The sequence below is a fragment of the Gordionus sp. m RMFG-2023 genome, chromosome 5 (genome assembly GCF_954871325.1).
Source record: "Gordionus sp. m RMFG-2023 chromosome 5, tfGorSpeb1-WG-v2, whole genome shotgun sequence".
Taxonomy (NCBI): Eukaryota; Metazoa; Nematomorpha; class Gordioida; order Chordodea; family Parachordodidae; genus Gordionus; species Gordionus sp. m RMFG-2023.
Genome location: NC_088779.1, coordinates 26,295,927 through 26,368,015, shown reverse-complemented (window position 1 = coordinate 26,368,015; position 72,089 = coordinate 26,295,927). Strand labels below are relative to the sequence as shown.

The window sequence follows — 72,089 nt, the reverse complement described above, 5'->3', positions numbered from 1 at the left end:
ACATTAAAACCAAAGCAAAGGTGCGGTTGAGTAATTGAGCATTTGAGACAAATACCAATGGCATGTGTAAACACATTTTTGATAAGTTGCAATTGAAGATTCAAAAAATGGATGGCTTAAAAGAATTCGTGCCCTGAGACATTTACCAGTGACGAAAAGAGAGGACGATCGAGGTAATATATGCTTGATAGTAGAGTTTCAACGCAGCAGGCTACGACCAGGTTGTTTCATTCCTTTTATTTTCTGGCAGGTAATGGGGTTTCATCATAAATTTAAGATCTCCATAGAGCTAATGCCTCGATATACGACGAATTAACTAAGGGAGAATGAGCGATAACAATAGGTTTTGAATAAGTAGCTTAAGATTATTGTTGTTAAGTCAAATTTTTTTGGGAAGAAAGTCTGGGTCAAGGAAATTTTTCCAAACTTATGATTATTTAGGATCACTTCGGTAAGTTCTTTGAATCCGATTTCATATACACTTATAGAACCAGGTATTTAAAACATGTGTGCCCTAAGAGCGTAAAGAATGTTGGATATATCAAAAAGATTTTTAATAGAATAAACTATTTATGAGAGGAAAGTAGGAGAAGAATATCACCCAATTTGCAAAAGTCTCATGAGTTAAATCCAAAAAAGTGCAAACGGTCGAATTGCCTAAACGGGAATAATGAATTAGTTGATCTTGATTAATCCCTTAAAATTTGGTGGGGGGGGGGGTTAATTTCAGGTTTATTTCTATGAATTATGATTTGTTTTTACTGAGAATTAAACCCTAAAAAGAGCATATTTCTAAAATTATACCGATTACATTAATAATCTCATTTGATGAACCATAGATTATATTATGATCCATGTATCAGACATGAAGAGAAAGGGAGCAGAGGCATTGATTATATTGATCATATTGTTGAATCCTAGACGAAATTAATAGACCAAGAGGATCACCCTGTTGAATTCTATGGAGAGAATTTTATAAGAATCGAATTGTAAAGTCAAAGGATATTGATAGTAAGAATGGAAAAATTTGCTATGTCCGGAGAAATGTGCTCAAAGACCTTAAGAAAGAATTCCGTGATAAGGTATTAAAAGCTTTGGCGAAATCGATCGATCAAAATTTTATTTGAGAGATTGTTTTCTAAAGAAATACGTTAGTGTACCGCAGCTTCACAACCACCCGAGATTTCCATGCCTAGTTAAAAGGTACTCAATATGAGATATGCATCATGCTTAATTATTAAAGAAATTATTTTGGCGACAAGAAGCCTAAAGGGTGAGGCTATAGAAATTAGCCTGAAATAATTGTTTAGGTTTATAGGCAGTGAGCGCCAAAATGTATGAGAGACGCAAATCCTAGATCATCACGGAACACATTTGGGGTAATGTTTTATTGAAATACAGTATAAATTCCATCAGGACCATGTGAAATTACAATGGAATGTAAGGAATATTTTTTTAACTCCTTTCTGTGTGAAATTAGTCACACGAATGGAGCATAGAAGAGGATTAATGGATTGAGGTGGAATTAGTTCATCGGGAAGTTTGATAGGTTTCATAAGTGGCTTCGGCTAGTGAATCATAAGTAGATGCTAACCTAAGTAGTTCACTTTTGACGCATAGATTATCAAATTTTTTAGGTAAGGTTGGCCTTGATTATTAACCCGGAAGCTTCTTTTTTTTTCATAATAATTGAAGGATAAAATTTTACCCAGAAGGTATGGATCTTTGTTTAAGACGGCATATTAGTTTGTTGAGTTTAAAAAAAAATTGGTAAAGATTTGTCGGGCATAGGTATCAAAGCAATAAAAATATAATCGAAGCCATTCCTTTTCACAATTAATTTTACAAGATATAAGGAAGATAATGAAAGAATTGTAGTTCAAAAGGTACTTTGGAACTATACTTTTAAACTAATCTTATTTAAATTTTTTGTATAATGAAGAATGAAGATTTAGAACATTCTTTTTTACTTGACCTTTTGTCAATGTTAGTTGCTAAGATTTATATAGCTTTGTGTGGTTTTTCAAAACCATTTATCTATTGAGTCAATGTAGGGATAAATAAAATTTTTTTTATCACTTTTGTAATTCTTTAGTTTTAAAAAAATTAAAAATTTCTATATATCCACTATAACAAATATTTAATGCTCTAATAAGGCATTGTAGGAAAAATGGGATATATTTTTTTTACTTTAATTCGTTACTTGCAAAATTTTTTCATATTCGAAATCAACAAATATTTTATGCCTTTTGATATTATAAATTATAACATATCTATTCTGCCATCGTGGATATTTAAAACTGCTAAATAGGTAAAAATTTTAAATATTATATTTACATTACCAGATGTCTAGTAATGTTTTACTTTCATTATTTGTCTGCTAACATTAGTATGTATAAAATTTTGAATACTAGTATAAGGTTTGTGCAAATTTCAATCTAAAATAAAAGAAAACCTGGCTGAAGACACCTGAAAAAAGCGGACCAAAGGCCCGTAAAATAGGAGGTTACTTGAGACTTCCCCTATAAATTTCACTTAGCTGAGCCCCCTGGTATTGTAAAGGCTAGTGATGCACTGAACCTAATATCAAAAACATAATTAATAAACTTTCATAACTTTAACAATGTAAAAAATAAAGTACTGGTCTCATTTTTATTCGAATTTACGAAAATTTATTTTTTTTTAAAAAAAAAAATTCGAGAAATTAATAAATTTTAGCTTAAAGTTTTATTCTTAAAAAATAAATTAAATAAGGATATTAATTTATATTTTTCAAATTATAATAAGAAATGGTCAGTTATATTAATCAAAATTGGGAAGTATAAACATAATTGGACAGGATTCATAATTTTCAAAATTTACAAAATTTTAAAAATATTTATTGGATAATTTTGGACATGTTTCATAATTTTATAAAGTTAAGAATGTTTTGAGGCTTTTTATAATATATTTAGGTCATCACCTATATACATTAAAGTAAGAACATTAAAAATATACTTTTTCAGTTTACTTGGTTATTTTTTCGTATTTTTAATTTGAATTGAATTTTTTATACCACACTTAAATAATCTAAGAATTTAATTATAAGGGAATATTTATAGCTAACCGATCATCAACTAAAAGAGGATTTGTTAGACCGGGCAAAACTAGAAAATTTTTATAAATTCTAAAAAGTTAATCGAAATAAAAGATTTCCTGCAAAAATAAATCGCAAAGTATTGAATTTTCTTCAGTTAAACTTTGATTTTAATATATAAATTGCTGACATAAATTTTTAAGTAAAAATTTTTTTTTAATTCTAACATTAGGAAGTAGTAATATGAATTATCTCTCAATTTCTTTACTAAATTTGATTATTAATTTTTTCCTATATTTGTATTTAATCATAAAATTGTTTACCCTCGACCATTATGCGCAAGGATCATTCTTATTATCGATTGACAAAATGAAACGATGTTTGGTTTTCTCTTGTTTATTCAAAATGAAATATAATTAAAATTTATACGTAGGCAAAGCCATTAGTAATATTTATACTATATTTAAATTCATTAAAATAAGTTTAATTCATATTTGATAATTAAAAAATTGTTTTTAAGAACTCTGATACATTATATTTTGATATAAATACTAAATAAAATTTTTTAAATGTAGAAAAAAATTAAATTATAAAATTATTTTTGATTTATAACATCTATTTAATTGAAACATGATTGAAGATCTAATAACCGAATTAAAAATAATGTTGATATAGACATTTATGGCATGGTTGCTATGCTTTAAAAAATAAACTATAGTTTGTGCTTTGGATATGACACTTGAGGACTCCTCCACCCACGAATCATTTGCTACAAACACGAAAATTACATATGGTAAGTTTAATAATAAAAATTCGATGCCAATAGCTAGAGTGAGAATATATTTGTCTAAATTCACCTTTGTAGTTTTTGTTTCCTCCTTAACATTTGAATCATTCGCCAACAATTCTGATCCTAAAGGAGTTTCCTGGACGGGAGGGAGAATACTTTTTGGATCTATTTTATTTCTAGGTGGTCTATCCATTAGAACTGTAGGATAAAATAAACTTTGTCTACTATTTCGTATCATAGTTGTAAAACTATTACTTTTGAAGATAGAGGTGGTTCTCAATTTGGAATGCAATTCCCCAATTTCTTTGAGTTTTTTCAATTTAATAAAAATGGAAATATTAAAAATCATTATCAACAAGGTAGGTATCAAATAAATTATGATACTAAAAACTTTGTCGTAATAAGTCGAAAAAAAATGATAAAATTTGCTAAGTTTATAATAATAATAAAATTTGATATGAGTTTTCAAGATTAGTGAATCGCACGAAAGGTAAGGTAATATTAAGGTCGTGTTTTGATTTGAATGTATATACTTTGCACCCTTTTCTACGTCCACATAAAATAAGTAAGGAATGGAGATAAATATCGAAAAAACGCAAATCGAAATCATTAATATCAAAGCAGTCTTTCTTGTCTTCTTTAATATAAAATGACTGCCAAAAAATTGACGCATATAATTCAAAATATTTTTTGGACTGTATTTGAATGAGGCTACCTCATTTTCGCCTTCATTTATTGAACCAGCACGATTCATCAAGTTAGCAAATCGGTAGGGAAAATATAGCGCCATAAATCTATTTATAGTTAAAACGGTAGTATTCAAATTTAGGTTAATAGCGCATACTTCTTCCACAAAGAAAGTAACTCTAGTACTGTAAGTAATAAAAATTTTGTTCGAGATCCCCAAGTTCATACTCGAATAATAAAGGAAGGGGAAGAAAATTAAATTAATACACGCGATTACATTCCACAACAGAATCGAATATATAATAACATAAAAATGGTCTGTAGATGCTTTACTAGTTCTTTTAGGTGGCCTGATACAAATATCTCCACTTGCACGGATTTGGGGTATTATAGAATTTTTATGTGCGATATTAATTTGACCATGAACTGTGGGATCTTTATTTCCCTTGGTGATATTTTTGTTGTACTCCATTCTTAAAGTTATTATAAAATAGAAAATATTACCTATGATACCAAAAATAAGAAGCGGTCCTAAGAGATATACGTACAATAGCTTTTCGAGCCAACCAATATCCTTTTCCCGATAAATGTTTATAGTTTTATTCGCAAAACATATTGAAGCAAAATTATAGATAGTGATATTATTCATTAATATTTTTTATTTAACTCAAAATACATAAAATATTAGTAATATTAAAAAAATATATATAATTAAAGATATCTTATATATTTAATAGTCCTGACTTAGTATTCTTGATATATATTTTTAATTGAGTAAATTAATTATATATACATATATAAATATTTGGCTTCACCAATTATAATAAATTATTTATAAAAAAAATTTTATAATACAAAATATTAATCATATCGATTAATTTATCTTCTTTGAACATTTCCAAAAATAAATAAAATAATGTATGATGATTGTATTTGAAGAATAAATGTTCTAAATTAGTATTTACAATAATTTCTAGCACAGAGAAATCGTTTTATATATCATAATTTCCAAAAATTAATTTTACAAAAATCAGTAAAATAACTAATTATTTATATTATTATATGATAAAATTAACTTTAATAACACTTGAATAATATAACTGGAGCATGGCCCGATAAATTTATCTACCCTAGCCTATCCTCTACTCCCTTTAAAAATTGGACGCAAACTGTATACCTTATCCCCTTCCCCCAAACCCCTCTCTTACACTCCGCTCATGCAAACTCTTTCTAGACTATTCAGTAAAATTTCGCGTAAATTTCTCTTAATTTCTATCTTGCTCTTCTTAGATCGTTTTTTTTTAAAAAACAGATATAATGTTAACATTAATTAAATTTTTTCATACGTTTAATACTTTTTGCCAAATTTTGACATATATTTCAAAAAGGTGCATTATAACTTTAAGACCTGAAAGGTTCTGGGCCATATTGACAGGCTCCCCAAACGACGGAATGGGGGAAGGTTCAATCACAATCGTTTTTTCGGGATTTTAAGAGTAAGAACTTGGGGACCCGGTTTTAGTGAGGGCGCGTTGACCATTAAGGTTGAATCTATTAATAGATAAAAGAAAGAAAACGGGGGTTTAATAGCATGAGGCGGCTTGAGTCGCAATCAGTCGTTTTTAAATTAGACATTATTCACGTTAATTAAAAATGGATAAATGAAGTTCGGGAGCCTGAGTCGCACCACGGCATAACCCAATCAAAGTATTACAGTAATTTTAAATTTTTGAGGCCTTGTTTTTTAAACTTCTATAAAAGTACAACATTTCACAAAATCATCTGTCGTTCAACTTCCCTGACATCATCTTCCTAACTTCTTTTCCGAATCTACAGGAAAGACATTCAATCTTATCCCAGCTAAAATTTATCTCACACATTTTCCCCATTTGAAAATTTTTCCTCTTCCATATCTCCGTAATCCCAGTGTTATCAATAAAACTATTCCACACTGTTTCTTTTTTATCATTTTTCTTTGTAAATCGAATAATATTTTTAGTTTTTTCTTCAGTTTCCACCTTATTAGCTAATTGACACCATTTCATAACCTCCTGCATCTTCGCTACTATTTTCTTTTACCTCCTATTGCTATTTTGTAAGCCTCTTTTTTCTTCGGCCACAATTTATATTATCTTTTCCTTTATTGTCTTTGCTGTATCCGAGTTCCATCATCAGCTTCAATTTTTTCTGCTAACTAGTTTCAATAACAGGTGTTATAAGGGTAATTTTTACTTTTTTAGATATAATTAATCCTTATAAAATTATAGCAATTTTTTGTTACAGAATTCCTTCGCCCACTTCTCATTCCTTTTACTTATTTTTTAATGAACGTATTTTTATTATTTTATAATTTTTTATTTTTCTGATATATATTTTTGATTACTTCTTAATTTCTGAGCATAATTTTTCTTTTTAGAGGGGTTTTAAAATTTTTTATACATAAATTAATTTTATTTGTTTTCCTTACACTGTCTTTTTAGCCTAAATAGAATCATTTAAATCGAATCCCAATCTATAATCATTTTTAATCCTTGACCCATACCAAACTCTTTATAAATTTTGACCTCGCACCGCACCTGCGCTGTAACTTTGAGGACTCACCTAAATAATTTATTTCACCAAATTATTTTTTTAAGTTAGCTAAATATATAGTCTCTGGGTTTATAAATTTACTATGAGTCGAACCATTAAATTCTTATGACTCTATTTAAACTGGCTCATTATCGTTTTTAAATGGCAAGGCTTGCTCTACCAACTCCACTAAATTTACTCTGGGCATTACAATTTACCTCTTATGGATGAGTGTTGCATTAATTCAATTTAATAGGTCTTTTTATTTTTTATTATATTTCAAACAATTCTAATAATATTTTTCAAATTTGAGCATATGGTAAAGATAAGATGTGTATATAGATTGTTATAAATACTTTTAAACCAGTTAGTTTTTTAATGGTTAAGCCTATCAGATCTCATAAAGCTAAGCATATGACGTGACAAAACCAAGCCTATCAGGACCTTGAAAATATTTAAAAAATGCAAAACTAACATGAAATTATCTGATAAGAATAATAATAAATAAATTTAAAAAAAACCAAACCTCATAGATGCTTTGTTTGGCTCGCTCTTTCATACTCTGTTTCACATAAATTATATTCTTTTGACGACATGTTTTATCGTGAAAAATAAATATGTAAATATATAATGTAAATTATTATGTAATTGTTTTATTTTTAACTTTTATTCTCTATCTCATATTGAAATTTAAATCTGAAGTCATAAAACTTAACTGATCAAACCCATTAAGCTACCATCCCCCCTCCCCACGTGTCTGCACGCTTTTTTCAAATTCTCAGTAATGATCCTCTAGCTCGCGATTACTCCTTATATTTCACTGGTCTGTTAAAATCTCCCGTTTTTTCCAATATATAACATTAACTGGTTTTGGGTTATGAAATTTTTTATTACAATCCCAGTTTTGAAACTTTATCAAATATTTTGCACGAGGGTATATCTCCAGAATTTATTAGTAAAATTCAATTAAAACCTTTTGTTTCAGATAGATTACAATTTGCTGACATTTACATTACCGTTCATGCAGAAAAAAACACATTTGCAAGCTAGTCGTGAACTCTGTTAAACAGGATTTAAGAGAGCAGGCCAAGTAAAGCATCAAAAAATTTAATTCCAATTAATTCATAATAAAAATTTATACTGATATTTAATTGATAATTTTTCCTGTTTTTTTAGTATATTTTTTATAAATATGAAATTTAGAAAAGGCGTACAACCAACAGACAATTAAAAATTATGAAAGGTTACAGGGGTGGCTGTTTATAAAATGTCGTAGCTTAAATTATTTTTTAAAATATGTTCAAAACTTGAAGAAAAATAACTAATCAAGTTTTAATTAGTTGTAAAAAAAAATGTCAAAAAAAAAGCATACAATTTTAATCTGCATTAGAAAATCTAATGACTAAATAATATTTAATATATTTATCATCTAATGAATGATAATAATATAATAATATAATGATTGTAATTATTTTTTTAAGTTAAAATGTGTTTCTTCCTTATTTATAAAAATATTCATTGTCACATTTAAATCAATTTCTTTTTTTTTAACTTCCTTAATTTTGTTCTTTTTATATGGTGACGTACACAGAGTTTTAATGTACATTTTTACTTGAGTAGTTCATAAAAACATAACTTTGTGAAGAATTAAAGGAGTCATTTTAAAATCATCTCCATAGAACATCAAGTTTTTTGTAGTGCAAATTTCTTCCATATTAATTAAATGATCCCATTGCTGGTTTGTTGAAGTAATTTTTTATACTCGCAATTGTATGATCTAAAACTTCATTGTTTATAATATTTATTTTCTGACCCAAAGTGATGGTATGATAAATTCTAGCCTTCTTTTAAAATGGGCTCTTCTAAATTTAATTCTTTTACCTTCAAATTAACTTCTCACAAAAACTTTTCAAAACTATTATCATTGTCAGAGCATCTAGAGTATTAATCATGAGTTTCTATTTTATATTTAAATTTATGAAAATGTAAAGAAGAACTTTGGATTTCAGTATTTAAAACTTCTACTCTCTCAAATATTGTTTAAATCATTTTATGGTATAAAAAGTTTTCATTTGGTGCAATAAAATTTTTTACTTTTGTAGCAACTTCACTGCGATTTATAATTTCAAATAAAAGTTTTATGATTATTCCATAATTCTTTTCTATTTATTTAAGCGATATTATTGGCAAACACCAGCGTGTACAGGTGTATAATGGCATTAAAGAAGTGAAATCATCATTTATTTTCTTTATTTTTGTTAATTTTGAATATCGATTTTCCTATTTGTTTTTGATTTTAATATATGTGTAGGGGGAAGGAGGGTAAACTTTTTCAGAAGTGTAATTGCCAATTACTTGATGGTGGTGAGCAGAATGTGTATATACCACTTCATCTTAGATTAAAATAGCTTGAATTTACAATGTCTTATGAAATAGATATATCGGTAAATTTAAATATATTATTTTTATCAACATTTTTATTTAAAGTAACTTTCTTTTAAAATAAGAAAAACGAAGATATAATATAAATAATATAATATAAGGTAAGGACATTTAGCATATATGTGCCAAAATTACTATTACTTTTTTTTAAATTTTATGCCATTTTTTAATTAATAACACCTACATACTACCATCACAATGTATTTTCCATAATATTACAGTATATAATAAAAATTCATAATAATTACAATATTTATAAGGGTGTTATTTAAAGGAAAGGAATACAACTTATAGGCTCATTGTTTTCCTGCGATCTGTAAAAAGCATAACAAAGACCTCCACAAGGATAAGGAGTACAAAATATATCGGAGGTAGGAGGTTCACAAAGTGCTACCGTTTCGCAAGGTAGACAATTGGGAGTGATTATATTATTGCTGCAAAGTCTTTGAGCTAATTTGATTATATTGATGGCTTGCAAAGGGGCAGTGAACGGATTTTGCGAGGAGGTTATAGTCGAGATTGAAGTAAGTGTTGGTCGTAGAGTTGGCAAAGGTGTGATTGGACTGGGAGGAGTGACTAGTGAGGAAGTTATAGTCGAGATTGAAAAAATTGTTGATGGTAGAGTTGTAATAAAATTAGTGGGCATGATAGTAAAAGTGCTTAAAACTAGTTACGATATAATATTTTCAAAAAAAGTTTAAAAAATTACTTACACAATTGTTAAATTTATATATATTATATAAACTACAAAATTGATAAAAGCAATTTAAATTGATCCATTTTATATACAGAGTATTCTTTTCAACAACATAGAGATTTTTTTTACAATTTCACAGTTGTATCTTCTTAGTATACATTAGGAGCAAAATAGGATGTGCGTACTTAAAATTATATTTAAAACTTTTGAAATCATTCAAACGACAAAAATAGAGAGAGAAAAAAAATAGGGTTCATGATAAGGAGATCAAGGTTTGGGTTTGGTTTAGAATCTAGCTAAAAATTATTAAGAGTACAAATTAGATATTATATTATTAAAATTTATTTCAAGATTATATAAAATTATTAAGTTTACAATCCACCACATGTATATCAACAACCTAAAAATAATGCTTTATCATTGAATTATTAAAAAAAATTTGTAGTGTATATTCCGGTATTTTATAAAACAGTATTTGAGGTGATAAAATAAAATATATCGTTTGTTCAGAATTAAAGATGCACCACTTGATAATTGGTGATGAAAAAAAACTGCTCAAAGGTGGACAAAAAATAATATTTCTAAATCTAGTTTTTTATTTTTTATTAATTTAATAACTTAAAATCAAATCTTATCTCAAAAATCTTAAAAAAAGTATCGAGTGCCTTCGAATTCTAGACCGATGATAATATTAAAATAGTATGGATTGCTTATAGGTAAGGACTTGTATCTTTAATCGCTTCAAGTATCGGAATATTCCGACTCCTAAAATATTTTTCTTTAATTAGACAGTTGCCATCATTAATTCCATAGTTTATATGTTTATTAGTTAAATAACTCACTATTAGTTACTAAACTTAATTCATTATTTTTCAAATGATTTCAAATTTAAAAAAAAAATTTCAACAAAAATTAACCCAACTTATTTTTTTTTCTACTTTTTATGTTTGTCTCCATTATTTTCCTATTCATTTTTTGAGATTTTTCAACCCATTTTAAAATAAATCAAATAAATATGTGAAATTTGTAATAAAAATTAGGAGGATAGTTTATATACGGCATGATGGATTGGTATCAAATAAGTCTAGTTCTACCTAAATATGGTGTATAGAAGTTTGAATTGGGAGCGGGGGAAAAATATATAACTATGTAAAATAAAATAATTTAGTTAAAAATAAAATAGTTTAGTTACTAGACAGTTTGTAATCAAGCTTAACTTCTAGATCTTCAGTAAAATAGTCATGTTTATATAATAGCTGTAACCTACATACTTATGTTTCTTCAAAACGCTATATGATTTTAAGTGGCGTCTAATAGAGAGTTGGCATAGGCCGAGATTCAATATATGAGTCCAGTGCACAGCGTCTACATGAGCGGGAGGGGTAGGAACAGTTTGCATCTTATTTTTTTGAGGGGGTAGGGGGTAATTTGCTTTAATGGGGGTAGGATAAATTTTTTGGGGGGTTATCTATTAAATTTTGAGATGAAATAGGACAAAATTTATTGCTGTAAAAATTAATACTTTTATTATAGTAATATTATAAAACAATTCTTCGACCAAATCTATATACTGCAAACAATCATACAGATTGTTTTCCAAATAAACTATCCTTTTAAATGTAATTTAAAATATTTAGTTATTTCAGCAAGCTCATAATACCATAATAATTAATTTATTGTAAATAATGGAGGTTTTAATTGAATTTATTATCTAAAAAATAAATTCTTTATATTCAAAAAATATCGATAGTTGGTAGTAGAGATAGATTAATTTAAGTTATCCTTTATAAATTCTTTAAAAAGAGTATCAATAAATAAACAGGTGAAAATAATGATAATAAGGCACCGCGCCAAAGGCGCGGGGAATTTTTTAGGGGGTTAGGCAAAGGTTTATGGGGGGGGGGGGGGGGGTTGCATCCAGTGAAAATCCTGTCATGTAGACGCTGCCAGTGCATTAAAGAAATTTTAAAAATTAATATAATAGTTAAAAAGTGATTAATTTTAAACTTGGGCAACAACATCCATATAAGTCGCTCGGTCTTTTATCGCAAAAATAATTTGTAGGACAGACCTGATACCCAAAAGTATATCCACAGTCTAGATTAGCTATTGATGTTTGTAGATGACAGCCAATACAGACTAATTAAAAAGGATACAGTTTTATATTTAAAATATATATACTATATATCTAGATTTTTTTATTTCTGTGTTAAATATGTTATTGTAGACAATGTTAGTAAATAAGTCTATTGCCTTATAAATAATAATTAATCTATGTATTCTAACTATATAAATACAAAAGCCACAAGGGTTTCTATACTTGAATGATATTTTAAATTTTAATAATCTAATTGTGCTGATGATGTGTTCTAGTATTTTAAAAATTAGTGCTAAATTGAATTAACAACTATATTTTATATCAAATTTATATAATTCTTCCATATACATTTAGTATATAATCTCACTATCATAATCACAAACTGAGCAGTGAATAATTGGACCCATTTTTCTCTAGCTATTCAATTTAAATTAAGAATTCTATAATATATATAAAATACAATATATGCACACAAGTTTCTACTTCTCAACCTATGACATAAAAATATGTCAGAAACGAGACCAAAGAAGCTAAATGGATTTAATAAAGTTTTTAAAATGTCTTCAAAATTTTTAATTAATGTCTTTTATCCCGATTTGACTATATTTAAGTCGTATAATATGGGGATTAGCTCCTAGTACTATTCTTAATTTTCTTTTTAATTTACAAAACATCTCAATTATTTATAAAAATAAATACAATATAAATTTTATTTAATCTGACTCAATGAGGTTTGGTGTTTGTCATAAATTCCAAAATTTATTATTAAATATTTGCCTTGAAAAACAAAACATGTATTCACAAATATTTTAACATTGCTATTTATTTAGAATTAATATCCAGTCCATTTGTTATCTGCTTAAAACAAATTCCCGGAGTTGAGAGATATTTTTTTATAAGAAAAAATTGTAAAAATAAATATTGACATAAGATGCTTGTGCTTTATTGGTCTAGTCTAATTAGATTATTATTAATTTAGTAATTATGAAGTGTGATAAAGTATTATCTTGTTTACATCTTAAAATTGGATTCGAATGGAAGCTATCAATTGTAGTATGATGTGAATGAAAAGAATAGTAATTATTATGGCCACTACGTCCAATATATTTTGTTTTAGGATAATAATACTGTTTTTTGCCATAGTCGTAACCTTGTGATATCTTTAGATGATTGAAGAAAATGAAATATATATATAGTAAAAATTAACAATCCTATATAAAATTTTGAAAAATCTCAAATTAGTGGTGTTAAACCGCCCAATTTGATTCGATTTTTAAAACTGCCCGATTAAGATTTTAGCCTAGATAATATTATGTAAGCCTTGGAAATTTTGCTTAGAGATGGTAGAAGCCGTTTAACAACACATCTCAAAATAAATTAATAGATTTATAAATTGTAGTTATATTTCTTGAACATATTTTTTTAAATTAAATTGATAGGCTCTTAGTAAAAAAAAATAATAACTTTATAGCAAAGAGACTAGTACGAAAAAATAGATGTAATTCTGATTCTTTCATTTACAAAAAAAAAGGAAAAATACAAATATTAATTAAAATGGAAACGCTTCAAAGCTATTTTAATATTATATTCTAAAATTCTACCTCAGATACAAATAAAAGTACTAGAAGTTTAATGATCATCTTCAAATCATAAATTAATTTTGAATAAAAAAATAGTTTAATTTATGTTTTAAAAATTTGATATAATAAAATAATATAAATTCATAAGAATTGAAATGTAATTTGCTAATTAGGTGTGAAATTGACTTTTATTATATTTTAGCAACATTTTAAAAGGAAAAATAGCTAAATAATTTCATGAAGGATTATATTTTTAATATTCCTTGTTAATTTTTATTTTCATGTAAGTAAAATAATATCCTTTTGATATAGGAATTATTATTAATTTAGCAGGTAAAGAGGACGCTAAATGACTTTTAAATATTATTTTAATTAATTGCCATAAATCTAATGTAATTATGATGTAGGATTCCGGGTAATTAAAATTAAAGTTACTAAAAGTACCTTCCTTTTGGTGATAATCATATTTAATATAAACTAGACAGTTTCTAAAAATGAATACGGATCAAATTAATGATTATTCAAATGTGTATAATTTATTATTTGATTCTATTTCTTTTTTAATAGGTCTAATATAATCATTAGGAAACATTAAAACATTTTATTTTTAATTTAGCAGCAATGTGTTTTTTCCAACACCATGTTATTTTTTTTAACCTTAAATCATTTTTAGAATGCCATTTTTTTAAATTTAAAAATCTGATTTTATTACAAATGTATTCTAGCATGTTTAGAATACCTATTTTATGAATTGTAGATAATTTTTCCGTTAACCTTTGAATCATTTATAGTTTATATAAAAAATCTATGGAAAAATTAATTTAAATTATATTAAGTTCAAAGGTTCATGACAAAATTGCCTGAAATTCATTCGGTAGTTATTTCAACAATGATGAGTTAAATTTCTGGTAAAATAAAAATTTTTAATTAAAAATATACAAACTTATCACATTGTAGATAAAAACACATTACCGTCATACATTAATTTTATTAAAATGTGATAAAATAATTAAAAATATAAATGTATGCTTGATATAAATATTCTAGTCTGGATATCATTGGTTTCTTATATTAGATACAACAACTAAAATTTTATTATTTTTAATTTATGTTTTTTTTTAACTGAAGATACTTTCATTTTTCATCCTTGATATATATAAAAAACATGATTTAACATGGAGCATAGATGTTTATGTTTACAATTCATTATAGTTGGATAATGGCGAAAAAACAGATAATTCGGTTCAACACTTATGGGTATACCAAAACAAGATCCGACAAAGATTGAGGCATGCGAGTTATTTTACTTATGTTTTTTTAAAATGAGTTATATTTACACTAAAAACCCCAAGGCTAGGGAAATTACAACTATAATCGATTACTTCTTTAATTTTTTGATATTGTATTTTAAATTAGTTGAATAGCACAATATTTTTATAAAACTACCGTTTTGTTAAAAATTATCCTTTTTTTTTGAAACTCAAAAATGTTTATATAAAAAAATATTTAATCACTGATCTAAACAATAATAGGTTATTAAGTTTTCTTTCAATTTAAAAATAAAAATTTTCGTTGGACAAAAAAAACACAAGAAATAAATATATTTAGTTTCTGGATAAATACTGGGTTAGATTGGCTAAAATGAATGATTTTGCATCACTAGAACCAACCATATTTCCCTACGATCTTATAAATGATATGGAACCGCAAAAATAAGGCCTGTCTGATATACTGCACCAGGTACCGGATTCAAACCCAAGAAACAACCTGTCAGTTTAGATGGAAGTAAAGTTGAAGTGTTGGAAAGACATTGGGTCTTGTCTTTTAAAACATAAATCCTTTATAGCGCAGATTGTTTGATCCTGAAAGATTTGATGTCAGAATCATATTTATTTTTGTCAAATTAATTTATTTAAAAACGTTTCAATATAAGAATAAGATAGACAATATAAAATACATCAAAATAAAAATATATTTTAAAAAAAAAGAAAATAATTAAGAAACTATATTAAAAAATAAATAATTTATAATGTAAAAAATAAGTGTATGAAAAACATGTAACTACTCTGTAAATATCAAACAATTTTGTCTTTGAACATAATTTATATTAAGGATTTTTAAATTAATGTATTTAAAATGTATAATGAAAAAGCTAGAATACATTTCCTATTACAATCAGGTATTTTGAAATTAAAATGTTCACTGAAGTTAATTTAAGTTTTTAAAATTTGCTCAAACCCCGGTCTATGAAGAATTTTAATTGGTTAAATTCCTAAAACATACTTATATTTTAAAAAAATGCATTTTATATTTAAACACACATTCTGTTATCTATAACCATTTTATTCTTGGCTTAGAATAAATTTCTAAGATTTTGGAGTATAAACTTATTCGCAAAAATTTCATGTAAATAATTTGAGAGAATTTTTTTCTATTTAATAAAATTGGAAAAGATTTTCTCGTAAATTTCTTGCAATAAATTTTTTTATAGATTATTTGGCATTGAATCTTAATAAAAAAAATAACCTAATTTAAAAAATGGTCATTCTGAAATTCAAAATTTTTTGTCGAAAAGGTTTGAAGAGGTTTGTGGAACTCTGATTTTCAAATATCTACGTATTAAATATAAAAATAGTTAGAAACATAATTCTATTATAACTGCCAAAATTATCAATAGAGTACTTATAAGTTACTTTTTTTAATCAGTTATGAGTGAGTTAGTTGATCGGTTATTTTAAAAAAAAATTATATATGACATAGGTATTGTATATATACTAATAATTTGTCATTTAGAAAAGAATGTTAAATGATTCTCAAACATTAATTTTAATTATATTCCAAATTTTAAATATTAACTATGACTGTAATGATAATTCTGCTAATGATAATTATTTATATTATTCATGGTCACCCTCAAAATGAATTAATTTTATTATTGATTTTCAATCGAGGGAAATTTTGGCATTAAAAAATAAATTGAATTTTCGCTAAATGATTGTTAACATCTCGTAGATATTCATTGATAGAGCTTGGAAATGTAAATTTTTTACAATCTAAATTTTGTTCTTTGTTAATAAAGTTTTTTTTTTGTTGATATAATGCAAAATATTAATGTTTTAAATTTTTAAAATAAATATCTCTTTATAACATTACTAACATTGAATATGAAATATTTCGCCTCAATATTCATAACAATTTTAATAAGTAAAAAGTGTTTATACATAATAAATTCTAACTCTACATTTTTATTAATTTTTAGTTTCCCAAATAAATATTTCATCAGCAGCTCCAAGGAAAAATCCAAAGGGTAAATTTTATTTAAATATTTTAAATTTTCTAATTTTTTGTTGTTGTTTTTTCGTTTTGTGATCAAGTAATATGGTAGCTTCTTTCACAATCTGAAAATCATACTTCACTCTGTCATATTAATATTCAAATTTATTTGCCTTAATACGCCTTGCTTATAATTTTAAACTTTTATTAGGGTATGTTTCTGATATCGTTTAAATCATCAATTTTGCCTATTTATTAAAAACTGCCTAAATTAAAATTTTTGTTAAAAATGATAATATCTGAGCTTCGAGATTGTGCCAGAATAAAGCCAAATCTTTTCCCATTTTTTTTTGTTAAATTTCAAATTTGGCTAATCTTAATTTTAACGTTTTTGGACAAAAAAATTATTGGGTTGAATTATTAATGAATTCTGATGACAGAAATGATTGGTTAATTATCCTTTAAAATTTCGAAATTTTTATGAAAATATTTTTTTAAACTAGACAGTAGTAGCCTGATCAAATTACCTTAACACCCTCTAAGAATTTTGAACAGTAAAGTCACATAAAAATGATCTAATCATAGGAAAATTAGTTACGCCCATGATTTAACAATTTAAGGCGGAAATGAGAATCCTTGGAATAGAGACATACCTTATTTAACTTATAGTCCAACTAATCACTTTTTTAAACCGGGCATAATATAAGGTCATTGATTCCATTGGATATTTTTGACTTCTAAATCATTTGTGACAAACTGAGGCCTTGTAGTGTGTGTGGGAGGGTTGGGGGGGGGTAAAAGGGTGGTGGGTATTATCCTGCTGAAATATTAAAATAGCATCTTTTTTGGTTATTAATATAAATTTATATAAAATTCTTAATAAAACACTTATGTAGAATTTTGAAGGCCCTTTTAAAAAGTCACATATTTAAAGCATTCCTTTAGCCTTCATATCACAAAAATTATGTGTATTCAAGCTCAAATTTGCTATCACAGAATTATCTGCATCCATTTAGAATAATCCCAAGATTAATCTTTGCCACATTTTAGTCCTTTATTTTTGCTTTTGCTGGAATGTCAACATGGGCGTTTTCTTTAACATCAAAATGGCAGAATTAGATAAAGATTTTTAATGACAGAATTTGATAAAGATTTTTAAAATATTAAATACATCTTATAAAATAAAACTATAAAATAAATTTTTCAATTTCAAGCATTAATAATAAAAGGATTTATTTTGAGCAATGAAAATTTCATATGAATGTAATAGAATTAGTATACATTTAATATTTATTTTCCATCAATAAATTTTTCGAAAAATATTAAATTTCGTTGGGATTTATTTTTCTTCTACCAGAAATTGTAACTTAAAGATTTTGGATCTACAAGAATAGTTTCAAGACTAATCATCAATATTCCAAAAAATGTCATATGGATCCCATCTTTCTGAAATCTTAAAATTTTGGTTATTGTTATTCAAAGGAGTTGGATAACCGCACATTCATTAAATCTAAATGTAACTTTAAATATTTTATGCACTAACAATAGCAAACGATAATATTGCGTATCAAAACGAAAGAAACCTTTAAATTTGAAAGTTCGTAAATTTAAGTTAGTAGCGATCAATATGAATTAATGTTAAAGTAACTTTTAGTTATTTATATTCTTTACGATATATTAGGGACATCAGTCATTCCTTTAAATCCATTCACGATCCCGTTGCAAGCCATAAAAATAATCAAAATAGCTCCAAATCTTTGCAAAAATAATAAAATTACTCCAAAATGTAAACCGTGCGAAACAATAGCTCTCTGTGAACCTCCTAGCGCAGAAGTATTCTGTACTCCTGATCCTTGTGGAGGCCTTTGTAACGCTTTTTACAGATCAGCCGAAACCAATAAGCCTATAAGATGCATTCCTTTCCTTTAATTAACTATTCATTAATGCTGTAATTTTTCATAAAATATTTATTTTTGCCATTTCTTATAATGCGTAATATATTTATCATGTTATTAATAATAAATATGTTTTTTAGTTTGTTAGATAATAATATATCTCAATTTAAAATGTTAGATAGCTGGTTCATATAAGACATTTTAACTTGATAACACAAAAAATTTTTTTAACAATATTATATTAATTTGAATTGAATAAACAATATAATAATAGTAAAGGGTAATGATGGTTGCCATGTCTACTGACTATTAATATTATTACAATTTTTTTTAAAATTGAAATCTACCACACAATTGAGCTACTACCTACTACCATTTTTGAAACTACTGATATATACCACAAAATCTTTTATTTAAAAAAAATATAATAACTGGTATTAAAATCCTCCTAACTTTTATTCTTTTTTCATTTTTGGGTTGGTTTTATTTATCGATAGGAACAATTGATCGTGATGTTTAGTTTTATGAAGTAAATCTTTGGATTCTATTATTGGTTATAATAACCGATTCCGTGAGATTACTATGAACATATGTCCAATTCTAGCTTTACTCATTGATGGGGGAGGGGGGTAGACAAAAATTTTGGAGGAAGAGTTAAAAAAAAATTTTCAACACCATAGAAAGAATATCTGTGAGTTAATTGAAAACAAAATTGAAATATAAGTTTTTATTTGAAAAATAACCATATATAAAAATATACAAAAAATATAATTATGATCAAATATATCTATAAAATTAGATGGAAGATGATTATTGACTTATAACTAGAAAGAAATATTATATAACGTTGATAGAGTTTAATTGTGCTTGTATAATAATTGTTATGGATGCAATCATAAAATATATGTAATTAAGGAAATATTTATATATATATTTATATTACAGTGATATTATGGAAAATAATTAATATAAAGTATTAACAATATAATTTTGGTTGAGATGTATTTTTAAATTCTTTGGAAACATTTCTAAAATTATTAGTTTCTATTTTTTTCCCTATTAACAATATAATTTTGGTTGAGATGTATTTTTAAATTCTTTGGAAACATTCTAAAATTATTAGTTTCTATTTTTTTCCCATTTCTACTAAATTCAAGTTACTCATTCTTATATTTAATAATTCTCTTTAATAACGAAAAAGTTTACTCACAACTCGTAGTGGTTTGGAAATGCATTTTTAGAGGTACAGAAATCTGACAAAATCTGATGTAACACAATATAATTATCTCAATTTCAATTACTAATCACTCTTCAGTATTATTGTTTATAAAGGTTTTCATTTTTTATGTCTATAAAATTAAAATTGTCATCTTGATTTAAATTTTTTTTTAAATTAGTTAATTGGTTTTTTATTTAAAAAATTACAAATCTTTTAGTCTTTGAATGCTCTTCTTCTATGTATTCTGCAATTATAATATAATGTTTTTCAAGGCCATTTTATTTAAGAACTTTCTTCTTGTAAAATTTTAGTATAGGTTGATTCACCATTGTTTAAGTTATGGATCTTACAAGGAAGGTAAGATCCTATTCGTATTTATAAGACTTAGACTTTAAAGTAAATCTTTTTTCATTATTAGTAACAGTCTTTTTGAGTGATGTTACATTGGCATATTTGGTAATACCTGATTTTAATCTGTAAAATATTTGCAATACTAAATAATCCAACCACTCCATTTTTTTTTGAAAGCTCTGGCTTATTTTCCTTATTCTGGATCTTGGCAACATGGTCCTTTTTACCTTCATCCACCAAATTAGCTATATTTACATTTTCTCCTTGTTCCTCTTAGCCTATAAATTAAATTTCTCCTTTTAACTGACAAAGGTTAAGAAAACAGATAAAAAAAAATTTGCTACAAAAATCTCCCAAAATCGAATAATTTTGCTTAGCAACCCTGATGATGAATAGTATTGAACATTAATTTTTATCTGTTTTATTGAAATATTAGATAGCATCATAATTTTATCCTTATATACAATATAATATGTTGTTTTTGATTGGTATCTGTGGTCAATTAGGTATTTGAGGATATCATTAAATAGTTCTGGGTTCGAATCCAGTAAGGACCAGATTCTTTCTGAAAACAACTAGGTAGATCCGTGCTCTGATGGAGGATATGGAAAATATTGGAGGCCACCGTGTGATCCCTTTAACATAAAAATAATAGAAAATAAATGGATCCTATTGCATTTTATTATAACTTGGTCATTATTTAACAAATTATTATATGACAACCAACGATATATATAATTACCCAATGATCATCATGTAAATAATATAAGTATCGAAAACGCCGCCGTTTAAGAAAATCACGCCAGCGCGCATGGCCGGCTCAGAAATCTCTTTCATATTTCATACCTTTTTATTCTAATAATTGGTCATCATCACTATTGTAATTTCTTAGTGTCAATCAGGATTTTGATGAATTTTTATTTTCGACTATTTTAAAATCATAATTATATTGACTTCATTATAGAATTCAATCAATCTAAAATTTGAAAAGTTACCATAATTTTACATATTTTTAAAATGGATGCATCTACATTTAATAATTCTATAAATAATTTTAGTATCCTAACTCTGGATAATATAGTCTGGAAATTTTTTTGCAAAAGAATTAGAGAAATTATTACTGCTCTAAGATATAAAACTGCAGAGGTTGAAATTGAATTCGAGGAAGATCAAAAAAATATCTAAGTAAAATAAATTTAACATCAGACATGTTAGATCGCTGGTAGAAGAACGATTAGCATTCTCAAAATTTAAAGAAACTGTCGAATTTCTTTCAGTACAAAAAGGGCCTACTTTAAACTTGGCGTTACTTTTTAGAAGTGAAATTAATACAAATTTAATAGTAAATGATAGTGTCACTTAAGGAAAATATGCTAAAAAAAACTTGCGTTACGATTTTCGGTGTGTAATCTGCAAGTAATAATATATAAGTATATTCTTTTATTTTTTAATTTAAAATTATCTAGGTATTGGCTTCTCTTTTAGATCCAAAATTTCAAAAATTGACAATTGTGTCAAAGTATTTAATATAGCGCTTCAGAATTTATAATAAAACATCTTAAACTTATAGAGAATGATGATAATCAGGTAGTAATTATAGCTAATGAGGATCAAGATGAATTATTAAATTTAAAAAATTGGCAAATAAACATTCAACAAATACAAATTATGATTCCAAGTTAGGTGACTTAGAACAATAATGCCACAGTTTTTTTGGAAAACGGTATTCACAAGATGTGGAGGTTCTAAATTTGGAGAGAAAAGAAGAGTAAACTTCCCAATCTTTCCAGACTCTCCAAAAAATTCTTTGCATTCGGGTAGCACACCTAGTGAAAGAGTTTTCTCTACTGCTGGATTGACGTTAAATTCAAGGGGATTATTATTATCCCGAATATTTAAATAAAATAATTTTTATACATGATAATTGTAAAATTACGAAATTTGGATTTATAATGAGTTTTCTATTATATAAATATTAAAAAATATGCCGAGATATCTGTAGAGTAATGTATATTCGTATTTTTAAAAAATAATAAGCAATTAAAAAAAATTATGTTATAAAAATTTATAACTGCGCCGATTTAAGCCGATTTTGTTGACGGCAGCTAAAAATCGGCTCGCCGCCGGCCGTTAATAGGATTTTTTACGATAGTTTGTCGGCGCACAGGTCTAAGTATTACATTTGGATTTAAGTTTTTCTTTTTATATAATTAGAAAATATATATTTAAAAAAAATACATATTAAACTACCATAAATATCGAATATTTGAAATTTAAAATATGTAGAAAATAATAAGCAATGATTTTTATAAAAATTTAGAGATACTTTTTGTATTTATGTATAAACTGAAATTCATAATGTATCTTTTGAATTTAATATAAAATAGCGACGATAGGAATTAATAAAATATCTAATTTATTACCCTTTTTCTATAAAGATCTACCAGAATTCAGCTGAAATAAGGAATATAATCGCTGCCAAAAAAACATCAATGATAATAATGATATTTATGCAATATGTTCGTATCAATAAGTGCTAATAACCGAAATAGTAGGTATACTTTTATCTTAAAGATATCGATGAAATTAATATGGTGATTAGAATTCCATAGAATCTTTTATACAATAAAAACCGTGTTGACCAGAATTTTATAGAATAGAAAGAAATGAAAGTGATACCTTACAAAATTAGTAATCACTTAAAATATTTCTATTTTATATGTCGTTTTATAGGCTCATAGCTAAGGGAGTGAGGGATATAAAAAATTTGGAGATTGTGAATTGCAAGCATTATTTGAATTCGCTGATATCTATTTTAAAGACCATTTAGGATCAATGGGATAAATTTTAGAATTTTATCTTCAAGTCGTTTCGCTAAGCTCCCTCACTCCCCCTATCCCCCGCCAAAATTCCTGGCTACACGCCTTCCGTTATAATACAAAAATTGACGATAGATTATAGAACAAATTTTACCTTTTTACATAAAAAGATTGTTAATTAAAAGTGTCTATGATGTTTTTCTCTCCATTTATATATAATTTAACGCCCTCCATATCCCATTTTGTCGGGATTTATGTCTATATATTTATATCTTCTACTAATAATAATTATATTACACGTGTATTTGAGAATCCTACTCAAATCCTTTACCCTTATAAAATATTTTAAAAAATACTTAACTACAATTTAAAGGCTTTTTATCCTTTTAGATTTTCTTATCAAAAAAATTAGAAAAAATGATTTTTCTAAGTTTTCTTTCGATTTACTTTAAAATCATTTTCTGTATATTCAAAAACCATTGCAAAAATAAATATATATATTGATTTAGACAACCCTAACGTATCCATTCATTAAGTTTTGTTAAATAAATACAATTATATTTTAAAATATATTGTAACTGTGCTGTAATGGGGATTCCATTAATTATAATTTTATCTAAAAAGGGTTAAAAATCATAATAAATGTCCAGAAGTTTTATATAAATGCTTTACATGAAATATAATGCTTTTTTGTTTCTTTACATAAATTATAATTACGTCCAAAATGTATAATTTTTATTATTCATTTTCAATTAATAGAAATTGTGGATTCCAAAATGTATAATTTTTATTATTCATTTTCAATTAATAGAAATTGTGGATTCAAAAAACTATAAATACTTTAAGAAATTATTTAAATTTTCTACGTAAAATGATTGTTGACATTTCTAAAATATCTATTGATAGAGCTTCTAAGTCTAAATTATTTAAAATCTATATTTTTTTTAATAAAGTTTTTTTTTTGATATAATGATAAATATATAAATTTTAATGTTTTAAATTTATTATTAAATAAATATAGAAAAGAATTACAATCGAATATGAAATATTTCAGCGCAATTTTAATAGGTAGCAATAAGTGTTTATGCCATAATAAAATTTTAATCAAACTTTATTTAATTTTAGCTTCGCAAATGTATATTTTATCAGTAGCTCTGGGTCTAAACCCAACAGGTAAATATATTGATATATTTAAATTTTTCCTATTTTTTTGTTGACTTATTTTATTTAAAATAATATTTTAAGTTTCGGTTTTGTGATCTAGTAAAATGATAACTTTTCCTTCAGTCTAAAAATGATATTTCATTTTATCCAAAAATATCTTTTTCTTAATATTCCCATCTTTCATTAGAGACTGCATTTTAGTGTAGTTCAAAACCTCGAATTTGCTTATTTTACGTTAAAATATATAAAGGTTTCGAAATTTGCCCAGAATAGGGCTAATTTTTTCAATCTTTTGGATAAAAGCTTAATTATATTTTTCTATCTTAATTTACCCATTTCAACCGGCGAAATCGTGGTTTTTAACAATAGTGTTATCTTCTATTCATTTTAAGACTACATTAAATCTGGATGAAGTGCCTTTTATTTAAAATATCATTACTCACGAAATTGCGATCTTTTTATTTCACTTATTAAAGCACCTTGATGTATTATATTTAAGCATATGCCTAAGTTATTAGGGGGGCAAGTGAATTGACTTCCCTCTCACCCTCTATCTTCTACCAAAATCCATAAAATATATCTACGTACAATAATTTTAAAAAAAAATAAATATAAGTTAATAATCTCTATAAAATAATGACCATTTTCATAAAAAATTATATAATTTTAAGAAACATTTTATCTAAACTTAAATGGCTCAATTTGAGTCGATTTTTAAAAACTGCATATTATAGTATATTGCCTAGCCTAAGATTTCGCTAATAGATGTCCAAATTTTTGTGCCAGCTATGAGCAAAATCTTCAGGCTTGCATAATATTTTTATAGATAAAATATGAGTTAGCCGTTTCTAGAAAAGTTCAAATCTAGACTTTTGACACACAACTAGACAACAGCCAGGACAAATTCAGACCTAAACCCTCTAATAAATATTTTGGGCTCGATCTTATATTTCAACCAATGGCAAATGTTCCTTTTTAAACTCAAGGACAAAGTAAATTAGATGATCTCATTTGATAGATTTTATTTGTGGATCATTTTTGAATTTGAGGAATATGGAAGTAGGGGGGGGGGGGATACTATTCTACTCTTGAAATGCCATCTGTTATAATTTTTAATATAAATCTATACAAACCCTTTAACAAAACACTTGTTAGGAATTGAGTGTCTTTCAAAACAGTTACATCTAAATGCTTCCCCTATAAGTCATATAAAATAATTTACATTTGTATATTCGAGCTTAAATCTGCTAACATCATTGCAAATTTTCTGCATCCATTTAGCTTGATCTCAAGATTAATCCTTTCCCCATTGAGTCTTTTTAGCTGGTCTGTCGACATCGACTCATTTTTTTACAAAAGAGTTAGATAAATATTTTAAGATATGAAATATATAAAATTTAATAAATCCTAGAGGGCGAAAACGTTCTGCATCACGTAATTCGAATATAATATATTAGAAACTAAAACAGATCCATATTTATTCATAATTATATTTCTCTATCCATTAAAAAAAATATAAAGATTATAAATAATAATTATGCAGATTCATATATTCTTCATTCCCACAGGTCCATTCTTTGTTCCTCCCAGCTGACATCTTCTCCAATTAATCCAATATCTTCACTACAAATCTCCAACAAAGAACTTTTATTGACAATAACCCATGTGGTGTTTTCGTTTTCTTCCCATCCACCAGGAAAGACTAATTCCCCTGTCAGAAAATAACTGACATTTGATGTATTATATTAAATTTATTCCTTCTTTTCTTCAACAGCTACAACACGCCCACCCTTCACAAGCCCAGCGTCCCTCTCTCTGCGGTGGTGTTGTATTGAATCACCTTTTTGAATTGTATCGAGACGCCTTGAAGACGTTCAGGGAATTAATCGAATCGTCTTCCCTTATGATGGTTTATAATATAATATCTCCGATACATTTCAATATATAATCGCGAAAACACATATTATTAATAATGACATGTACATTGGGGTATCTGCATTTATAATCAATGGAACATTAATATGGACAATGTAATATCAGCCAAACATAATAATTCAATCATTTTAGGACATTTGGGAAATATGAGCTATAATATACATTATTTGGGTATGATTCATGGTAATTAAGAAATAATGATTTTACATATAATAATGTAATGTGAACACATGGTCTATGTGTGAAATGCAATTTCAACACATGTAAATTTCCTTCTGTCATGTGAAAAAAACATAGCTACATTTTTATAAATATCTCCTAAAATGAATAGAAAAATCCATCTTTAAGGATTAAAAATAATTGCGAAACTTTGCCAAACAAAGATTTTAAATAAAATTACAAAACATATGCATAGAAATAAATTTAATTTTATAGGGAGGGAAAATATATAATGTGTAGAAAATACAATATTTTCCATCTAGGAATTACTCAGTATCCTAAGAAAAATATACCATTTCTACCTAACTCTGCCATCACAATTAGCACAAATTCACAAAAATGTAGAATGCAAAGTAACAAAAATTGAGAATATAATTGGCTATATGGTATATATGTAAAGAATTTTTAATATACCTTCACAATATAAAATAATTTAAGTCTTTTTTATTAAAAAAAATGTTCATAAAATAAATAGTAAAATGTGATGTACTATAAAATTATTACAAAGATAAAAAAATGTCATATGTAGCATAAATGTACTATAAAATTATTAGAAAGATAAAAAAAATGTAATATGTAGCATAAATTTACAAAAAAAATTTACACAAAAAGAAACCTTCTCCAGTATGCAAACTAAACAATATTCCCACCTCAAGGCATACCCATCAACACGGGCTGACCTTATCTGTAAAAATATTTTCCCTTCACATCATTGCATACCATAAAAATAATATAATAATTTCAAATATAACTTTTTATAAAATTTTATAATTTAAAAAAAAAATATATATATATTAAATATAAAGATTTCATAATTTGGAAAAAAAATATTATACATCATCTAATATATCATATAAATTCCTACCCAATTTATATATATACCAAATGCAGACACTAAATCAAAATAACTATCCAATCCACATCTAACATTATAGATATTATTCTGACTTCATCATACTTCAATTCCTTTAAATTATCATTCATAATTAAACATATCATATATGTAATTCACATTACATTCTATTTCATAAAAATGGTTAATTACTTCAAAATAAACAACATTAACTCACCCTCAATGGATCACTTAATGATATATCAACTTTAATTGAAACTAAATTACAAATACAATATATTAACATTAATTAATAATAAATGATATCCCTTAATAACATATCAACCTTAATTGAAACTAAATTACAAATACAATATATTAACATTAATTAATAATAAATGATCCCACACATGTCCATCCCTTTAAAAACCCAAAATGCATAATTATATAATACACACTTTATTAAGTCTATTTCCATATATATTTTCCTAAATTTCAAATATTTAAATATTTAGCAATCCTTTCTGTCCTGCTGATCTTGAGGTCTTAGCTTCCTATGACGGAATACCTATAACACCATTCAATGAGTCTTAAGGCGTATCAAATAATGATCAAAATTGGATGTACAATATACATCTAGACATATAATATACCAAATATAACTGTCTTAAATACTTGATCTTATTTCCATATTCCTGCCTAATACCCATTACATACTTTCTATCTTTACCTTTGTAAGCTAAATATATAAGTATAGAAACCCTTAAACTCACCCCTTAATCTCATTTACCCCTGTATAGTTTCTAGTACTTGTGTTGTGGTTTCACAGTAAAATTCAAAATTACATGAAAAAAAATGGTTATTACCTTTTTATAACAAATAACTCTTGAATCTCCAGGTTCTGTACCATCACTTTCTGATCCTTTACATTGCATTGTGTTCCGCATTAATCCCTAGATAAATCCTGTCGACGGCAACAATAAAACAGATCCATTATTCATAGGTGTTTTCGTTTTCTTCCCATCAACCAGGAAAGACTAATTCCCCTGTCAGAAAATAACTGACATTTGATGTATTATATTAAATTTATTCCTTCCTTTCTTCAACAGCTACAACAGAAACATTTAATATTTATTTTCCATCAATAAATTTTAAAAAAACTCAAATCTTGTGGGTTTGTAATTTTCTACTACTAAGAATTGTAACTTAATTATTTTTGGATCTACAAGAATAGTTTCATGATTAATTATCAATATTTCAAAATAGATTGTTATAAGGATCCTATTTATATGAAATCTTAGCGGGTCTTTTTATTCAAAGGAGTTGGATAACCACGCATTATTATGAAAAAAACTTAAAATATTTTAGTGATAATAGTACAATATGATTATGAAAAAAAAATGCTCGAATTATTTAACTTATCTGAAAATATGTAAAATTTGATCGAATGTTAAAGTAAAACTTATTTTGCTATTTTAAATATAATTATTTATTGATTTTTACGATATATAAAAGGAGAATAAGATTTGTGAATAAAAATAATCATCATTATTCTCACCATATATAATTTTATGTGTAAATATGGTTATTTAAATCCATTTATTGGGAATCTAATTTGATTTAGGGTATATTAGTAAATTTTCGGATTTTTATATTTTTTTTAAGAAATACCATGATACATATTAAATTTTTAATTATACTGTATTATCATTTATAATAAAGAAAGGATAGAAAAACACCTAATCAACACCACAAAATTAACTGATCCCGTTACAACTTCGTCGCTTACAGCCTCAATCCCAATTATAAGTTTGCCATCAACTATTCTTTTTAAGCCAACTAAACACCCTTTGCCAGCCATACATATACTCAAATTAGACCCATGGTTTTGCGAAAATAATGAAACTACTCCCGAATGCGAACCTTGTGAAACTGTAGCTTTTTGCGAGCCTTCTACCATAGATGTAATATGTACTCCGTATCCTTGCAGAGGCCTTTGTGGTGCTTTCTACAGGTCTATCCAAACTAATCAGCCTTTAAGTTGCATTCCTTAATTAATAATATATAAGCTGTAATTATTATGAAATATTAATGTATTTTGACAATTTTTTTTTATAATGTGTAATATATTTATAGTGTGTTTAACAATAAATATTTTTTTATTTTAGAATGCGATAACATACATTTCGATTTAAAATAATAGACAAATGGTTCATATATTAGATTTTAATAGATACAAATACAATGATCATAAGATCAATTCAACAAGATACAATAATAACATTCATTTAAAGTTCAACAATATAATATAACCATATAAACATCATTCTCAATCTTAATCGAATAACATTATACGCTTGGAATAAAAGAAAAGAATGGCGGAAAAAGGAATAAAATTCATATCATCAATTACATTTTGATTTGGGTTTTCTCCCTAGATAAGTAATTTGTCATTATAGTAACCAAATAATTTAATACTGCCAAATGTTGGTTGTGTAAAATATCAAACAAACGAAAGGGAAAGGTGGGGGGGGGGGGGTAGATCTTTCAATATTGATATCTGTAAAAATGTATTAGTAATTATTATTTCCTGTAATGATTTCAATCAAATATACAGGATATGAATTATAATAAATTGTATTTCATCAAACATAAAATTATTATGATAAATTATCTAAATAAATATAATTTTTGCCAAAACTCCAATACTTATATGTAACCTATCAAAGGATGGTTCTATGGGGAAATAAAACAATAAATTGGTTAAGAGGCTGATCAAATGTTCTTACGAAAAAGAGGGGGTTCATCTCTAACCCCCCTCCCCTCCCCTCCCCTCCTCCTTTTGATTCATTTTGCAAAAGATTAACTAATTGTCAGTTGCCTCTAGAACATGGACCATGTGTAAGCCTTGTAAATAGATGGTATTCGGAAGCTAAAAAATGTAAAATTTTTATTTATGGTGGATATGAAAGAAATTCTAACAATTTTAAGAGCAAGAAAAGTTGTACAAAAAAATATAAGCCTTAATAATACCAACGATTATTGATTCCGAAACAAATAGAAGTCCAAAGTCAATATTATATATTATAAACATAAATATACTTACTTAATATCCATTTAAACTTATAAAATGATACTTATAAAAAATAAATATTTGAAAATTACAATGATGCATCCTATTGAATGATTTGTAATTGTAATTCATAATGTATTCACTTGGTCTGAATTGAATCAATATTAAACTTTAAAATATTCAAGTTTTTCGGACTTGGCAAAATATTAAACAATAAAAAAGAAGGGTTCTCATTTATGTTCAATAATTTTATTAATATATACTTTTTTATTAATTAAAAACTACAAAAAGTTTAGAAAATTGTCTAATTCTTATAAGGAAGTTAATCTACACTCTCTGAAATGCATTTCCGGTCAAATCAGACTAAAATTTTAAATATTTTCTTCAGTAAATTATATAAAATTCAAAAATTCTGTTCTCCAGGGATTTCATATCCCTGACATATATATACTAACATTTTATCTAAAACAAAAATATCTATATTTGTTTACAAAGTTTTTTTTTAGGTTTCGAAAAATAAAATTGCTATTTGATCTTGAAAATTTTTTAATGAAAATTGCAAAATAAGATTTTATCAAAAATTATTTGGTATTCCTAGGCAAAATTTGATCTGTTTCTTCATCAATAAATTTTTTCAAACTCTGCTAAACCAGAAAGGGTATGTTCACCCCACGTCTATTGAATTTAAGAAAATATATAAAATATGGCGAAATTTAATCATAATTCAAGTCTAAAGAATATTTTCAAAATAATATATTTGAAATTGCATGCTCTAGTGTGGTTTTAAAGAGAAGAGAAGAGAACGGCGGATCCAATATTTTAGCTAAAAATATTATCCAAACCTAGAGATTTCGCTCATAGATGGTAAACCGGTTTAATTTATTAACGAAATCTCCAGACTTGCTTAATATTTTTTGGCTATAATTGGGCTGACCGTTTTTAAAAATCGAGACGTTTAACAACACTAACAACATCTCTTATATTGTGGCAGAAACTGGTTGATAACAATAAGATTCAAATGAGTTTGTTGCTAGATACTGTTTTTGCATAGGTATATTATTTTTGTTTTGACAGTTTGCAATTTAATCTTTGGCATCATTTTTATATATAGAAAGTAATGCTATAGAGTAAGGTCGATGAAAGAAACGTCGTCGACTAATATCGTTACATTTTTCGAGGTAAAAGAACGCCATGCATTACTTGTTGTAAAACATAACGAGTGAAGTGTAAAACGTTTCTTATTTTTAAGTAATGTTACAAAACGCTATTCGTTACCTTAAAAAAAATGGAAAATATATTTTTTTATTATTTTTAAATTTTATAAATAATTTAAGCCGAGTTTTTAATTCAATTATATTTTATTTATTACTCATTTTGTTGTTGAATTTTATGCAGTAAAGATTATTAATCTAATTACCATTGAATCAATCAGGTGTGTTAAATTTATATTCTCTAGCAATATAATTTATTTTATAAAGTAAATATCTCAATAGTACTCATTTCTTCAGGTGACGATGATTTAACTTTTCCCTGGCTATATCTAAGTGTAGAGTGGGTTGTATTTAAAATTGTTTAAACATGTCCAACAGCCCAAATCTAAAATAAACATATGATCATAAAAATATGCCTAGTGTTCAAACTAGTGATCTTCATTGGGTATGAATTTTCAAGCCCGGCCCTGTGTAGTATTGTAAAAACAATACCATCAAATTCAATACGGTATTGATTCTACAATGTAGTATTGTAAAAACAATACCATCTAAATTCAATATAAATTTTCTTAATTTTTTTTATTTGTACTGAAAAGCTCGACCTTAAATAAAAATTATTTTTCCGCCTAAGCCTCTTGCAAGAATTTTAAAATATATTTATTTATTTGACAAAATAAAATGATATATTTAAACCCGATAAAATTAGGCCCGACCCAGCCTGAGCGAAATTATTTCAAAAATAGGCGTTTCAAGTTGGACCGAGATATGCATATTACTAATTTAAGCTCTTATCTCATTTGCTGATCCATAATTATTTGAATTATGGAGATTTTTCATCAAGACGCAAGTAAAATTTTACATATAAATATTTCTTTTTTTCTCTTCTTTGTTGATTCTCTCCTTTTAGGAAGGTTTTTTTTTAAATACAGTAGTTGATAAAAAATTCCATCCGGTAATTCTTAAAAATAAAATAACAAATATTATTATATATATTTTTTTAATTAGCTTATAATTTTGATTTAAATTAAAACAATATTTTTGCCAAATTTGAAAAACAAAATCCTAAAAAAATTTAAATGCTTTCCTTTGATTTAAATTAAAACAATATTTTTGCCAAATTTGAAAAACTTTTGGAAGATATCTTTGATTATTGATTATTTTTGTTCAACCTAAAAAAATTTAAATGCTTTTCAATTATTGGGTTAAATAAATTTAAAAAATATTTTAAGCATAAGGGTTTTGATATTTGGGGTGAAAATAATTTTTAATTTTATTTTTAAATTTATAAATAGTCTTATATAAATTATTAAACATAAAATTAATTATATTTTGACAAAAACATTTTTAATTCGGGGAAAGTCACCAAACCCTCATAGATACCTTTAAATTTTCCAACCCATGGATACTAGTGAGATTAATAAATCTTTGCCGATAACCCAACAATATTTTACTTACACCAAGTTCCTATTTTCTTGTCTTAATATCTGGACATTGTAAAATTCATTGATTATCATTGCATTTTAATTCTGCACGCTAGTATAACGATGATCAAGTACCAGCAGCGAAGTAAACCCTATGATATAATAAGGGAGGACGGGATCGGAATGAACTCGCGTGGGTAGAATTTTACTCAAAAAGGCTTAAATAGTTCTAGAGAGTTGAACTAACTTAGTTCGTTAAAGAAACACATTAAATCTATACAAGCACCTAATATGACTCCTTTTTTTTAAGTCAAAGCTCAATATAATGTATAAGTAATTTAAACCATGGAACGCCTATCGATTTAAAATTTTAAATTATAAGTTAAAGTTCAATTTTGACTAAGAATATTTAATTCCTATAATTTTTATAAGATTTTGGCTTATATAGAAATTTGTCTAGGAAGAATATTAAATCAATAATAAAATGTTATCTTAATATTGGCAATTGCCTTAAAAATGAAAAAAATACACAAGAAAAAATAATTTTCTTTATTTATAAATAACGATATTTCTGCCAATAAGAAAATCAAATAATAAACCAAAAAAATGTTCCAAAAATATCTATTTAATTTTATTAAACAAATATCGAATTCGCAAATGAAATTAAGAAAAATAAATAAAGTGAAAAATAGTGTCAGATTCATATTTTTCTTTTAAGATCTTTTTTTGATAATGATCTCCAAAACGATGTAAGAAATGGTAGCCAATACTAATATAACTGTCAAGAAAATGAGTTTCGATTTGATGCATAAGACTTCGTGAAAGCTGAAACTCATTACAAATCCGACGGCTTCCCATAACCGGTGGTTGGCGAAGGCTGGTTCAGGATTCTTTTGAAATATTGAACTGTATAAACCTGAAATTTATTTTATTTTATATTAATAAATATAATTATTGATGTGGGTATAAATAAATTTTAATTATAAATTAGTAAAAATGGAAAATTAAAAGGGTAATTATATTACACCAAACCTCAAAATTTCCTCTTTCAACTAAAAGCGAATGTAGGCAACGAAACAACAATTTAGAAAAATAGTTTATATTTTATATACTGAGAATAATTTTATTCCTCGAAAAGTTTCTAAACATTTTCTTAAAATTTTCTTAAAATAGATAAATAATATTTATAAATATGCACCATTGATTTGTGGCTGAAAAATCCCATCGAATAATCCCCATAAGCCCGCAACGATGAACATTAGATAAAAATGATCAGCAAATGCTTGTCTGGAGAAAGCCAAAATGGGGAAAACAAAACAGGAATGGATTATGGCAGTCGTTAGAAACAACGACCAACGAGGTATTTTCTTGCTCAGATAACCCAAACTGGGGCCAACTATAGCGTTAATTACTCCGTATATCATCATCACGAAACCCAGGTATCTCATCCCGTAATAACAGGTTATGTAAGCCTTTGGTAGAAGATGGATAAGAAAATATAATAATAAATTTTGGATTTTGCCTTAAATATTTCCTCTGCTTCCTTTCTTTCATTTGCTTAAAATTTCTTCCCATATTTATACTAACTTATATTGTAAAATTAAATGTCATTAAAAACATGTTTTGGGGTTATATATATTTTATTTTATAATGATAGATAGTTATGACTGATAAGAATATGGACTCGAAAAAATTTGGAGGTTAAATCAATCAAGAAAAATCAGGTATTTTAAATTTTTTAAATATACCCGGGTCGGGCCGGGCTTAAAAAAATTTTTTTTTAATATATCCGGGCCGGGTTTAAGATTGTTAAACCCGGGCCGGGCCGGGCCTTGATATTTTTTATAAAAATTTTTACATTATGAGTTAATGGTTATAAGATTATATTATTATATAGTTATGATTAATATAATATTGGGTGATGGTTAACACACCTAACACCCACAGATCGATCTAATTATTAATTTCCTGCAAATTTATTCAAAGTATTAATATATTTTTTTATAATTCATATCTAAATTTTTACAACATATTTTACCAAAACAATCAAATAAAGGAATATCTTAAATAAGCCCCAATATTCAAGTATTAATAATATATTTTTTATAATTCATATCTAAATTTTTAGAATATTTACCAAAACAATCAAATAAAGGAATATCATGGCACAAAATACTAATGATATAATTAATAAAATTAAAAATAATAATTATTCTTTTAGAAATACAAATAATAATTTAAAATCTGAAATATGGGCTAAATTTAACATCATCATAGATGAAAATAAAAAAAAACATTGGCTACGTACAATGTAAGAATTGTTCAAGTATATTATCTTATAATTATAAACATGGTACATCAATCTAAAAAGACATAAATGTGATGGTAAATCCATGAAAATTAATAATTAATTTTTACACCTGAAAAACCAACCTATAAATGTAATATAAAATATTTAAAAATTATAAAATAAATTATATTAATATTGTGCAATTAGATTTTTCAAAATACTATTTATTATACATGCATTTTTTTAAATAGCGATTTATTTTTATTTTATAAATTAAATAGTAAATTAAATAAAATATATAATATTCTCAAAATATTTTCCATTTTTATAAATTAAATATTAGTTTTATTTTTTTTAAATGCAATATAAAATATAGTATATGCTCAAAATATTATTACCATTTTTATGAATATTAGTTTTATTTTTATAAATGCAAAAAATATAGTATATGCTCAAAATATCCATTTTTATAAATAACAGTTTTATAATTTTTATAAATTCAATATAATATTCTCAAAATATTAGCTTTTTTCATGTATTTTTTAAATAATAAGCGATAATACTCGCTGAAAAATATGGTAAAATACCTTATAGGTGAATTTTTGTATATACCAGGTCAAATATAATTTTAAAAAATTCCGAGCCGGGCCGGGCCGTAAAAAATTTTTTTAAAAAATATCCGGGCCAGGCCGGGCCTAAAAAATTTAAAACCGGGCCGGGCCGTGCAAATGGTGCCTCTGCAGAAACAAAAATTTATGGTAAATTTTATATAACAAATCCTAAAATTTTATTATTAATTTTTTTTCTAAATTTAATTTCAGATTGAATAACCCGCTCATTTTTATATTTTCGTGTCGTAAACTTGTTTATATAAATCATGATTATTATATACATATAAAATTCTCAAGCTAAAAAAAATAATATAATAAATAATATGCTAATTATTCATTAAAAATAGTATTTTACATTCGTAAAATCAAAAAATAATCAGTGGAAAATTGAAACTAATTATCATTTATTTGATATTTCAAGTGCTATGATTTGTGAGACTTATTATATGCATATATAATATATTATTATACTAAGGCTTATTTACCCTTTTCTTAACATCGTATCATATCTATAATTAAAACTAGATTTATTTTTTTTCTTTTAATCTTTTTAAATACGTTAATTTTAAAACCTATTAATATGATTTAGTCGGTAAAAAGGACATTGATATAAATTATCAAATAACACTTAAAAATAGAAATTTCCTTATAAATAATATGATTATGTTATGTGATCCTACTTTCGTATAATCTGCCGACAAAATTCCTGTCTGCAATCCGCTATATATTGAAAGAGGAATCAAGCATATTTGCATCGGATCTAAGGTTTGATTTAGAGTGGCAAAACACATTGACCAAATAGAAATCCTTTTCTTAACACCTTTTGGTTACAACTAAATTATTAAAATTCTTGAGTTATATATTAATATAAGGCTTTTCTTCTCCGTAGCCAATGACAAAGGGAAATTCTCCTTCGATAATTTGTCTTAATAAATTTAATTTTAAGCTAAAATACCCCACCACCCCCTGTTCTGCCCACTTTCCCCAAAAATGTCTATAAACAAGAATTTGAGAGAAAAATGAGTAAAAGTTCATTTTTATTTTAAAAAAGTGAACAAAATTATTTTTATAAAAAACTAACATAGGTCCAATATAATTAAATGGGAAAACCCTAGGTAATAATTGCACCACACCACCCCCCTTAGAAAAATTCTGGTAACCCCTAATTTGCTTTAAACATTTCTCTCTCATTATGATCTCTATGTATAATTTTTAAAAATGATTCCAAAAGTCATTGCTATGTATTCTAATATAGCAAAAGAGAGCGTTAATAATAAATCTATGAACTTACTCAAAAAATTTTTTTTTTAAAATAAATACTCTCATTATTGTCATCTTTGATGGATTGCCTTGGTAGATTATCTAAGAAAATTATTACTACCAAAAGAGCCGAAAGGGATAGGGCTGTATAAATAGCGTACAGTGTGTATATTTTACCCGGAGAATATTTAATATGAAAATTCTGTGTCCCATTACTTGAACAAAAGGCCGAACCACAGTAGATAGAATCGTTTGAAATCGTCTTTCCAAACGATTTAATCACAATAATGTTACTGAGTGTAAGTGAAGAAATTAACTGACCAAATAAGGATCCGATCTCGTAGAATGCAAAAAATATGCCAAACAGGAATGGTGCTATATTAGCCTCTTGCTTATTATTTTCAACAATTGTTCCCGTAATTTTATTAGTCATAGAAGAGTTAAAAGATTTAGAAGGAACTGGCAAGGATAGAAGAATGTGTTTTTCTTTTAGGGTTGAGCGACACTGACAAAGATTTTTGCTCAAAGCAGTTATATAAACCGATTGAGATGTCCATAGTGGACCAGCAGCGAGACCCAAAAGAATTGAAGTAGGGTAAAGAGTATACCAGGCAGGTTTAAAATTAGCGGCGATAAAACTTGTATACATAATAATACATATGACGAGTGTCCATTTAATAGTTAGGTAGGAAATTAGTAGTTCTGGTAAAAATAGGCAAGACACTATAAAAAATCCGTATATTATGCTCAATGAATTGGAACCGAGTCCATTATAAGCATTTATGCTTGTTTGAAGTGTAGAAACAGCTTGAAATGCTGAGCATAGCAAGAAAAATGAAGAACTTAGAGCTACCAAATTTTTGTAAGATGTCCATTTTTGGGATTTTATATTGAGATCAGTCATATTCTTATCAGTTGGTGGGAGATGATAATTTTATACATTGATTTTTATTAATGCTAATAATAAGAATATGTCAATCTACATTCCATATTTCATCAATCATAGGTATAATAGAATAATTTTCGTGTATGGGTTATCTTTATGTTGAACATAATTTTATTATTATATTTAAAAAGTAATATACATTAATATTATAATTTAAAACAAAAATTGAATTTTAACGATAGCGAAAAAAAAATTATAATTATTAGGATAGATGATATTTAAACAAAAATACTTAAATTAAAAATAACTCACTATAATATTTTTTTAAGTTTATTATATCAGATTTCATTATATATTCAAAATTTAATTTTTCTTAATTCATTTTTTAAAAAAATTAAGATAAGAGACGGGGCTAAGGTCACTCTATATATTTTATACATTACAGGGAAATATAGTTAATTTTACACAATATTATATCCAAAAAGAAATGGTAATGTTTTTTTTCAATATCGCACAATTATTAAATAAATAATTAGCAATTTGTTCCATTACTCAATTTGTTTATATTTCGTTATAGAAATAATTTTATTTTGAAAATATATTACGAAAAATTATTCGTTTCTCAGCAAAATCAAACTAAAATCACGAATTAAACATCAACTCCCTCTGTCTTCAGACAATTACAGTATGCCGAAACTAACGTGATCCCTACCAGAGTTAAAGGTAATAATGACCATGCTCAACGCACCCATGAGATCAATCAAAGACTATGACACGGTGAAAACAACCTAGTAAGAGACCACGCTATCGGTGTCATGAGCAGGATAGTCTGCAAATATATTGATGAGGAGTTTAGCTCGTCTGGTCTTTCTCTACCCCTCATAACCAGGCCTAGATAGATATGGCAAGGTATAGAACGGATCTACTGGAATTTAAATGCCGAGGGCTGGACAGAGACAGATACGAGCTAAGGTTCTACGTAAATCGTAGAATGCGTGAGACATTGTGATCAATTCCAGCTAGAAGGGTTATGATATTAGCAATGGCCATACATTAAACTTGGCCAATCGAACATGCCAATGACGTTTTCTACTCTACTCTACTCTACTCAATACATAGATAGAGAAGATATTAAGTCGGTCCACGATCATCCTTTCTTCTAACTACAGAGGGGAAACAAACAAGAGATCGCATCAAAAAAACGTATGTAAAACATTTCTTGTGGTGCTCATAATAGACGGTCCAAAGGTGGGCACCACCACAATACTCAAAGGCCTTCAAGGCCAGTTTATACTCAAAGTCCCTTTTCAGGGTTAAATCCTGATATCCATAGTACTGAGGACATCAGGATGTGAGACAATGAACTACCTAACAATCCAAGGAGGACGAAGATCTCATTTCCCTAACTGGCTCTAACAGGTAAACATTTACCTGTGTAAACTGTGATAGGAGATCTTTTGGACTGAACAACTTAGACCATAGTCTCCCAAACAGCGGACTATCAATCTCATCATCCCGCTACGACCCTTGATGTCCAGAATGCCAGTTATGCACCTGAATCGAAGTTGTATCCAAAAATACAAGAATCGGGAATTGGCTAACCGATATTTCATCAAAACCATCTCCGACCATGTGGAGTAGCTCATCTAACAACGACCTTGACAGCAATTTATTGTATATGGTTTCTTCATTCGATTCAATTAACGACGGTGCTGGTTCTCCCCAGATGAATTCGATAGCTCTGCCCCTCCTAGATGATGTCTTCAACGATATTATCAACCCTAGGCATCTACTGGGCATCGTAGACTTTAACTTTAAGGAGTTCTCTTTGTTCAAGTTAGGTGAAAGTCCACTACAGTCCCCTTTCACGAAGCCTATAGCCAGACAAGATTTCAGGCCTAGGCTCGATGCTATCAAGATTCTTTGTCAAGATAAACGCTATTTTGATATCCTATTAACATTTGTTTTGCCAACAAATACACAATCGTTATAGAGCGACTCCTTATCGCTAACATACTAGATGCCTGGATGCTAACGTACTAAGAGATGATCAATAACAATTAAATATGCTTCCGTCTTTTAGAAATCAAATCAGTCATATAAGGTAATAGTGACTTATCGTAAGTATCGAAGACTTCCTGCATTGCCCGTTTAGGTTGAAGTCCATCTCACAGATGTCCCGTAACCTACAAAAGGTCTCCTTTACTCGCAAAATCGACATTCGCTCTGCCTTCTTATCGATACATCTCTCCTCTAGAATTTGTTAATTTTTCGGAGTTTACTTTCAGGGTTGGGGGGAAGGGATACCGTTACACTGTCCTGCCAATGAATGAATCACTTAGTCCTTCTGTTGTCATAAGACATATATGGCAAAACCACTCGAAGGGCTTCATACAAAGTCTATCTTGACGACATCCTGATTGTCAATGACCCCAAAGATGTTGGTTCACCCATGAGGCACACGCTAAATGAATGGGGAAAATCCACTTTCCTACCTACAAAAATTACCTATCTTATCATCCCAATAAGGACACCAATATTCGCTGACAACACAACTATTACCCGACTGGACCAAGCCTTCCACTTGCAATCCTACAAATATTTTTTATTAGCAGATCTAACTGCTCGTATTCTCAGCGTTCTTGGCCATAACAGGTATGTCATGTCTGTTGTATCCCTACTACGCCACTATGAAAGAACGACTTAGCACCGCCGTAGTTACCTATTTTACCAGCTACGATAACAATCGAAGCCCTCAAGGAACCTATTAAACTGCAATGGTACACCAATTACCCCCTTCCACGGAAGCCTCAGACCAACATATTGAACTATCATTTTGAGGTTAGGATAACTTATCCGAGTTTTAAGTACTACTCATGCTAGATGTCTCCTCATCGGCCATACAAACATCAACTTTAAAGAAATTTTAGCCATAGGTGTGGGAGCAATATAGGGGCTCTGGATAAGATTCCCTGCCAGCCATCTTCTACAGTCGCCTATTATGTCCTAAGATGAGGAGAATACAGGTCTCCATTCATTGAGATTATAATAACCTTAGATTCTCCGAAATATAGAACTAGTTTTCTTTACTGTTATTTCGCAGATTATTCCCTGGGTCCCTACCTACGAGAACCCGAGCCGTATAGAACTTCTTTCGGTGAATAAGCAGAGATGAACTGTTTAAAAATCCACTGCTAAAGGGATAAACTCATTCAGAAAAATTTCGCTCTCAGGGTTATTCGATTCCAACGACTACACGACAGCATTGTGTTCTGTAACAACACCCTCCCTACTGTCAAGTCTCTCTGAACTATTTGAGCATGCCAACAATAGTATCTGATAAGCAATCAATAATCAAAAATTCTCTCGAAGGGGCAATCACATATAGAAAGATTAATCCCCGCACATTATATAAATACTTGGCCATTATAATGTATTTTTCATTATCTTAATTTGTTTATATTTCGTTATTGAAATTATTTTATTTTACTTTGAAAATATATTACGAAATTTTTGAGTAAATACACTATAAAGGGAATGAAAAAACCAAGGCCAAGTCACCTACTAAAAATTCTATTTTCAAGTTTTTGGCCCCAAGCCAATTGGCTCACACAGAGGTCAAAATATTCAAATTTGGGGATAATATTTTCAAATTATGGGAGATTTTGCGGTGGAGCTCTGTGCTGTTGAAGAAAAAATTGCGAATATCTTCCGCTGACGGGGAGAGACTTGGAAACCCTGCTCACAAATAATGATATATCAGTTCACTAGGCCAATTTTTTTTCTTGATTATTTTTGGTTAGCGCTCTATACTCTCCCTCACATTAAAAATCTCCTTTAAAAATAATTCTTCTATAAATAAACATATAGTCTTGTTTAAAATTAATATATTTAATATTTCTATTGTTTATCTTTATTGCAATATAAGCCTCTGGTAAAATATTAAAAAAATTTAATAAAAAATAAAAGAATTGTGATTAATGTAGGTAATAATGATTATATTCGCTGTTAAATTGGTAATATCTCTAAAGATTTAAAATTCAAAAACTAATATTCGAGAAAATGCTAAAAAAAATTGTTTATAAGCGATAAGCGTAATAAGAATCTGTTGTGCCGGATATACAACCTGGTAAACAATTTAATAACCCTCTTGACTAAGTAATTTAGTTGACGATAAACATCATCTTTAGCGTAAATTTTGTTTAACGAACAAATGTTTTTTTCTTACTTAACACATCGTTTAGCACATTAATATTTTTGTTTCCATGTGGATCTCGCTATTTTTATGTGATTGGTTGTTTAAAAAGTACACGTAACGAAATTGAAATTGTATAAAAGAACGGGTTTATTATATATGGGATATAAATGCCTTTTTGATTAATTTGATTTTTTTATGTTAATTCAAATATTTTGAGTTTTTTCCTTTTAATCATTATTATTGTTATAATTTAATGGCAATTTTTTTATACTTCTGATTAAATTTATAATTAAAACTCGTAATTCCTCTGGATTCTTTTATATAAATAAATCGTGTTACTTTGCTTATTATTACTTAAATTTTCATCTTGTTCTAATTAACTTACCTATATATGGTCTTCTTGAATCCCGGAAAATAAACCCCCAGGAAAAAAAACCCCCGGAAAATAAACCCCCAGGAAAAAAAACCCCCTGAAAATAAATCCCCAGGAAAAAAAACCCCCGGAAAAAAATTCCCCAATAATTTTTTTTTCTTTTTTATAGAATTTACTTAAGACCGGTCTACTCTTCATAAAAAAATTCTTAAATAAGAAAAACTGATGTTTAAATTGGTACTGGGAAAAAATGCCTCAGTAAAATAACTATGTATTGTAAAAAAAATGAATTAAATTGTATATTGGGTGAATGTATATTTGTTTCTATTATAATAAATCACGAATTTATTTCAATATTCATCTTTTAAATATGCATGAATTAAGTTTCAATTTCTTTATATACTGGCTGCTAACAACCAATCAGGTTATATATAGATGTATTTCTAAAAATTGATTATCTGCTTAAATAAATTTGTATTTTAAAAAAAATACATTACGTTTTAAGTATCAATAGTAAATATAAATAACCCATCATATTGGGGGTAAATTTGGATGGTGCATCATATTCATAGGAGACACACCAACTCCAGCAAGATCCATGACAGTAGGAGGAGGTGGGGGTGGAGGAAGCATGAATGGTCTATAAGCAAAAATTTGATGAGGTCATAATATTTTTAACAAATTATTAACTTGCAATTGTATATATACCAATTCAATATAAATTATTGATAGAATATACTTAAATATGAGAGTGTATAAAAATAATCTCAAGGGGTTTTTTTTCCGGGGGTTTTATTTCCTGGGGGTTTTTTTCCGGGGGTTTTTTTCCGGGGGTTTTTTTCCGGGGGTTTTTTTCCAGGGGTTTTTTTTTCCTATTACCGGTCTTCTTGTTACATTTATACTAGATAAGGCAAAAAACTTTCAAATTGACTTATAATAGAATAAGGAATTTATTTTTAGATGCTCCTATTACTATCGAAGTCTTCCTATTTATGATGATCAAAACCATCCCTATTACCTTGAGATAGCGGGGTTCTCTAATAACTCAATCCGAGGGCTTATAAGTAGGGTACAAATCATCTTAATAAACCTGAGATATTTCATGGAAATGGGAATAAAGTACAATAACACAATTATATATTTAATTTAAGATAGCGACTTTACATTTGCGCCTTATTTCCAATTTTTTTCGATTAGATTATACTAGTGTTGTAAACGAACGCGTTCAAAATGAACCCGTTCGTGAACGAAGTTCGTTTTTTTGAAAAAAGGTGATGAACGGTGTTCCTTTTTTTTGACGAACTTTGAACGTGAACGCGTTCCTTTTCTTTGATGAACGCGTTCAATTTTACGTTCGTTATTTTAAAAACACTTTTTATTTTTATTTATCTGAAAAATTAATATTAATCCGCATTTTTTAACAAAAAAGTCTTATATTTTTATTTATTTAAAAAATTAATATTTAATCCAATTTTTTAACAAAAAAGTCTTATATTTTTTAATCAGCTGTTTTTACTTTTTCCTTTTTCATTGCAATTAACGTACCATAGTGCGAAGATAAGATTAAAGTTTATTAATTTGAATATTTTATATTTTAATTTAATAGATTAGCATTTGCATGGATATAAATATTTCATCATCAGATTCTGAAAATCAAAATTCAATATTAGATGAATTAGAATTACCATGGCCCAAATATCAAAAATATTTCACTGTTTTAAAATCAATTCCGAGATATCCTTTTTTTTGACGTGGAAGAAGAGGGCAGATTGGAGGATGATAACATAGCTCAATTTTTTGAAACAATGGATAAAACATTAAATGTTTTTAATAAATTCCCCCTTTTAAAAGAATTGTTTATCAAGTATAACACCGCAATCCCTTCATCTGCCCCTGTTGAGCGAGTTTTTAGTATAGCTAACGCTGTATTAACTGACAAGCGTTCATGCCTATCAGATGAAAATTTTGAAAAACAATTATTATTAAAAATTAATAAGAAAATTTTTTTATAAATTTATTTTTTTATCGCTCTATTAAATTGTATTTATAATTATATTATCAAAATAAAACTATTATTTTTTATCATGGCTAATATATTGTGTTGAAAAATATAAGGCATTTATTTATATTAAATTAAATTTTAAAAAAAATTTATCATAAAATTTTGAACGTATGAACGCGTTCATGAACTTAAACGCGTTCCTTTTCTTGAATTTGAACGTGAACGTGAACGCGTTCGATTTTTGTCAATGAACGTTGAACGCGAACGCGTTCGATTTTTTTAAAAATGTTTACAGCACTAGATTATACTTAATAGAAATCAACTGTATATATCTTATAGAGTATCCCATCTCGACAGGCTAAAGTGCACATTATGAAAAAAATAATTAAAATGTGATAACCATTAAGTTATGCAAGTAGGAATTATTTCTTGATTTTATCAAACATTTTTTTTATAATTTAAAAAATTATATTTCCCATATTTATTTAAAAGTCTAACAATATAATCTGGTCATATGGTTTATCATCTTCGGTTATGTTACGATTATATGTTTTAAAAATAAGGTCATAGAAACATAAAATAAACTCTTTTTAGAAGAAATCCTTGGTGGAGAGTACTAAAGGTTCATATTTTTAAACAATTCTTTCTTATATGATGCCTGATTTCTTAATCATTAAAGAGCAGAGTTTGTAACCTGGATTAAAAACAGTAATGATTTCAGTTTTGAATACATATATAAAAGAGTTACCTTCGGTTTTTAAAATGTTGTTACATGAATTGAAATCATCAAATACTACCGAGCTAAAACAAACTTGTTGAATTCCTTGATTTAGATCTAAATGTGGACCAAGGATATGTTTTTTTTATTCTAAGATGATTAAATGGCAAATAAATGGAATATAGTTTAATCATCTATTAATTACAAAGAAATATATAAATCTTTGCCTTCTCAACCCTCCGAGAATCATAATTTGCATCTGATTCAAATATTTTTACATACATCATAATATTTTCATTTTATATGTTAAAAAATTATAAAAAATTAAAATTTAAAGGATGTGATGATCAGTCAACATAAAATTATTATATTCATTTATAGTAATTATGAATTTAAAAATCCTTTTATTTTTTAAAATGGAAGAAATTCGAATTTAAGTTTTCTTAAACAATTTCTAATTTTACAAATTGATATTTTGTATCAGTTCTTATGCCGAAATTAATAAATTTATAGTAGCATTAACTTTTGTATTGCCTAAGGTTCAAGGAACGACATCTTTCAAGCCCTAATCTAATGTCGATTTTGGTTTTGGTGACATGAAGGAAAAGTTTGCCAGTTAAATCTCAAAAATGGGTGTTGTGTCGTCAGCGTTATATTATTTTTTGTTCTTATTTTTTTCATAAGATTTATGTTCACATGACATTATGCTTTCATTAATTCTGATGATCTACTGATAGCGCAATTTGGAAAAGTCTAGTTACACAAAATTTCTATATATTATATTCAGCCAAACATATTATACTTTTATTAAAATGTATAAATTGCTTAAATGTTTAATGAAAGGCTGTAAACCTTATGGTTACTCAATCACCTTATAGTGGTAAACTATATAATTTCCTGCCTTAACAGACAAAAATGTTAATTTTTTTCCCCGTGATTAATAGTTTATAGAATAATATACTAATATTTAATTTTTATTATAACTATATAATAAAATTGAACCAAAAAAAAAATAGTATATATGTTAATTACAAGTAACAATGTTTATTAATGGATTTTGTATTGTAGAAGACTTAAGGCTTAAAACGATATATTATATTATATTAAATATTAAATTGTTGTTTTGAAAAGTTATACAATGATTTTTATTTAATATTAAATTGATGTTAATTTTGTATATATACTTAAAGGATCATGATTACTTTTACCTTTTGTTTTTTGATCTTAGATAAAATAAAGAACTTAATTATTAATATTCCTAATCTTCACGGATTACACATTCTACAATTTATTCTATATTATTTATTCTTGTTCATTAATATATATATAAACATAATTATATTTTATAAACATCATTCCGAACATTTTTGGATAATAATATTTAGGGACACGATTTAGTGAAACAATCATCTAATTTACCAAAATTTTGGATTTGTTTCTTAAGATTAATATATTTTAATTTTTTAATTATATATCATGTCCCACATCTGGCTAATTTTAATTTTTAACCTTAAACCTAACATCTTCCAAGAAGTTGGCTCGAGAAAAAAAACTGATCCCGCTGGAAACTGGAACCTCTTCAGGATCCTCAGTCGATCTCCTTAACTCTTGAATACACCTACCACATAAAAAAAATAGATTTTTTCCCCCTATAAATAGTAGGTATATTAGATTTAAGACCAAATATCCAACATAAATTTTGTATACGAAATTGTAAGTGGATATGTCGTTATCAAATCATGTCATAACGACATGTTCGTTTCAGCTCATTTTTGCGAAATTCTATTTTTAAAAACAATTTTTACAAACTTTTTATTAATAATTATATTTTACATATTTATTTACGAATCTTAAATCATAATTGAGTCAGTTTTATCATTATATCTATTAAATACATAAATTCCTATACAACATTTTTTTCGTTACGCTTTTCACCGAATCCGAAATTTTTCTCTGACATCCTCATCTACAATCCTATCATCTTCAACATTGATAGCTGTAAAAAAGGGAAATGTGTTTTTTTTAAATATGATATAAAGTTACCAATAGAAAATATAACTTAGGGTGTGCGCTCACATATGCGTCAATTATCCAAATTAAAAAAAATTCTATTAGCTTTATTTATAATTTATCTGAGTGAGGTAATGCATATGATTTTTTTACAAATGCACCTAATAGCTATTTTTTCCAATTACAGCATAGAATGGCTCTTTGAAATATTTGAATAATCGTAAAAGGAGAATTGGCATCCATTACCTTTATTTCTCAAAATCCTTGCCTTACTAAATTAAGTGACAATAACTAAATCGTTTTTATGGAATTCTATACGTAACAGCATAGCACATTACATGTATTTATTATATATAATTATTGTTACGCGGATCCATCGAACATCTGCAGAACATACACCCATCAGCACCCGTCATAGATATATTACATTCCTGTGAGCACTTGCTGTCTGGACAATTATCATTGTCTAAATGTAAGAAAAGCAGTATAATTTTTTATTAATAATAGACAAAGGATTGATGTGTTGAATAATAGACTAATTCGGCTTATTCTACAAGCACGTGTCAAAAAAAAACTCAAAACATTGAGATACTATCTTATTTATTTCTACAAAGTTAAGAAGCTACCCTTTTCAAAGAAAGATATTTAAGGGTTTGCCGGTTAAAATTGGGATAAATGTGGAGCGAATACCCAACTATTATGCTAAACTGTAATTTTTAATATTGAAACACATGTAAATTTATGCATTGAGAAAAAAAATCAATCCTTCAAAGCTTTGAAAGACATCGGAAATATATTCATTGTGAAATATTATATTTGTATTTATTCACTTCTAGACCCCTCTCATTTGAATATTTAGAAAATTTTATGTAATTTTTATTTATATTCTAGTGTCAAAATGGTTCATTATGAACATAATTAGCACCTTTATATGGTATAGAAGTTAAACATATTTTTTTTTCCTTTAAAAATATATAAAACTGTGTCCAAAACTCGTAAAAATTTAATGAAAAATAGTAATTACACCTTCTTTAAACAGAAAATAAGAACTTAGGATTAGTTTTATTAAATTAGCGCAATTCCCCATCAAAAAATGATGAAAAAATATAGCACATTTATGGTGTCCAATAAGCTTTCTTATTGAATCAAATGCTATTTAATTAAATATTTTAGAATATCTCGATATTAATATAAGCTACGCATATTCTTAACGATATAACTACATACTTCTAATGATGTATAAATTATCTAATGATTGCAAGTCAATCCTTTTTAATTAAATATAACATTTAAGATTTACTGCTCAAAAATATTTGTATAAAACACTTATATTTCAATAAATATTTATATATATTATAATTATTATACATCATTTTTTTTGTAATATATTACATTACACAATTTGTTATTTATTCATTTTCTTTAATTTTTAATATATTTAGCGTTCATGCCAAAGGTCTCATTATAGAAACTTAAGTTGATTATAATTTTTTATTATTATTCATTTGGTCATTATTCAGTCCAATTTTAGAATATGGCCTAATAAGGTAAATGGCTGGCATCATCAACAAATACACAAGTGAGTTTTTTTTTATAGTTGATGATGAAAGAAATGCTGAGATAGCAGCAATGTCTTACCTATTAATAATGTTTAAGTTTTGGATAGGTTTTATAAAATTTTAGCAAATCGTCAAACTTTTGAAACAAATACTTTTTTTGGTTTTGGACCGAGTTTAATATAGAATGCATTAAAATAACAATATTAAATGAATATTATTTGGCAGATCAAACAAAAAGGTGATGGGAAAAGTGAAATTGAAAAAAAATAAAATAAAATAAAGATAAAATGAATGAAAGAAGAAGAAAGAAAGAAAGAAAGAAAGAAAGAAAGAAAGAAAGAAAGAAAGAAAGAAAGAAAGAAAGAAAGAAAGAAAGAAAGAAAGAAAGAAAGAAAGAAAGAAAGAAAGAAAGAAAGAAAGAAAGAAAGAAGAAGAAAGAAAGAAAGAAAGAAAGAAAGAAAGAAGAAGAAAGAAAGAAAGAAAGAAAGAAAGAAAGAAAGAAAGAAAGAAAGAAAGAAAGAAAGAAAGAAAGAAAGAAAGAAAGAAAGAAAGAAAGAAAGAAAGAAAGAAAGAGAGAAAGAAAGAAGAAGAGAAAGAAAGAAAGGAAAGGAAAGGAAATATGAAAAATATACCCCCTGATATTGATAATATCATTGATTGAAATATCACCATCATCATCATCAGAATAGCGCACAATTTGGATCCCATTAATTATATTAAATACTTTCTTTTTTATATAATTTAAAACATTCAAAAAAGCATAAGCAAGCAAAGAAAATCTTTAAAATAATTTAACGATTTCAAAAAATTTAAATTTTTTAATATTTTTCAAACAAAATAATTTATTAGCATAACTTAGAATTCTAGAACTTGTTTAAAAGTTATTATATTAGAAATAATAGTAAAATTAAGGAACATTGGCGCTACAAAAATATTAAGTTACAAAAGTATAAGAATAATTCTATAGTTTACAATTAGAAATATATTTTTATACATCGGTTTTTTGTCATGGTAAACTGATTTGTGTTGTCTTTACTCTAAAATATTTCTCACTATATTCTATTTTACTGAAATTATAATTATAAAAATACCTAAATCTCAGGGTGTGATTGGCTGAGTTTAAAGTTATTATATGGGATTTTACACCAGTCATAACTTTCAATGACGTTTCAAGTTTTTTTTTTAAATATTGATATTTTTGTGTTCCATTACCTTTATTCTTTACATTTTTAAACAATATAGTGGAATATATTTTTGATGTACTAATATACTACATTCAATTTGAAAGGCCTTTGAAGGTGATATAGGTGATATGGGATCTAACCTTAATGAGGTAGGTACATAAATTCAATAGAATTAACAATTTTTATTAATTAAAATAAGGGAACCAGGAACAATTATTTTTTTTTTCTTTTCCATTTGCGTTCTGGCCATAAAAATGTCACGTTCCAAGTTTTCCGATAACCTGTTATATTTTATTTTAAATTTAAAGTTTTTAGAAGCAAACACATAAATAATACTAAGGGAAATCGGAGAGCTCAATTTTTATCTAATGATTTCAAAAAAAAATTTTTAGCTAAAAATTTCAATATGATTTTTTTAATTAGCCATTTCAAAATAACCCATTTTTAGTTAACAATTTCAAATTCTCTTTTTTTAGCTAACACAGGTTATTAGACAGAAAAATAACAAAATAACAGAGAAATATATATAAAACTTAATGTATATACCAAGAATTTCGAAATGGAATGTGCAATTTATATTAGATATTTTTATAGCATTTAATTTTACTTATATTAGATAGCTAGAAAATTATCGCCGGGGGTTTGTAAGCCGAAGGTACCAGGTTCAATCCTGTTAAGGAACTGTAAAAATTTTCAGGTTTTTTTTCGATGAGTTATGTGTAAAGACATATTATAAGATGAATATTTGAGCTTAGAAATGCCACCCCGGTCACCGATAGGCTTGAACAGCCGGGTGCTAGGATATTTGTCAATAAACCATGAAAGGATCAAACAAAAATATAAATATGAAAGCTAGGGCGTACCCTCCTCCAAGCGACGCGCAGGGTGTTAGACCTCCATCCTGTGAAAAGTTAAATAAAGGTTAAAGCAAAGAAAAAAAGGTTAGCAAGCCTGAATGGTACACTTAAAGGTAAGACGAGAGAATTGGCATCCATGTTGAACAAGAGAAAAGTTGATATAGCATGATTACAAGAGACGAAATGGAAAGGTCAGAAGACTCTGGAGATGGGTATAAATTGTACTATAATAGAATTGTTAATAATAGGAATGGTGTCGGCATTATCCTCAGTCAAGATCTAACCACCTCAGTGGTAGAAGTAACAGGATCTCTGATAGACTAATGAAAATAAAACTCTGCATTGGGCAAAAAATACTACACATCCTTTCGGTATATGTTCCTCAAATGGGTTGCAAAGAAGAGGAGAAACATGACTTTAGAGCTAACTTTGAAGCTGTAATGGAAATCCCTACATCGTATTCGGCCAATAAGGCTTTAGCAATCTAGTAAATGTTGTTATGGACGATTGATACAAATATCAGAATTTCCATCAATTCTTTGCCGATTTTCAAAAAAAAAACATAATATTATCCTTATAGGATCTTCTTTTGATATAACATATAATCTTTAAAAGTATAATTTTAAAAAAAAATTTGACAAGCTCAAATAATGGTATTTAAAAAATAAGGTCTATTGAATAAATTGTTTTAACTAGGTGAAAAAAAAGAAGAAATAACATCAATAAAAATTAAAATGGAATTTGCCAAAAAAAACAGGCGCGATGTTGGGCCTTAATAATTCTTAGTTCTTAAAAGACATGTGATTGGCGATCGCGTAAAAAATGAATGAACAAAATTTGCCAAAATTGTAGCTATAACGGTTATATAATATTTGTTTGAAAAACCTAAAATAAAATTTATATTTAAGAAAAAAAAAATTTGAACAGAGACAATTGACGGATAGCAGTCGAACATAATTAACATCTATGAAAAATAAAGATTTAAATTTAAAAAATCGAGAATATTATATGACTTTTTTTGAGTAACCCAGTTTAATTTTTTATCCATCATTTTGAAATTCCTTTCTTTAACGCATTCTCTCTCTCTCACTATCTTTCTAGATTGAAAAGTATCGATTTTTTTTATAGTAGCCGTTTTATCTTGATAAATATGATATATTAAAGTAGAAATATTTCATATCATTTAATATATGACACATGAGACATCATGGCACGAGAGTTAATAATAAAAATAAAATAATATTGTATGATATTGCATAAATTTATATAATATTATAACATATACAACACAGGTCCGCCACACGCAAGCTAAACGTTTTTTTATTTATAATTCTTTATCATATATTAAATAAATACAAAATCAAAAATATTTTATTAAAGCATATTATTATTATTATTATTATCATCATTTATAAACTATTTATTAAATAATTTTTAAAAAAAAGGAAAAAACTTTTGTTCAAAAATCTGTCACGAAAATTTTTCAGGGAATTTTTCTGGAATTTTTTTATATATAGAAAAAATAAAGAAGAAAAAAAAAGGTAAGGTATATAACTAAATGAAAAATGATTATTACTCGTAAAAGTTTTTATCTAATTTTAAAAATAATATAATATAATAAAATAAAATGACAAAATTAGGATTAATTATGTGGATGAAGAGCTTGTTGTTTACCTGGGTGCTATTGCAAGCCGAATTCGGGATCTATGAAGGGAGAATAGAGGAGGTATTCCCTTTCCCAAATTACGGGCTTACCAAAGAATTCGAGGAGTGGAAATCGGGGTAAAAATGCATTTTTAAAAAATTATAATATTTTTCTTTCTTTTAAAAGATCTCACGAGCCAAGCCCGTCCTTTAAAATGATAAGATTTTTTTTAAAAAAAAAGAAATAGGCACACTTAAATTAAATTAAATGGGCCGAGCCTCAAAATGGGCATTTTACGGGTTTCGCCTATCTCATATTCTTATTCAATATTTTGCGTTTCTTTCCTTCTAACTTTCAATCGTTTTTTAAAATAAATAATCTTTGGGAATTTCAGTCACTATGACTAGCGCTGGAAGGTAAATGATAATGTTGTTTAAAAGCTCAATTCGGCCCGATAAAAAAACTGCAAGATTAAGATTATAACCAAAATAACATTATGGTAACCCTAAATATTTTGCTCATAGCTTGACAGAAATGCTTGGACATCTATTTACAAAATCTCGATGCTTACAGAATATTATTTTAGCTAAAACTTAATCGGGCCCTTTTGAAGAATCAACCCAAATTGGGCTTGTAACGAGAGTAGTAAATGGCTTAATAATCGATAAATCTAAATAAATAATATACCATCTTGTTTCAATATTTCCACAAAAAAAAAATTACGAGGAGAGCCATATTTGGGGAGGTTACTCATATGCATGGATCTGATGTGAGAATTTAAAAAAAAAATAGCATGATTCTTTAAAAAAACTCTCCAGACCCTCCACTATAATTAAATAAAATTATTTTTTTTAAGATAGGTTTGTTAGACAATATTTTTGCAAAATTGCAATATAATATTTGAAAATGGCTAGATATAACGATTGAAACTGTACATTGTATGTGTCATATCATATAGCATTTTTTAGTAAAAATTGCATATTAAGTCATTAATTGAGCGCGTTATTTAAAATTTAAAAATCTGATTTTGCCGAAAATTCATTCCAATTGGTGTTTAATAACCCACCCTATTAAATTTCAAACAATTTTATATTGAGCTTTTAAAGAAATTTCAATTTGAAATGCAAAACCTACTGCGCATGTAGGGAAAACCTATTAAACTATCGCCTTCCCTCATTTTTATATGTGATCCAATTTTAAAAAAAAATCAATATCATGCTCTCATAAATGCATAATATCAATTATATATTAGGTTAAAAAAAATAAATAATCATTAAAGTTAAGAATTCTAGAGAAAATCTGAGCTAAGAACTCCAGGCTGATAAGATCCCCGTTCTCTTTCATTCATTCTTTAATTTTTTTAAGAGTTTATAGATTTTATATTAAAAAAAAATTTTTTTTTTGTTAGTGCAAATAATATTAGTGAATTCTTATAATTTTAAAATAAAAATTATTTATATATACTTGTAATTTAATATGTTAACGTTAAGATGAGGGGAGTCACGATATCATATATCTCTTATAGAAGCATAAAAAATAGTTTTGCTTTTTTTACATAAGAAAGGCGGGACAAAAACAAATATGCCTATAAATTATTTTATTTTAACGAAATTTTGAAAACTTAATTTGACAAAATGAGTGAGCATTAATGATTTAATTTAAAAAAAAATTCAACCAAAAAGCTATAATGATTTAATGAAAGTTATTCCAGCAAAAGAATTATATAATGATTTAATGAAAAATTTTCAGAAATATTGGTACTTTAAAAATGATATAAAATTATGATACGATTTTATTTTCCATAAGATTATATAGTATATATATATATATATATAGTCTATTTAAAAAATGTACAAAATATAAAAATAAAAAATCAATTAATTTTGATTCTGAAACGGATAACCGTCGTAAAACTATATGATTTTCTTTCACTTGCATATTTATAATTTCCTCTTAATTTGCATCCAAAATTTACTTAAAATTAGCCAAATTTTAAAAATTCGCGCTCAGTTTAGATAGAAATATCTTTGAAATCATTAATGGTCAAAATGGGAAATGGGAAAAAAAATTTTTAATCCAGGTCCGGCATCAAAATTTGGCATCTAAGGTCTCCTAAATTATATACATTTTTTTTTCTCTTACAAATTTAGGAAAAATTTATAAATTTAACTTCAAAAAAGTAATTAATTAAACCACTCTCATTAAGTGATCGTTATAATAATTTCTATAAATAAATCAATAATTTAATTATATAATATAAGCTGTAGAACCTTCTCTTTTTTTTTCTTTTATGCTAAAATATAAAAATTAAACCCTTTTTACCTCCCAATAGCATAGCTGATAGTGATTCATGCTTTCTATATATTTTTTTTTTGTAATTGCCATTGTCAACTTTAAAAATTTTGAACATAAATTTTGAAAATATCTGATAATTTTTTTAAGAGAAAACATTATTTTATTTTATTTTTACCTTTTAGCGATTTTTCTTGTTTTTTTATATATATATTCTACTTTTGTAGATTTTTTTTAAAAAATTTAAAGATAAGAATTTTTATGAGATTCATACTCACATGGTTCTAATCAACTTTCCTATATATAAATCATTTTTATTCCTAGGGAAACTAATAAATACTTTTATTATATAATATATATATATATATTATTTATTTAAGCCGAACAAAATTAGCGAAGGTTTCATTATTATATTAATTAAATCTATTTTAAAAATCAGAGAACTGCATGCCCGGGCAAGAAGTAGTGTTGTGAAACGGCTCATTATAAGCCGATTTTTAAAAACGGCTAACTCAATATTTTATTAGGAAAAATATTATGCAAGCCTTAAGATTTTGTTCATAGGTGGCACAAAGGTTTGAACGTCTATTAACGAAATCTCGAAGCTTACGCGATATTTTTCTGGCTAAAATATTGAGTTAGCCCTTTTTAAAAATCGGCTTAAATCGAGCCGTTTAACAACACTAAGCAAGAACAAATAATGATATGGATTTTAAAAAAATATAGACACCGGATTAGAAAAATTTTTAAAAAAATTTATACTTTATTTTTTACAAATTTATTAATGAGTGATAAAATGTTGGATAATTTAATATCCATTTACTAGCACACATTTTCCGTTTCTCCGTGAAACTATTTTTCAAAATATAGCCAAAATTATTTTTAAATAACAAAAATTTAAAAAAATTCTCGGGACCGGGTGATTGGAAAATGATTCTTTTTTTAAAGCTTCAGGGTCAGTTTGGGCTTTACAATAGATATTTGTAGAAAAAAAAAATCTAAGACGGGCCTAAAAAGAATTTCCACCTCAGCAGGTCTCTAATAAATAAAATATCCTTTAATAAAAAATATTATAATAAAAAAAAAAATTTTTTTTCGCAGTCCTAACGTTTGCAAGGATCTTATAATTTTGAAAGCCGTAAGCGAAGATGGCATATACAATATGAAGGATTATTTAGAAGTTCCGAATAGTAGATTTCCCGTGGCGGGTAGCATTGTTCCTCGGCATTACTCCAAATCTTGCACCAAATTTCAAGATTTTTATCAATGCAATACAAAGTATGTATTATATATATTTTATTTTAAATATAATTTTGTCTAAACCATTTTTTTTGTTGTAACTAGTTTTGTTAACCGACTAGATTTAAGCCGATTTAAAGTTAAGATTTTAGCCAAAATAATCAGAGTTTCAAGTATCTAGATCCTGTATCTAGATATAAAAATGTGGTATCTGTATCTAGATAGATTTTTGATTAAGATATCTGTATCTAGATATTATTTTAGACGATGTATTTATATCTAAATCCATTTAAAAATTATCTTTTAACAACTCTGAAAATAATAATACGCAACTCTTCCTTAATAGTTGTCCAAATCATTCAGTCATCTTCTGAGCAAAATCTCCAGGGTTGCATAAATTTTTTTGGGCTAATATATTGGGTTGTTAGCCCTTTATATTAAAAAATCTAGCCATTTAACAACACTATTTGTAAAAATTATTATAATAAATCTTGGAAAATGAACATAGACCTCTCTGATTTAGGGACTTTTTCCCCTCAATTTTGTTAATCTTAAATTTTTTTTCCTCCGTTGAGATTATTTTTCTAAAGTTTATTAATCCTTTCCTGTAATATTTTTTCTTTCCTAGAGATTTTTTTGCATTTTTCCATAGCATTAGTCGAGCATTTTCCACATTGTAGTTTTTATGGAAATTTTCCTTTTTTTATATATAATTATTTTTTATTGATTAATTTGTCACAAATAAAATATTATAATAAAAAGTAGATATTTAATGGAGAATTTGTTAGATTAATTTTACTTTCTCTCTGAACACGAAATATAAAACTTACGGAACTTCCCAGGCTGGTAAGGACCTTATGTTTAAGAGGGATTGAATTATTTTTTAAAAAAACGATAAATATATGGGTTAGCCTCTTTAACACTTTGGTGAATAATAAGAGAAAGTCTATTTTCAAAAAAAAAGGAGGATTTTTTTTTAAAAAGTAATCGGGGTTGTTGCTAAGTTTTGATAAAATCTCGAGTCTTAGATATAAGGATTTATCCGTTTTAAAATGCCTGCTTTTTAAAGTAAGAAATCGTTATAAAAATAATCCCTATCCCAAAACCAAAAGTATAAATCAACCGTAAATAATCTTGAATAATTTTATTTAGCAAATAAAATCTAATTACACTTATATTCTTATTTATAATTATACTAGTGTTTCATTAAAATATTTAAAATTTCATATGCCAAAAACTTTGATTCTTGAAGTAGTTTTATATTTAAATGAAACTCTTCCATTTTTTTTGGCTTATTACTTTTTTAGCTGCGGTAAATGAGCTCAAACGAAAGATGAATTTTTGATATCATTATGTGTAATTAAGAATAAATAATTCTCTTAAATTATTAAGGCAAGGTTATTACAAATAATTAGATCACTTAATTATTATAATTACAGTCAAATATGCAGTAGTCCCTAGTGAAATAAAAAAAAATTAATTGAAGTATTTAAATATAATATTATAATAACTATTATGACAACCTTGTCATACTTATAAAATAGTTATATATATAAATATTTATATTTATATATTTATGTCGTATTGCGGGATATGGAATTTAAGGAGATTACTTTTACGCGCCATTTTTAAATTTAAAAAAATCTGATTTGAACGGAAATTTATTCCAGCATGTATGGAGTGTACCCACACTCTAAATTTTTAAATAATTTTGCCGGGAATTTTTAGAACTACCCTTAATTTGTATTGATTTTTATATGGATTTTTTTATATAAATTATAAAAAAATATACAAAAGTTTATGTAGAAAATTGTCTGGAATTTATAGTTCATCCTTTTAGATTTTTTTTAAAAAAAAACCAATAACAAATATTTTTAAACATAACTATTTTTTTTTATGTTTAAAAAATCAGAGATATATTAGTTTATTCAAAAATATCAGCCGGTCCAGTGACCTATTAATCTGATTTCAATTTCAAACTTGTGCGATGCCAAATTTTTTTTAACTGGCATCTCACATTATTGGATTCCCTTATAAAATTAGAGGCAATTATTTTACACGACAAAATTAAAGAATTAATAGCCAGGAGGTCTTATAAATAAGCGGTGGTAAGGAGTTGAGTTGATAAATGGCAGATACATTTAAACTCGGTGTTTCACCAGGTCTTCTGATTTAAAATTTAATGATGAAATAATATTATAGCGATAAAATATCAGATTTTTTTCCCCATTTTCACTCTTTAAAATTTCAGAAATTTTAACTTTAAGCGAAGAAAATTTTTATAGAAAAATGTAATGATTTTGATTTTGCGACCATTTTGGAAGAAATAAATAGTTTTTTTGAATTTTTAGAAATTCAATTAGTTATTTTGTCCCCCCTCTTACTAAAAAAAAATTAGATATTAGAATCAGAATCAGAATAAAATCATGTTACTTTTTTGAGCTGGTATTCAAGAAAAGATTAACTTTTTTGGGAAATTTTTTTTTCTATTTAATTGTTATTTTCATTAGATATTTACTTGTTAATGAGATCAAGTTATTAAACTTAGACCAATCACTTATTCTTAATCTTGCCTAAATCTTCAAAAATTTTCAAATTTGTCGAAAGCCCTAGAAATTTTGAATTTTATAAGAAGAAAAATTGTACTTTTTAACATAATAAAATTCCCAAATTATTTTTTTTTGCCTAAAATTCATGGGAATTTTTTAAAAAAAAATCAATTAAAATTCATAGAATGTTCAGAGGACAACTTTTGCAACATAATCTCACCGTTTATTCTTGTTGTTATGGATTTGCTAATCAAGTAAATCAACCTGGATGTCCTAAAAGTATTAGTTTTGTCTTTTCTCTCTTTTTTCCAAAAAAATCTTTTTCTTTCTCTTTCTAACTCTTTCTTCTTTCCTAATTTCTTTATTCTCCTTTAAACTGCCCTAATTTTTTTCTTTATTTAATGATTTTTTTTTGAAAAAAAATATTATTTTGTCAGAAATGAATCTTACAAGTATGGTAGAGACTCTATCCCAGCCCAACTTCAAATATGCCTTAGATTTTTTTGATTTGGGACAACTAAAATCGGAGACCAATCAAAGAAATATCACATTGTTCTTACCGGAGGAACAATACTTGAAGAATTTCGTAAGCAAGCAAATTTTTTATATGATAATTATTTTAAAAATTTTAAATTATACTTAGAACCCTCCCCCCTCTCCTCTTTCAACAAATGAAAAAAATGATTTTACCGCTAAATAGTCCTATATACATATAAAACACTCGATTATAGGCGCTGTATTGTACTGTATATCTACATATTAAATTGAGGGGGTACCTTTTTTAAATTGAGGAATTTGATTTAAATGTGGACGTATTCCAATAAACAATTTTTCCGTTAACTTTTCTATATTTTTCAATTGTAAAATCAAATGTAACTTAAATGCTAACGGCGGTAAAATTTCGGAATCTTAACGTTTTCCAAATAAAATTAAGGCAAATATAATTAGAACTTTGGGATAAGAATATATAAAGATTGGAAATTTGACCTTTTATATTAGGATTAATTAGACTTTAACATATAAATATTTCCCTTCAATAGCAAATAGTTGTCAGTAACTTAGTTTTTAGCCTATTCCAAAATGGCCTAGTCGAGTTTTTATCTGAAAATTATCTGTTTATTCTCGAAATTTCAGCCGCTATAAGCGGATCTATTTTGGCCTAAAGGCTGTGTCCGAATCAGCTATTTCTCAATATTAAGTTATAACGCTACTTAAATTATCTTTCTTCATTCAATTCTACAAATTTAATATTGATTTTTTATTTATTTATTGCAAATATAATTCTTTTTTTTTGAAAGACGAAAGCTCAGGCTAATTCATCAGAGGCCTTATTAGCGCATTCTATATCTGGTTATTTGCCCAGGAGCCATATGTGGAATAAAATGGTCATGCCTAATTTGTCTCCACTATCTTCACCTATTCGTTTATCATTTATACATCAAGTAATTTTCTTCTTTTTTTTAAATAATTATAAAAATTATTTTTTATTTTCTTTTAACTCCTGTTATTTCTTCTCATTAAAAAAAAATTTCATTAATAATTCTGATAAAGCATAACTTATCTAAAGCCGATTGGGCTGTTAACTGTGTCCCATTAGAATACGAGCAAGAAGTTCTGACAACTCAAGGAATTATTTACAAGATCAAAGGCAACTTGTCGCAACCGGTGAACCAACTTGTCTATTCTTACTTATTGGGAGAAAAGGAATTGAACATGTCTAAATGTAAATGTTTAAAATGTTATCTTTTTTTTACAAGTATTTAATATCTACTGTAAGAAAGGAATATATTTAAAAAATATATAATATAGATAACACAATTTATTGAATAATTATATCTATACCACCCTTATGTTTAGAGATCTTTTTTTAGAATCGATTCATTTTTACATGCCTTTTTAAAAATATTTCGTTATATTGCGTTTTGAAGATCTATTATCGATAGATGATATCAAAAATTTAAGCTCAGATCCCACTGGATTTTATACCTATATAATACCATCCAACAAAGCTTTCGATAAATTGGATCCCAATCTTATCAAGGATTTAAATGACAATAAGTCGTGTGCTATGGGTAATAATTCTTTTTTTCTTCTCTTCTCTACATTGAAATTATTAATCATTCAACATCTTCTCTTCCTCCATAATTATGATTACCAGTTCGATAAAACATAAACCTTTATTTGGTTTAAATTTTACAATATTTTTCCCAATTAGATTGTATTTTATAATTTAAAAAATAAATTAATAGAAAGTATCAAACTTCATGTTATAACTGATTGGGTCTGTCCTGGCATACTAGATGCACCAACTAATTTCAAGACCTTAGAAGGCTCTGAACTAATCGTCGGCAAGGATAACACATCTAACATATCTTCAGTCAATGGCTCACCCGTTAATTCAGTTAAAGTTTTTACAAATGGCGTCATTTTATTCGTGGATCATGTTTTAGTATCCAATAAATGTAAAGCTACTTCCATTTCTCGATTTATTGATAATATTAATTGTCGTTTACTTTGGCCTTTACCTGTTATTATAACTCATCTTACTAACAAGATGAATTAAATTTACTTTTTTTTAAACATTAGTAATAAGGAAACCGAGGCTAAACAATTGGTATTTCGCATTTTAACCATAAATTTTTTTTTTTAAAATAAAGTCAAATTATAGATTTATATGTAACCAAATTTATCTACAAAATAAAAAAAAAAGTTTAGCTTTCTGCCTATGATACTTTAGAAGCTATTATTAATTATGTAAAGTGGTATGCCTTTTTCGTCCTTTAACCCCATTTACAAGGTAAAATGGCTAAGCATCAGGGAAGTGGTTAATGTGAAATTGAACATATAAATTTATTGTTTTATTGAACAAAATATTGCAATTTTGACATTCATTAATCACTTTTAAGCCAATGGAATGTAAATTTTTTTATCTTTATAGGCTCATCGTACCTTTCAATTAATCAGCCCCTTTGCTACTATTTTTAAAATTTTATTTCAAATAACACATAAACTATTTATTAATGTTCCTTTTTGTTCAAAAATATTTTTTTATTTGGTGTAGACGTTAATGATTAAAAATTATATGTTTTACAGCTTTAATTAGTCGGAACATTTTAAATGTTTTACCAATAACAACTTTACCACATGATGATATATTATGCATATCGTATAATACATGACTTTTAGTTAAGATATAAACTTCCATATAATTTTATATTATAGCTATGCCTACATACAAGCAAATTTTTGAATTATGAGCCTTCGTGTAATATGCTAAAAGCAAAATACGCTAGAGGGTGATTTTATAATTTTTGGGTAAAAAAAACTGTTTTTTGGCAAAAATATATTAAAAACGAGGAGAATGTAGGTAAAATATTAGATATAAAAATATATCTTTACAACAAAATTAAAGTCTTTATATAAGGGTTTAAAAGTTATTAGCGTTAACTTAGCATGGCAATCGCTTTACTACGGTCTTCCCTATTATAGTTATCACATTTGTAGTTTAGTCAGGGGATAGATCAAATCGCACAAAAATTTTATATTTCCCGACAAAAGTTACTTATTAAGATCTAATTATTTTAAGGCAACTCTTTTTTGTTCTTTAAATATAAACCTTCTTTAATATTTATGGGCTCGGTGAAAGAATAAAATACTAATGGAATATTAAATATTTTGAGGGAAAAAAAACAAAATCCAGATGGAATTATACAAATTTTAACATTGAATTCTTAAGCTAATACCTTAATTTAATGACAAAAGTAAGGAATAAAATTGTAATTTATATTTTGTTTCCCCCCTCCTCGTCAAGCTCTAAAATTAAGTAAACAACTGGCTAATGAAAGTAACGCGATTGATTTCATAAAATTACTAATGAACACTGTAAACTCGACTTTCGAAGATAGTCTAAACGATAGCGCGGTATTGATTCCGGAAAATAAAGCTTTCGACGTTTATATTTTGCCTATATATTTATATATTTTATTGCAATCAATGACAGGGAAGATAAATCAAGAGTGGTGGGCAAAGGAAATAAATGAGGGAGGGAAAAACAGGAATTCATTATAAAACAAATTATAATATACAATATATAATTGTAAATCAGGAATTGAGTTTAGATATCAAAAACAAATTGGTTGCCAATAAAACTTTCGCAAAACTATTTTTGGACAACCATATCATTCCGCTCGACAAAATGAAAGTGGTTAGATTCGATGATTATCAGAATAATGATCCTAAATACATGAATGTTACCAGGGTCAGCTATTTACATATCCTATATTTTATTCTTATCTTATACATATAATTTTATCACTTCTTTCAATCTCTTTATTATTTATACTTTTCTTCTTTCTTTTCTTTTAGTTGTTTTTTTAATTATATTATTATTTTAAAATTAATTCTCAATAAGGCCAATTATCTACCTCATAACTTCTATTGCTTGCGAAAAATCGGTAAAAATGTTGGAGATTTTTGTGGAGGCAAATACTATTCTATTCCAAAGGTAAGAAAATTTTTTCCATAAACTTTACACACAATTAGATAAAAAAAGAAACACATCGCCATATTTATTGATATATTTCTTACGCTATCTTTTTATAGGCCTTATTTACTAACAAGTCCTATTCTTCCTATAAAATACAAATATTCTAAAAATGGTACTTCTATATATAACACTTATAAAATTTATATAATAGTCAGCTGGTATTAATGATGTTTGTTATTCTAAAAAAAGATAAGATATTTTACAGTTTTACAAATAAATAATATTGTAGATGAGTATTAGAAATATAATGTAATTCGTGTGCGTATTATTATTTTTAATATCCATCTTTAAGGCTTTTGTTCCTCTGGGAAAAAGTATCTTGGAAACTTTGAAGGAACATACAGAAGTCAGCACATTCACCGATTTGTTGGAGAACTCTAACTTAACTCTTTCAGATGATAAATATTATACTTTATGGGTCCCAGTCAACGAAATAATGAAGCTTTATCTGATGCCCAACAACATATCTAAAGGCGACATTTCGAATCTGACCATCGATAATTTACCGGTCCAAGAGTTCATTAAGAGACAAATATATCCTGGTTAATAAATTCCAATTCCTTTTTATGTTAGTTTATGAAAACTTGAAAGAAAAAAAATTAAGGTATCGGAAAAATAAAAAGCAAAGTTTGGTACCAAAACATGAAATTATCGAAAGCGGGTAAAATTTAGAAAACGGAAATAAAGTCTAGAACATTCAGAACCGCGTTAAATTTAAGAACCGGAACTAAAACCACGATTTTTTTTTAATTTTGCCAACGGAAGCAAAACCATTTTTTTAATTATTCTGAATAGTAAGCGAAACCATCATCGATACGGGTTCTTAAGTGAAATTCTTATATAATCAAATGAAATATTATTTATACGAATTTTTTTTTAAAGGAAGGAGCAATGATTATTGTTGTTCATCTCCCGAAAACGAATTTTACCTCAATCACCAGCTTTCTTACCCTTACAACGCCGATGGTTTGACTATTTATGCCCCAACCGACCGATCTAAAACCGCCCCTTTGAATGTCAAAATCGTGAAATGTGACATCCTTGGGGACAATTTTTTGATACATTTTGTGGACAAAGCCTTCAACGATACCATAATGAAATTGGAACCCCCCTTCCCCATTATGCAACCTAAAGTCCCTCTATGGGTTCAAATGAATCTAAATTAGTTGTGTTTTTTTTTATTTACAATTTTTTTATTTCCATATATTTATAATATTTGTATCTTATATATTTTCATTGTAATTATATTTTTTGTAAAAAAATATTATATTTTGAACCATGTTTCTTTCTTTCTTTCTTTCTTTCTTTCTTTCTTTCTTTCTTTCTTTCTTACTTTCTTTCTTTCTTTCTTTCTTTCTTTCTTTCTTTCTTTCTTTCTTTCTTTCTTTCTTTCTTTCTTTCTTTCTTTCTTTCTTTCTTTCTTTCTTTCTTTCTTTCTTTCTTTCTTTCTTTCTTTCTTTCTTTCTTTCTTTCTTTCTTTCTTTCTTTCTTTCTTTCTTTCTTTCTTTCTTTCTCTTCTTTCTAATCTAGTCACATCATCATAAAAGAACCTTTACAATTAATATGAATAGTTTTAAAATTTAATTTTATACTTTTCTTTTCAAATATATTAACTAACCCTCCGGTTCAATGTATATATTTTGTAAATTTTATTGTAAAATTATACACAATTTATTAATCTTTATTAATTATTTGTAATCATAAAATTTTATCAAAAAAATTTGCTTTTATAAATTTAAAACTATTTAATTATGAAAATAATATAATATCATTTCTATCAAAGCGACATTATTATAATCAAAGTTGGATAGAAAAAAGTGAATTTTCAAACTTCATATATAATTCTCTAAGTAATGATCATCACATTGAGATTGAAACCTTTAAATTATTGACCCATCCTTCCCCTTCTACAAAAATATTTTTAAAGTTTTTTAATTCCTGTTTTACAAACGATAGTCCCTCACAAACATAGCCATAAAATCCAAATTTGCGATCGCAAAATTGTTGCGAGTTAAAAAGAAAAAATTTTATTTCATTACGTAATACAAACTTGAAAATATGCAGTGGCAGACAGGAGGTGTGTATCACATAGAAAAATATGATAGGAAAAAAAATATATTTTGCATTATACACGGGAAATTTTTGGAATTCATCTTTTTATTGTATTTTTTTAAATATATATAATTTTATTTAATAAAACTATTATTTTGGTATAGGGCCGGTTGTTATATACCAGGTATCTATTTCAGGGGCAGATCCATAATATTTAAGACAAGATTTTATTTAAAGCAAAAAAAATAATGAAAAAGATGGTTAAAAATATTTTAGTCACACCTCTCATCACAATTTTTCATAATTTGTGAATATACACAGTTCCAATCTCAAGCAGCACCAAAGTTCCTCAATCATCTTCTTGGGTAGATAAATCTATCCAACCATTTTCAAAGACCCTATCCTTTTAATTTCAACAATTATTAATTTCAATAAATAACGCATTTCATCCTTCGAGCAATTTATTTGCTTTTCTGTTCCGCCAGTAATTATATTTTATGAACGAAAATGACCCAAATAAATTTTAAAACTTTGAAAATTTTGACTCGCCTAAAAAAGGTTTACAATTGTATTTGGATCTTCATTTTGCTAATCTTTATTTAGTAAATATTTTCAATTTCCTAAAAAAAACTATCTTTTTTTAAATTAAAGGAGAAAAAGGTTGAAATATCTAGGAATAAATAGGATATAAAATATTTAGGGAATAATTTTTTTGAAAAGGTGGGGAGGGGGAGGGGGTGGTTGTAAAATTGTCTATATGAACTCTTCTACATGCCACAATCCCTAATGGCCATTTATAGGAAAAATACCATATCTATTCATTCAAGCGCTAGGATAGTTTAATTTTTACTCCCTTTTATTTGATGATCCGATAATTTTCGTTGTTTTAAATATTTAGGTGAAATATATATTTAGTTAAGCTATTCCCCAATTAAATTATTAGTAACATATTTTTTTTTAAGACATCGATTTCATAATTTCACAAATAAAATTTTTTTACAGCTATTTATTATGCATTTTATTAATATGTTAAAAAAAACATACAACTATTTAATAAAATATAATTTCGTAAATAATATAAATATAATTATTAAACGATTACGAATTAGAAAAAAATAATAATAACATAAAGTCAATATTGAAAATAAATTATGTAAAATACAAAATAAACCAGCACATTTATCCAAAACCCCCTCTCATCATCAGGAGAGATTGAATTGATAAAACAAACATAGCCTTAAAAATGGCTATTTCGTTCCTCTGCTTTTAAGTAAAAATATTTGAGAGGCTCCGCAGAAATTTTTCGATTAGGCGGCCAACGTCTTTAAAAAACTTTCTAGCCAAATAACCATATGTTGTTAAAGTGGAGCAAATGATTGGCACGATTATGTAATTAGAAGAATCAGCGCTGTATTTGGCAATCTTAAAAATTTTAACATGCCTGAAGGTGGCTAGCAATGAACGCACATATTGAAATCGACAATTGATGATTGGAAGGAAGTATGTTGATGCCAGGCTTTATCAAACTTGATTTTAAGAAGTCACTATGACTCTTATTTTGAACTTACTAGATGCACCCTCTCTAAAAATAGTGGGCTCGATCGTAAGGAGTAAAGGATTTAAGGATGTTAAAAAATTCCTAATTAAAAAAAGGCCTTGTGAGACGAGAGACAGGGAAGAATGCATTTTAAATTTTCTAAAATAGTGTCCATATCGCTAAGAAAAGAATTTACTGAATCCTCACCTATGGGAAAAGGGGATATGCTAAAAACCAAAAACGTTTAATGGAATTGTATATTTCGAAATATTTGGTTTTGTTATTAATAAGTTCAAAACTGTCAGAACCTTAATAATATAAACAGCCTTTTTTACCTCAGAATCGCCGGAGATAACCCAATCATCAATGTACCATAAATGTAGTGGCATCGAGCAGTCATTTTTTATTTTAGTTATCAAATCATGGATTCCAAGACAAAATATTTTGGAACCCAGGGTGTCACCCTGTTGCATACCTTCAGAAAAGGATATAGTTTATAAAAACTAGGAAATGGTTTATGAATTGAATTTATTTTTATCGATTTTCTTTTAAGCATTTTATATTTGTAATTTATTATCTAAAAAAATTTAATCTTGATAGGTGGCCATTTTGTACGGCAATAAAAAATCAAAAATAGTGTCGCAAATGAACCTCACAAATATATCAGGTTTACCATATTTTAAAACGTTATACTAGTGATCTACCCAACTTTACCCGCCTTGAAAATTTTAAAAAAATTATAATAGGTCGGGTAAGATTTAAAGGGCCGATCATTTCCTTATCATTTATTAATAATTTTAGAGTGGAAGCTTATAATTTATTCAAAAAATTAGGCAGGGCCCTTTACAGATCTCTCATTTTTTGTAAAGTTTTTAATAGGCCAACGTTAAAACTTTGAATTTCTAATGCTAATATTTTGATTAATACTTTTTGAAAATATATCACAAGCGCTTATTTCTTTGCATTTTAGGATCTGTTTAAAAAAATTACTAAATTTATAAATTAACAAGAAATTAAACAAATTATTTATGATTAAATTGCTAAAATACATGATACCAGATATCCAGGTCAATTTATTTAATCGGATAAAGAAATTCGAAATGTTATCCACTGAAAATTCCTACAAAAAATTTCTTTCCTATATTTGATAATATATACTTATAACATTTAGTTTTTATTATTATATATTTTAGGTTCCACAATTATTGTTCAATTAAAATTAAAGTGAAAATATAATAATTTACTTATTTCTTTGCATTATAAAATCATAGTATATAAATACAAATTATTATATATTTGTACACAATGTCATTGCTTGTATGTAAATATTAAATGATAAGTTATTGAATTAAAAAATATTATTTCTGGTTATATGCTTATTTCTTCTATTAAGAAAAGCTCGTTCATACCCCAGTCTTGCATTCAGGCCTACAGGATATGGTACATCCATTCCAAATATCAGCATTTGAACATGCACCTTGTTTGGCTAAATCATTGCAATTGCTATATTTGTCTACGCAAAATAAAGCTATTTTTTATAAAAAATATCCATTTACGTTCTATTTCTTTTATATAATATTTTTATATTTCATTTTTTTTAAAAATAACATAAGACTTAATTTATTAAGAATAAAGTGTCTATATATATTTTTTTTAATATCGCATAAAATCTTCCTTTTTTTTACCGCAAGCTTCTAATAATTTTCCAGCATATGCATCTTTTGCACACACCATTCCCTTTTTGCAACCATTGCATGATTGAATATTTGATTTATGATAGGGTTCTTGATAAGGACCCGAATTGCCACTGCAAATATTTATAAGAATATCGTAATAATTATTTAGGAAAATGCTAAGATTTCAATAATTAACCTAGGATAATAATTACAAGTAAACATTTTTCCTTGAGGGCACTCACTCATTCCACATCCAACTTCTTTTGTAGTGCCCCACACTACCTAAAATATTATAGACATAATTATCTGAAGTATTTATGAAATTTTTTTTTGAAGAGAGGTAAAGTGAAGAGAAGAGAAGAGAAGAGAAGAGAAGAGAAGAGAAGAGAAGAGAAGAGAAGAGAAGAGAAGAGAAGAGAAGAGAAGAGAAGAGAAGAGAAGAGAAGAGAAGAGAAGAGAAGAGAAGAGAAGAGAAGAGAAGAGAAGAGAAGAGAAGAGAAGAGTGAAAGTTGAAAGGGAAGCCCTATTTTTATCATCTAAGATGAATTAAAATATATTATTAATCCATTGTTTACTTGTGTAAAGTGACCAACTTGTTTAAAATTTGCTGATCCACCATTTACTCCATAGGTAAATTTACTTATTTCATCATACCATGATTTAACAACAGCACTCCAATATTGTATAGTTCTTATCGTTAGATGGACATTTTGGCCTCCTACTGGATATTCTTTAAATTATATTAAATATAAAAATATTAGAGTTAAATGCGAAATATCAATGAAAATCCTAGAATTACAAAAAATATCCTAAAATTATTTAATTGTTTAATTTTCTTTTTAGCTTTGGACTTAGTTTACTTGTTTTACATTTTATTCAAAACTTTTTTACAAGAGTCTTAGAGACAGTAACAAAAGAAATTAATCAATTAGACCTTATAAAACTAATATTTAAATTATTAGTCATTTAAAAAATATAGAGTATACTAATAATATATATATATCATATATTTTTAGTATTAAACTAGAGGTTGATCTATCTGTAGCGAGGTCATGAGCGAACACACATTTCTTGGCCATCTCTTCCGCTCTCACAGCTCCCTCACTATTCCAAATCTAGTGTTAAAAAAATGAAATATTATCCATTTATCTTTGGTTAGTCTAGTTAATTGTTAACCAATTTGAACATGGAATCTGATGGAGGATTGACATTTGCTCTATAGTTATTATGAGCATCAAGTATTTCCTTTATTTCTGTTGCGTTTGGAATTCTTGCATCTAGATATTAAATAATATTGTTTTTTTTATAGTATGATTTTTTTTCACCTCAGCTAGAAAATTTCAAGATTGTTTGCTTTATTTTTAAGGGATCGGCTTATTTTTAACTATTTCATTTTTGTCTTCCTCAAACTTTGCCATTTTAAATATAGAAACACTAAACTATACGTCTTACTGAAGATTTTATCTGGCTAATTTTTTTTAAAAATTTGTGTTTACTAAAAAAATGTATTTGAAAATTTTAAATAAATATTTTCTATTTTCATTCTCAAAGTCAAATAAAATTTTGGTTTCTTGGAATTTCGACTTTCCTATAATTTTAACTTAAAATATCTGAGAAAGTTAAATTCTTGAAAGATTTTTTATGCATTTAATATGGAAAAAATATTTTGCAATATTTAGAATTGTTAGGTAAAATTTTATAAAATTTTATTCTTCCTTAGTAAAAATCTATAAAGATTTTTGTTCAAATAGTTTTTAAAGTTTTATTTTAAACTCTGGTTATGTGTTTGTGACATTTTGTATAAAAATTATATTTCATTTTGTGTAAAAGTTATATTTCAATTTCAATCAAAAATAAAATGTATCTATCGTAGTAATTGAAAACATTTACATAGTAACATTAAAATAAGAAAAATTTAAATATAATATATTAATTTTGATCGCCTTTGACTATCTTAACATCTGGCATACAATTTATACAAATTTTATGATTTAAAAAATAAGTAAAACATAAATAAGTTCATAGATATCATAAAAGCAAATTATTACCAGTAATACATACCATTAGGACTAATGTGTACAAAGTTGTTAAATACATTGCCAATTAAAGGTGGTTTTTAATAATAATTATAATAAAGGGAAAAAATTATATAAAATTTATTTAAATAAAATTATAGCTATTTTATATATAACCCATATTCGCCCATAAAATATATTTGGCACACACAATAATAATATCGATTGTTTGATATTTTTTTCTAATGGTATAGGCTCACTTTATAGCATTTTATTTTAATTTTACCTTGAAATTTCAAAATAATTTCTTGCCAGAAGAAACAAATATTTGAAAAGATGTTTATGTATCAAATTACCTTTCAACCAAGCATTTTATGTTAGTATAATATTTTATAATTATTAATTTTATGAATAACGAAAGATATGATGCTTCGTTTATTGTAAAATTTAGTTTTTATTATATCTTATATTTTTATATAAAAATATATATTCCAAAAAATATATCTCTTTCTTTAATATAGGAGAGATCGAATATTGTCGAACCGATTTTTAAAATGTTGGCTATAACTCCTTTGCTTTTCTAGATATTGGGGAAGTACGATTTATTAATTGATACCACGAATTCGAATCGAATAGTGCATTATTCATATTCGAATCGAATAATTTACAATTCGTATTCGTAAGAATAATAATAACTACTATCTGCAGTGACCCCTACAACGGGGGGGGGGGGGTCCGAAGCAACTGCTTCTATAAATTTCTATGAGGGTACTTATTATTTTTTTTTTAAATTTTTAAAATTTTTTTAAAAAAAATTTTTTTATTTTATTTTTTTAAAAATTTTTATGGTCGATGTTTAGCAAATTAGTTTGTTATCCGATATTTCTTATCATAAAATTATTTTTCCACTTTCAAGATTTGGCGCAAAATTAAAATTTTATCAAAGGGAATAGTAAAAATTTAAATATTAAATCTTATATATAATCATTTATAATTTTTAGATCATTGTCAAAATATGCCCAAAAATAGTAACCAAAAAAAATATAAATGCTTATCTCGCAATCAAGCCTTCTGGGAGAACAGGCAACAAGATGGCAATATGATGAGCCTTATTAAACTTATTGCAGATTCTGAGCCTGTTCTTAAAATGTATATACAAGATAATGAAGAAAGAAGAAGTGAGAAAAAAATTAAGAGATTAAAATCTAAATTATATTCAAATCTGTTATCATATAAT

General features: G+C 26.6%; 3 protein-coding genes and 2 long non-coding RNA genes across 5 annotated transcripts; 2 read left to right on the top strand and 3 right to left on the bottom strand.

Annotated features, from left to right (window-relative positions):
* The first annotated feature begins 18,729 nt into the window (after window positions 1-18,729).
* On the top strand, window positions 18,730-19,251 carry LOC135929969 (uncharacterized). The gene is made up of 2 exons (XR_010572683.1): window positions 18,730-18,857; window positions 18,896-19,251. It is a non-coding gene; the product is annotated as an uncharacterized LOC135929969 (long non-coding RNA).
* Window positions 19,252-34,066: 14,815 nt separating this feature from the next.
* Window positions 34,067-38,418, bottom strand: LOC135930307 (protein unc-93 homolog A-like). The gene is made up of 4 exons (XM_065467089.1): window positions 37,575-38,418; window positions 36,935-37,074; window positions 34,552-34,825; window positions 34,067-34,269 (listed from the first exon to the last, which is right to left on the bottom strand). Exons 1-4 carry the CDS (start codon window positions 38,416-38,418, stop codon window positions 34,067-34,069), a joined length of 1,461 nt encoding a protein of 486 aa, XP_065323161.1.
* A 9,138-nt stretch (window positions 38,419-47,556) lies between these two features.
* On the bottom strand, window positions 47,557-50,001 carry LOC135930505 (uncharacterized). The gene is made up of 3 exons (XR_010572794.1): window positions 49,893-50,001; window positions 48,069-48,167; window positions 47,557-47,687 (listed from the first exon to the last, which is right to left on the bottom strand). It is a non-coding gene; the product is annotated as an uncharacterized LOC135930505 (long non-coding RNA).
* Window positions 50,002-52,718: 2,717 nt separating this feature from the next.
* On the top strand, window positions 52,719-65,012 carry LOC135929548 (periostin-like). Its single transcript, XM_065466183.1, has 14 exons — window positions 52,719-52,842; window positions 52,942-53,083; window positions 56,340-56,516; window positions 59,211-59,305; window positions 59,464-59,612; window positions 60,325-60,468; window positions 60,578-60,749; window positions 60,955-61,098; window positions 61,276-61,488; window positions 62,838-62,977; window positions 63,132-63,284; window positions 63,438-63,530; window positions 63,865-64,114; window positions 64,455-65,012. The coding sequence occupies exons 2-14, from the start codon at window positions 52,950-52,952 to the stop codon at window positions 64,736-64,738; spliced, it is 2,148 nt and encodes a 715-aa protein (XP_065322255.1). The 5' UTR covers window positions 52,719-52,842; window positions 52,942-52,949; the 3' UTR covers window positions 64,739-65,012.
* Window positions 65,013-65,973: 961 nt separating this feature from the next.
* LOC135930306 (venom allergen 5.01-like) lies at window positions 65,974-70,901 on the bottom strand. Its single transcript, XM_065467088.1, has 8 exons — window positions 70,886-70,901; window positions 70,014-70,114; window positions 69,862-69,952; window positions 69,413-69,567; window positions 69,034-69,119; window positions 68,847-68,968; window positions 67,497-67,636; window positions 65,974-66,027 (listed from the first exon to the last, which is right to left on the bottom strand). The coding sequence occupies exons 1-8, from the start codon at window positions 70,899-70,901 to the stop codon at window positions 65,974-65,976; spliced, it is 765 nt and encodes a 254-aa protein (XP_065323160.1).
* Window positions 70,902-72,089: the final 1,188 nt, after the last annotated feature.

Excerpts from the sequence above, each read along its gene's own strand:
- LOC135930307 (XM_065467089.1), bottom strand. The coding sequence starts at position 38,418 with ATGACTGATCTCAATATAAAATCCCAAAAATGGACATCTTACAAAAAT. Across the intron at positions 37,075-37,574 it reads CAAAGATGACAATAATGAGA|GTGTTAAGAAAAGGATTTCT; the intron begins GTATTTATTTTA and ends TGTAACCAAAAG. Across the intron at positions 34,826-36,934 it reads TGTCGGCAGATTATACGAAA|GCTTACATAACCTGTTATTA; the intron begins GTAGGATCACAT and ends CTTCTACCAAAG.
- LOC135929548 (XM_065466183.1), top strand. The coding sequence starts at position 52,950 with ATGTGGATGAAGAGCTTGTTGTTTACCTGGGTGCTATTGCAAGCCGAA. Across the intron at positions 60,469-60,577 it reads GTTTATCATTTATACATCAA|CATAACTTATCTAAAGCCGA; the intron begins GTAATTTTCTTC and ends ATTCTGATAAAG. Across the intron at positions 61,489-62,837 it reads TGTTTTAGTATCCAATAAAT|CTCTAAAATTAAGTAAACAA; the intron begins GTAAAGCTACTT and ends CTCCTCGTCAAG.
- LOC135930306 (XM_065467088.1), bottom strand. Across the intron at positions 69,568-69,861 it reads TACAGATAGATCAACCTCTA|AATATCCAGTAGGAGGCCAA; the intron begins GTTTAATACTAA and ends TATAATTTAAAG. Across the intron at positions 67,637-68,846 it reads AAAATTATTAGAAGCTTGCG|GTATGCAACAGGGTGACACC; the intron begins GTAAAAAAAAGG and ends CCTTTTCTGAAG.